Source organism: Rhinolophus hipposideros (assembly GCF_964194185.1).
Source record: "Rhinolophus hipposideros genome assembly, chromosome: 11".
Taxonomy (NCBI): domain Eukaryota; kingdom Metazoa; phylum Chordata; class Mammalia; order Chiroptera; family Rhinolophidae; genus Rhinolophus; species Rhinolophus hipposideros.
In genome coordinates this window covers 17,902,446-17,974,534 of record NC_138057.1, presented here as the reverse complement: position 1 = coordinate 17,974,534, position 72,089 = coordinate 17,902,446, and the positions used below count along the sequence as shown (strand labels likewise).

Below are 72,089 nucleotides of genomic sequence, written 5' to 3'. Positions count from 1 at the left end.
CTATTTTCTAATAAAATCTTACGGTAAAAGCCAATGTTATTTAATTGCCCTGGTGTCTGTCCAGTCACTTCTGATAAAACTTTTGTTAAAAGCTCAAAACAATTTTGCATCTTGTCCTTCGATCCACTATCTACACGAAAATGCGAATTACGTTACAGTAGAATCTCCTGCTTAAGATACTTCAATGCTTGGTATGCCCTATAAAATAAAATAAGAACTCCTTAGCATTTTATATAAACAGATACAAATGCTGATGAACTGGAGGTAAGGTTAATGAGTAAACTGGAGGGGGAGAGCTCTTGGACAAACTGGGCAGGGCACGTGTCATCCATTGTGCTGTACTGAAATTAGAACAGTACTGCCACACCATCTACATTTTTCTAGAAATTTTCTAGAAGGCCTGGACATCCATATTTTTCCATGTGAAAGGTCCTACATTTTAACTGTGGACACTTTATTTTTAAAAAATACTGAATGAGCTGAACAAAACCCATCTAATTTCCAAATTTAGTCCACAGGCCCCTCTTTGCAGTGCTGGATGCTGACGTTTGTCCACCTGTAGGCCTTCCCCACTAACTCTGCCCTTTGAGCACATGATTTGTGCTCTGTTCATAGTCTGATAATGGTAGCTGTACATAGTACAGTGCCTGATTCATCATCATCATCATCATCATCATCATTATCATTTAACATATATAATACTTATTTTGGTCATAGTGCTTTACAAATATTAAGTTGAACTCTCACACCAACCCTACCCTCTCATCCTTATTTTACAGATGAAGAAAACTAAAGCACAGTGTGACAAGATTCAATACCAAATAATCTTAGTCAGAGACCATGCTCTGAGACTACATTTCCTCCCATAGGAAGCAGTGTTATTGTCACCAGGCTGTGCCACCACAAAAACTTCTATTAACTTGCTTGTCTTCTTTCATTCTCCAATGTATATCCTGATGAAACAGGCTGGACTCGTCAGGAAAGGGTGGAAATTCCAGAGCAAGCTAAGCCTCCTGGCAAAAACCAGATTAAGAAACCAAAGGACCACAGCTAAGAAACTGGTTTGCACTGTAATGATCCAAGATGGCACTTAAAACACCTTCCCAAGTGACCTTTTGAGGAAATTTCTTTCATTAGTATGCTAAAAATCCCATCCAAGAGTGGAGACTTAGGACCCCGCCGGAGCTGCCGTTGCCAGCGACATGTTCAAGGTAATTCAGAGATCCGTGGGGCCGGCCAGCCTGAGTCTGCTCACCTTCAGAATCTATGCATCACAGAAAAAGGACTCACCGCCCAAAATTTCTGTGAGGGTTAATGAGCTTTTGCTCTACTCCGTTCCCGAGGGTTCATCTAAATATGTGGAGGAGCCAAGGACTCAACTTGAAGAACGCATCTCACATTTCCGACAGTATTGGCAGCCATACACAAGTTGGTGTCAGGAAATATACTCCCAAACTGAGCCCAAGATGCAAAGTTTGGTTCAGTGGGGGTTAGACAGCTATGAATATCTCCAAAATGCACCTCCTGGATTTTTTCCAAGACTTGGTGTTATTGGTTTTGCCGGCATTGTTGGACTTCTTTTGGCTAGAGGTTCAAAAATAAAGAAGCTGGTGTATCCACCTGGTTTCATGGGAGTAGCTGCCTCTCTTTATTATCCACAACAACCCATCATATTTGTGCAGGTCAGCGAGAAGAAATTATATGACTGGAGTTTACGAGGATACATAGTCATAGAAGATTTGTGGAAGGAGAATTTTCAAAAGTCGGGAAATGTGAAGAATTCACCTGGAAATAAGTAGACTACTCCACACTCTGCCTGTTTTAATCAGTTATAGGTAAACATTGGAAACTCCATGCAGTAAGCCAGTATTTCTACAGCAAAATGGCAGAGAAGTCAGTATTGAATGTAATAAAACTGGCTTTCTTCAGAAAAAACTATACTACGCCTCTTTGTTATCTTGGGTGATGCCATATTACAAGGGGACTAATCAGAAATCCTTTCACCTAGAGATAATGTACAAGCCTTAGAACTCCTTGTTCTTATGTTGCTATTTATGTACACAATTAAAATTCCAAGTTAAAAAAAAAAAAAAAGAGTGGAGACTTAACATTAAAATGAGACATGCAATGTATGGCCAAGCAGGTTTAGAAACTGTACTTGCTCCACCTCAATTCAAATAACTCTCCGTCCTTTTCTTGGAAATCCCCACCCCTGAACTTACCTATTTCCCACCAATCCTTTAAGACTTTTCTGATTTCCTCAAACTGGGGAGGAGGTATCTTTAGAGCATAAGTTTGTCCTTCTCCATTCTTTAATCAAATAATAAAGCCTCTGCTTTACTGAATACAGTCTCGTTCTATTGGTGTGAGCAACACTGGGCAAAAGGACCTTATTTTGGGGTTGCTGATCCGTAAGGGTCAGTGACATTATTCTTTGGAGATAAAATTAAATCTAAGGTTAATTTCCTAATAGTTGACTACTCTTCGGTATTTCTAACCCCTTTCTTATGTATCTTCCAGTTAGTAGTAAAACAGAAAGGCTCAGAGACTGTTTTGCCAAGAAAGCAAAACTTTATTTAAAAATGGGTGTTCAAAAAACCTAAATGCACCTAGCCTTCTGAATTCATCAGCCCTTAACTCAGTCTTGGTGAAAAACAGAGTTCAGCCTGACCCAGTGATAACCTCATTAAGGAGTTTCCTTTTGGTGCAAACAGCAATTTAAGCAAACATGCACTTCTGTTTTCTTCTAGCGCTCTTTGTTATTGTAAATAGTAAAATCCAAGTTGGGCTTCTTGTGGGAAATCAAAGAGCCAAAGACAAGGGGACTTTTCATTATATACAGACATGCAACAAAACGCTTTTTATTTCAATTCAGGCAGTTATTATTTATCTGCATGGCTAAGGAATGGAAGATCTCAAAAGAAACAAAGTGCTACACTGGCCTCTGCTCCTTCACCCAGATGGAAGTTTCACAGGCCTGTGTGAAGGTTCAGGGCAAGTGCTGTCGCTCTGAAAAGCTAGTGGAGTGGGTATGCATTTTCCTTTGCGTTAAAGTACTGAAGCTACAGACGTTGTTCCTGTTTTTAATCTGATTATAAATATTCAACTAAAGTAGTTAAATGTTTAGAGAAGGTGAAGACCTGATAATAGGTAAGAGAAGCCGAGTTACTCTGTTGACAATTAAATAATGTAGCCAAGGACAACGCAGGAAGTCATTTAGTGCTATTAATCAGTAATCTAAAGGCATTGTGTCTGTGTGCAAATGTCTTTCTCTTGGCTAACATCTGTGAATTGATCATTGAAAAATCTGATGAAGGAACATTCTTAAAAAGTACACAGTGAAGTCCAGTGATTTTCATCAATTACAGCTCACCTTTTGTAAGGCTCAAACTTGACATTTTAAAACATTTTAGTTATCACCTTCCTTCCAAATGAACAATGTACCTATGGTTAAAATTCTACCTTCCTTTCATCATGATGTTTAAGACCTAGGAAGCTTAACCTTCTGCTTAATATTGATTTTACTCTGTCGATTTTTTAAATAAAGATTTCATGCCTAAATATGCTTTGTTTTTCCCCCCAAATCTTGTTCTATGTTCCTGACCCTTGAAAAGTGCTGCCATCTGCTGGTCAGTGATATATAACTCTGTAAGAACAGTTTGGGGTCCTTGAGGAAAGAACGAATGAAAAACCACACGCATTGTTCTAGAAGCTACTGAAGTGTTAATAAATTACAGTAGAGTACACTTGCCACTTTAGAATTGACCTTTTAATTATAACATCTTCCCTCTCTCTCTTCCTCTCTTTTTCTTTCTGATGTGAAGCCACCATGACTCAAGCATTAGCTAACGTAGAATTGCATGTTTAAAAAAAAAAAAAGCAAACTTTTGCTGCCCCCTGCTGTTCAGTGTCTTAGCATTTCTGAATTTTCATTCTCTTGCTGAAAAGAGAATAATTCGTGTGTTTATAAAATCATAATTGGTTTATAAAACCAATATGGCTTATAAAACCTTAATAATTAATTCATGTGTTTCTTTATTCAGTGAATTAACATAAGCCATACTATCCACCTATGAACCATGCTATATGCAATATGACAGGGACACAAAAGTGATCAATGTGACAAGAAAAGAAAAATGAAGAATTTCAAGACAAAATTACATGAAAATGTTTTAAAGTATGACCAGAATCCACCAGTTAGGTTGTACCAAATCTGTGATGCCTGGGCTTAATAATAGTCTGAGAAAGAGAGGGAATAGAAGGGGAGAACAAGCAAGGAGAAGGAGGGAGAAAAGGAGTGAACAGACGTAGTGAACGCAGTGGAATCCAGTCGTGACAGCACGGGGGGAAAAAAATAACTGGTGGCTTCATCTCTATTTTAAGTTCATTATAAGCATAAAACTTTAAATAAAGAGCTAAATGAGTTCAACAGGAGTATGTTCCTTTTGGAGCAAGATTTGTATCTAATGTTTTCACATAATTCTGGCAATTGTCACATGGTCTAGAATAAAATTTTGCATCTGCTACAAGATGTCTGGGAAGGCCTGTGAAACTCTCAGCAACACCACGCTTACTTTCTCTTGCCTCTGGCTCCTTTCAGCCTGCAAGAGGTATTTTCAGTTTGACCCGGAAGCTGCCTCAGTGATTGCTAATACTCCATACCTACTCTTCAATCCAGTCACTTGGAACATGTGGTGATACCAGAGATGCCTTATATCCAAGAAACACTATCCCGTGGCTTAAACCTTGGCCATTTACCTCTCCTTCCTCCCCCCTCCTCCCTTTACCTAGCTGGCTAGGAACTGTCTTTCAGAACCCCAATCACATATCACCTCCTCTGGGAAGTTTTTCCTGAATCTTCCCAAGCTACCAAGCTGATGAAAAACTCCCCTCTTCCATTTTCCCTCAGCATTTGATAAGTACAGTTTCCACTGCACTCTGTGAAATGGTTGTTTAATGATTAAGAAGCTCCTCTACAACCTCAACCTCCTTCCAGATCACCTTTTCTACTTCCTTGCCTCTACTGAAACCTAGTCACCATTTCCCTCCACAGCTTTCTGGTGGAGAGGTTGATATACCTCCCTACATACCATGGGACTGTGGTGAACGGTGGCATTCTCCTGGTTCCTCGCTGCCAATTTCAATTGCTTTGTTTCCATGACCTCTATAAAACTATGACTATTGTGAGGTCTCTGCCATCTTTGTGGCATCTCTGACCATCCTTGTGGCTTTGGTTTGCCAGTCCCTCCAGCAATTGGATCTTGGCTCACCATCCCAAGTCCTGTCATAGTCCCAGGAGATGGAGTATGAACACAGACAACACACACACAAAACCCAGCTTCTACCCTATCTGATTATATGAATCAGTTGTTCACTTCCTGTATCTTGCCATAACCTGGGGTTACTATTGTTCTAAAACTTTGAGCTTCAATATCCCCTCCAGAACCTTCCTTCCTTCCATCTTTCACACCCCTTCACACTACCACCACTGCTCTTAGATTTCCTTGAAACTTCCAGTTCCGTAATTCTTCACTTTCACCCAAAACTCAGCTCCTTCCTGGCTTCTTTTTCCCTATAAGGCTGGACTCCCATGGTTGATAATGTGAACTCACCTCCCCAACACTTTCATTCCTTGAGCCCCTATCTAAAGAGCCAACAGACGTATATCAGGGAAAATTGTGAAGGGATTCAGAACAGGCCTCTCCAAGATGTGCTACTTTGACATGCGGCTTATTTTGAGCTGAAGGCAAGAGAGACCCTGTGGGCTCAAGAGAAACTTCTGCCCCCACCTTAACTATCTAGAAAATTTAAATTACTAGGAACCTGGACCATAATAAGTTATTATCGGAGATAACTTTTTATAATCTATCTATGTCTGTGTGCAAATGTCTTTCTCTTTGCTAACATCTATGACTTGACGGCAGGGCAAACATTTAACTACTGAACATCTGCTTTTCTTATCAATCTATTAATTATCCTCCTACCCTCTAACATCCCAAGCCACTTACACATTCCTTAGCTCAGGATGTCATATATATCTTATTTTACCTTTCTGTCTCTGAACCTCTCATGTATGTGGGGTCTCTGATTCTCTCATGTATGCAGGATTCCTATAAGTAAATGCGTAATTAAATTTGGTTATTTTCTCTTGTTAATATCTCTAATGTAGATGCAATTATTAGACCAGCCAAAAGAAGCTAGAAGGGTAGAAGAAAATTTCTGCCACCGTCTAGGATTCTCTGAGCTCTTGTCCCATTAGCCATCCATCTTCCAGTATCTTCCAGTTTTCCTTCTGTGTGAACTTCTCCCTCTTTGCTTACAAATGTACTAAAAGCTCCCCTATAATTTAGTGGTGGGGGTAGGGGGGGAAACATTGACTTCCTATCCTTTTCTTATCATGTTCCAGTGTCTCCTTTTTTATTCAAGCTTTATGAAGGAGGTATCTGCTATCTCTTTTCCTCACCTCCAGACTGTCCCTCTCACTCTTCATTCTGGCCAGAGTTTCTGCTCTTGGAATAATCAATGTGAGCATTTTTTTTCAATGTTTAGTATTCTGGAGTTGAGGGCTCTGTATGTATAAAGAAGTGTTTAAAAGCTATTTGGTTTTAAAATTAACATGCAATTTATTAGGGTCACAAAATCAAAAACAAGTCTTCCTTAAATATTTATGTTCAACTTACAAATTTTGCTATTCTATTTCTAAATTGGGTATGATAAAAATATCACTCTTTGATTGATTATTGGATTACCTATTATTGGATTAATATATCTATATTGAACAGAATAAATTACTTCAGTCCTGTTTTATAATTATATTCAATTAAATATTTTAAGCATTTCTCAAATTTTTAACATATTTTCTTTGATTGTTAAGCATTTCAAATTCCTGACAGAACAAATCTACACCGCCTGGTAGCAAAATGTTTCCAAGAACCCAAATATTTTAAAAATAAAATTATTTATATACTTACAGAATTATCTATATTACTCAGAAATATAGCAAATGATTTTTTTTTTAGCCACAGTTTACTATTGTATGTCAGAAAGGGAATGCAAGAACTTCAATAACAGCAGCTGCTTTTACACTCAGATATTCCCTAAGTGTACATATCCATCCCATCAGAAAAATGACTACTTGTTCCACAAATAGTTGCAAGAACCATTGAGCTATCCCTTAATTTATAATCAGCTAATCACAAAGACTCATATGGCATTCTTTAAGTTTCTCCAAAGCAGAATATAGATCATTGATAATCCTACCTGAGATTATTTCTTAGGAAATCTGATTATCTGATAAGTGTTGTCAAAAATAGGATGGTCACCACTGATGAGTCAGGGCACTCAGCACTTTAATACAACAGCCCCAGGGTGGCGCGAACACAAAAGACAATCAAATACCATGATAGAAAACCAAATGTTTATGTCAATCACTCTGTAAATATTTTATAAAAACTGTAGAGCCTTGCCATTTGAATTGTAAATTACCATATCTGAAATAAAGTGATCAAGTGATTCAGTCATTAATTTATTGCTTATATATGGACACCTTGAACCTACAAAAACCTTTTTCCCCTTGGAGCCTATGACACTAAGACAGACTCAGGAATACATCTGGCACCCCTTTTCGCTGACCAAGTCCTACTTGTCCAACTCCCCTATCTCTGCATTGTAAATCTACTAGTCACTGATGACATCGAGGTTTTTGAACCTGAATCTGCACCAACTGAGACACTTCTGAGGACTTTATGCTTGCCTGGGCATTTGGAGAGGCAATAACTTTTAAAATTTATTATTATTACTATTAATTTTCTTACTGTCCTCTTAAGGTTTTTGTTTTGTTTTTTGGTTTTGGGGTTTTTTTTGTCTGTTTGTTTTTGACAATGTTCTGCTATATCCAGAGTGGCTGCTTGCTAACAGAACTTTTAGTTTTTTCCCTAAATTTCCAATGTCAGACTCTAATAGACTGACAAAGTAGTGGCCCAAATGTTCCTATGCTTTGTATCTGTGATACAGGAGTATCATAATAAAATCTGAGTCACACAGAATTGGGGATCTGCAAGAATACTTTCAGATTGTTTAGAATTTTTATTTTTGCCCAAATTTCTAGAAGGTGGTGGGGAGTTATGTGAGTTGTTTCAGGCATGACATCTTGACAACTTTAACACCTATGTGAGGAGGGATTACCAACCAGCTTGAGTCTATTTTGTAGTACCCACTCAGCACTGACACCCTCAGGAGCAGAGACGGGACCATTCAGTGGGAAAGCTGGTATAGTTGTCTGAGATGATACATGTCATGAATTTGTGTGACTATTTCCTCTTGAATATTTGATGTTCCTGGAAAGATTTGGAGAAGTCTTCAAAATTAGCATGTAACTCAGTCATGTTTAAAGGTATATATTCTCTTCTCAAGGGAACCATGGAACACTGAAGAACCATTGCTACAGACCTGGTATGGACAGCTGTTGGAAACACCACCTCAGTACCTTGTTGGCTAGGAACTGGAAGTTGGTGAGGTATGTATGAGAGATTATATGAAAAAAGAAGCTATTAAACTAGCCATACAGTTTCACAATTACAATTGTTGTAAGGTGGCCTAGGTACTTCTTTAGAATTTCCTTTAGAAAAACAAGAGTCCAGGAGAACAAAGGTAATTTATAGGGCAAGGACAGAAGGGTAGGGCAAAATGCTACTTTCAGATTCTCGAGATTCCTATTGTCTCATTGAGGACTCCTCATACCAATCAAAAAGGGAAAAATACTGACTGCTAGAAATGTTGCCTTTATTCTATTCTAGGGCTTGTTAAGACAAAAAATTATCCAAAACTTGGAAATAAACCAAAAAAATTATTGTCTGTCTTTTAAAATACACATTAAAGCATTATCCAACAAGTCTGCCCCTGCATCTGTTGATTCTTTACTATATATACAGGCCAACTACATAGTTGTTTGAATACTACATTTTTAACTTCCTGAAAACTTATTTTGACATATTCTTCTAAAATGGATTCTTTTATTCAAAGAATGCTATAGTGGCTATTGTGAGTTCAATTCCCCCATAATTGCATGTAATTGCATGTCCCATGCATGTAAGTATTTGTATGCTTTTCTCTCATAATGCATGATTAAAACTGTTAGAGTCCCTATGGGAGGTGAATTAATTTGTCTTGAACTACATGCCCCATACAAACAACAATAGTGCCTGAAAATCAGCTGGTCGGTGGGTGCCTAGTTTCTTAAAAGAAGTTACATTTTAAATTGTATGCATAAATGTTAATTTTATGTATAAATGTAAATTTTATGTATAAATGTTAATTTATTCCCAGAAATGGCTTGTGAATTACATCACTCAAAAAAACAGACCAGAGTTATGGTCAAGATGGCAGAGTAGGTAAATGCTGTGCTTACCTTTTGTCAGGACCACATCAAAATAATAACTAAACTACAAAACAACCATCATTGAGAATTGCCTGAAGTCTTGCTGAACTGAAGCCCTACAACTACGGACATACAGTAGAAGCCACCTCGAGATTGAGGGGCAGAGATACTGAATGGGCTAGCCCCACACCCATATGTGACCATTAAAAACTGGGAGGGACGTCTCAGCTGCGGAGGTCCCCTCCAAAGGAGCAAGGGATCCTAGCACCATACCAGGCTCGCACCCCAGGGTTTTTGTGCCAGGGAGAGAAGGCCCCATAATTTCTGGTTGTGAAAACCAGCAGAGATTGTGGCTGAGTGAGACAGAGGGTGGCTGTACTCCCAGGTACTCCTCTTAAAGGAAATGTGCATGGACTTACCAATGAAATCACTGGCTCTCAGCTCCAGCACTGGGGCAGCAGCTGGACAGGTGACAGGAACACATGGGAGGGGAAATGAGTTGTCTGGTTTCAGGACAAGGCCTGAAGGGACAGCTTTCTCCTGGACGGAGGAGCTAGCAGAAGCCGTTATTTCTTTGTTGAGACTTCCCCCTTCCCAGCATGGAGATGCAGGCGGCCGCCATATCTGAGTCTCCATCAAGCTGGCTAACACCATGCCCTGGTGATTGTGAGACCCTACCCCACCCAACATTTGGGCATACCCAAACCACTTCCAGTGACTTTTTCATACAAACTGCCTACTTTGGCTTATGCTGCAGACTTCCCTAAAGTCTCTCAAAGGTTCATTGGATCCAGACAAGCAGCATCTGGCTTGGGTGTGTTCTGTACCTCTGGATGAGCAGCCCTAACCTTGGCACTAGCAGCAGCCAGCCTTGGTTTGCAGCTTGGCTTTTTGAGGCACTTCCAAGCATGGCATGGGTGGCAACCATCTTCCGATTGCTTTGTGTCTCCTGTTGGTTGGCCCCAGGTGGGGCATGGGCTGGGGCTGAACTTGACCTGCAGCAGGTCCCCTCCCATCGCATCCAGTGGCCAGGTTCAAAATGAGCTGGAGCATCACCCAGCCACCTCCAAGGATGACACACCCAAGGGGTGGATAGAGCAGGAACCAGAGCCCTGGTGAGGCAGATCCTGCTCTGTAGAGTCAGCCCCTGCATCACAACTTCTCCACTGTAGTCAAGGCCAGTCCCCACAACCCATGTGCCCAAGAGTCAATCCCTCCTACTGATGTGCAAACAGTGAGCAAGGCTCAAATACAACAGGAGGGCACACAAAACCCACAAAAGTGACACACCTGGAGTGCGCAGCTCAGGTGACCAGGAAGACTGCACCACTGAGCCCCACAGCACACCTACTATATAAGACCACTCTACTAAGACCGGAAAACATAGCAGCCCTACCAAATACATAGAAACAAACACAGGGAGGCAGCCAAAAAGAAGAAACAAAAACCATTTCCCAAATAAAAGAAAAAAAACAAAGCTCCAGAAAAAAGAACTAAACAAAATAGAGACAAGCAATCTACCAGACCAGCGTTCCAAACACTAGTTAAAAGGATGCTCAATGATCTCAGGGAGAACTTCAACAAAGAGATGGGAAACATAAAAATGGAGAAAGAAAACATAAAAAAGAACCAGTCAGAAATAAAGAATACAATATTGTAAATGAAAAATACATTACAGGGAATCAACAGTCGACTAGATAAAGCAGAGGACCAAATCAGAGATTCAGAAGAGAAGGTAGCAGAAAAATCCCCAATCAAAACAGCAAAATGAAAAAAAGAATCCAAAAAAAAAAAAATGAGGAGAGTTTAAGGGACCACTGGGACAATATCAAGCATACAAAAATTCACATTATAGGGGTACCAGAAGGAGAAGAGAGAAAGCAAGGAATTGAAAAACTATTTGAAGAAATAATAACGGAAAACTTCTCTAACCTAGTGAAGGAAAGAGATATACAAGTCCAGGAACTGCAGAGTCCCAAACAAGATGAATCCAAATAGGCCAACACCAAGACACATCATAATTAAAATACCAAAGGTTAAAGACAAAGAGAGAATCCTAAAAGCAGCAAGAAAAAAACAGTCAGTTACCTACAAGGGGGTGCCCATAAGACTGTCAGCTGATTTCTTAACAGAAACTTTGCAGGCCAGAGGGATTGGCACAAAATACTCAAAGTGATGAAAAACAAGGACCTACAACCAAGATTACTTACTCTACCCAGCACAGATATCATTTAGAATTGAAGGACAGATAAAGAGCTTCCCAGACAAGAAAAAGCTAAAGGAGTTCATCACCACCAAATCAGCATTACAAGGCATCTTAGAGGGACTTCTTTAAGATGAAAAAAAATATATACATATGAATAACAAAATGGCAATGCCTACATCCTTATCAATAATTACTTTCAGTGTAAATGGATTAAATGCTCCAATCAAAAGATAGGGTGGCTGAATGGATAAGAAAAACAGACCCGGGCCAGCCCGGTGCCTCAGGCGGTTGGAGCTCCGTGCTCCTAACTCCGAAGGCTGCCGGTTCGATTCCCACATGGGCCAGCGGGCTCTCAACAAAAAAAAAAAAAAAAAAGAAAGAAAGAAAAACAGACCCTTATATTGCTGCCTACAAGAGACTCACTGCCGTTGAAAGGCACACACAGACTGAAAGTAAAAGGGTGGAAAAAGCTATTTCATGAAAATGGAAACAAACAAACAAAAAACGCTGGGATAGCAATACTCAGACCAGACAAAATAGACTTTAAAACAAAGACTATAACAAGAGACAAAAAAGGACCCAGTAATCCCACTTCGGGGTATTTATCTGAAGAAACCCAAAATGCTAATTTGAGGGGACATGTTCATCCATATATTTATTGCAGCATTATTTACAATAGCCAAGATATGAAGGCAACCTGGGTGTCCCTGAATGGATGAATGGATAAACAAGAGGTGGTACATATATACAATGGAATATTATTCAGCAGTTAAAAAAAAAAGAATAAAATTTTGCCATCTGTGACATGGACGAACCTAAAGGGTATTATATTGAGTGGAGTAAGTCAGACAGCAAAACATAAATGTCATATGACTTCACTAATAAGTGGAATCTTAAGAACAAAATTAACACACAAATAAACCAGAAACTCATAGATACAGAGAAAATTTTGATGGTTGCTAGATGGGAAGGAGTTTGGAGGTAGGTGAAAAAAAGGGAAGGGATTAAGAAGTACAAATTGGTTGTTACACAGTAGTTATGGGGATGTAGGGTATGGCATAAGGAATATAATCAATAATATTGCAATAACTATTCATGGTGTCAGACGGGGACTAGATTTTATCAGGGTGATAGATGGGAGAGAGATTGGGGGTAGGGTGAAAAATGTGAAGGGATTAAGAAATACAAATTGGTAGTTATAAAATTGTCCTGGAGATGTAAAGTAAAGCATAGGGAATATAATCAAGATTTATGGTAATAATTATTGTTCCAGGTGGATGCTAGTCAGGGGGATCGCTTTATAAATTATATAAATGTGTAACCACTGTGCTGTACACCTGAAATTAATATAAAATAATATTAAATGTCAATAGAAATTGAAAAATTTTAAAGGGGGGGGAAGATAAAGGGGAATAAGAGGTACAACATTCCAGATATAAAACAAATAAGTCTTGGGGATGTAATGTACAGCATGGGGAATATAGTCAATAATATTGTGATAGCGTGGTACAGTGTCAGATGGTTGCTAGATTATCATGGTGATCACTTCTTCAGCATAGGGAATATAATCAATAATGTGGCTACTATAATCAATAACTACGGCTAGTGCTATGTGGGTACTATTGAATAACCATGATGTACACCTGAAACTAATATAATATTGTATGTTAGCTACATTTTAATAAAAATCTTAACGAAAATAAAGAATGGAAATTATTCACAATAAAAATGTAAAACTAAAACAAACAAACAAAAAAGAGACCAGACTTGAGCCAACTTTTCCGTTCACCGACATCACATATCCGAGAGCAAATGCTTGAACCCTGACCTGCAAGTTATAGTAGAAAAGTCCAGACGTTCAATTTAGCCCCTTTCAAGTTCCCAATTCCTTCTCTAAGAGTCTTTAACTCTCAGATCTAACAGGATCTAACTTGTTAACAGGGTCTAATTTGGGGAAGAGAGGCAGTGCTGAATAGAAACTGGATTTAATTATTACATCAAAGCATGTAAATTGTCAAGATCCTCTAATAATGTAGCAGCCATCAAACCCAGGGTGCCCGTGTCTCTGCAATGGATCCCCGTTGAGTAACGGGCTTCTGCTCCTCAATAGAGCAATGAGCAGATAGGTTCCTAGAAAACAGCATCCACGAAGGACTGGCAGCCTCCTGCCCTTTCAAAGGAGCAACCTGATCTACTACTTTTATTCTTTTGCCATTTCATTTTATAACTTAAAAGAAATGGGTGATTTTTATAACTTCTAGAAGAAAGAAAACTTTACTTGTAAAGTTTAGACCTAAAGCTAATTATAACGGAGGAGTGAAAACCTTTATTGTTTAAGCAAACAGGTTATATGGACCGCGTCTGAAAAGCGATACTTTGATTGAAATGAGTGTGTCTTGTTTCAGTGTTTTACTGCTGTAGGGAAAGAGGAAAATATATCCTTCCACAGCTACCCTTCCACCCCGAGTAATTTGCAACATTTCTGTGTCTCAGAACACAGAACAGTATTTTGTTTAGGAGACCTTAATCAGGACCTCAAGGGAGATTAAATTGGATTACCCCAGTAGGGAAAGGATGGGGATTTTTAGAGTAAGGGATTATCCAGTGGAGGGCCGGTGGTGGTGGTCCTGGTGGTGCTGCTGGTGGTGGTGTGTTGGGGCTGACCAACCAGTGTTGAAATGATGGAGACATGAGTCTGGATTCTGAATCTAGATGTATTGGATGTTGCCCCGGGTGGGAGGGGTTAAAGATGGCCCTGGCCCTGTTGAGTCAGGCTGGGAGGTAGGCAGTGTCTCATCCCTTTTAAAGCCTCCCCTCAAATTGAAGATGAGTAAGCCATAGTTTTGTTCCCTTTTGGTGACGATTCTCCCTCCCGCGAGAACTTCAGGCATGCAGACCAGCCTGGTTTTACAGATGAGGCCGTGGATGCCGCTAGTACTTGGCAGAGCGTGGAGTGCTGCTCTTCCTCGTAGGGTTCTTGTTCAAGTTAACGGAGCTGATTAAAGTGCAAAGCACAGAGTTAAGAACCATACGGAGCGCTCAATACACGGTTTCCATTGTTATTGTTATCATTATCACGGACCCGTTAGTTATAGCTGGGGGTGGAGAAAACCAAAAAACGGAGAACCGGAAAGGTCTGCAGAAGGGGCGGGACGCGGGAACCTCGAATTGAGGCGGGGGGTGGTGGGGGCAGAGTCCACACTAGCAGCCAATCCAGCTGTCCCGAAGAGGAAGAGGAGGAGCCACAGCCGCCCGAGACCGCACTGCTCAGTCCCGCGCTGGGCGCTGGAACCCGCTCTGCTTCTTACCCGGCGCGTCAGCCACTGCAGCCTTCTCCCAGCGCGGATATGGCGTCAGGTGCCACCCCCACGGCCGTGAAGGTGAGATTAGCGGTCCTGGCGGCTGCGGTCAGCCCTGCACAGTGCTCTCTGGCTCCTGTCCCGGGGGACCGCGCCTCGGGGCTGCGCGCCCTGCTGGTGCGCCCACGCCGCGGCGGGATGAGTCTAAGACTCCGCACCCGGGCAGGTTCGCCCAGGGGCGGGGAGCAGGGGGAGAGGGAACGCTGGCCAACGTGCCCTTCGCCTTTGGTCTCTGCTGCATCCGCACCGCGCGTGGCGTGGGCAAGCCCTTTTGAGAGGGGCAGTGGGCCGGCGTTCCGCGGGTAGCCGGAGCTCCACTTCTTTCCGGGGAGACGCATCCGTCGGGGTGCCTGCCGCTGGTGAGACCGGCTCTGGGTGCCCTGCGGGACTCATGCTTCCGCGCTGACTCGGTTCACTGACCGCGGCCCACGTGGGAGAACTGCGTGCTTGCTCTTTTGCAAGCTTCCGGCTTTTTTTTTTTCCTTCCAAACCTAGGCCTTCCCCTGAAGTTTTCCCTTGCAGCGCAGTGCTTCGGAGAGTCTGAGACTTTTTTTGCAAACTGAAATGAAGTACAGAGCAGCTGCCGGTTTGGGGCCTCTGGCCTTAAAAGTGATTTGTTGGCAACCTTGAAAGTTAGAAATCAGTTTCCATGTGCTCTTGGGCTACTGAAGTCTCTGTGCAAGAGGTCATTATGCGGTAGGATCTTTAGCCAGAAGAGGTCATGAGTTCTGAAGGGTGCAGCGAGCTTCCCCGTGGCTTTTAAACACTTCTTTCTTGGTTGGTGTGCCGGGAGAGTGTAGCATTACAGTGCATAATGAAAAATTGATAAAACTTAAGATCTCTTCTGGGCTGTTCATGATTGGCTAAGAAATCAGTTAACTTGTTTGACTTTCGAATTCTTGGCCCGTAGGATAGGGAGGCCCGCCGCCTTATCTAAGTAACTCTTGGTTCCTTGCTTTGTGTTCATTTCTCCAGGGAAAAGGCAAATCTCTACGGTCAGCGTGTAATCAGCCAGGCCCTTGCAACTCTTAATGAGACAATTGTGAAAGGGAGTGGGGGGGGGAAGTGTTGCAGTCACACTTAGATATGAAACTCCTTTTGCCATTTTGAAAAGAATCTTGCTTTCAAAAATATTTGTAGAATGACTGCGCCTTACCAGTCATGGAAAACACAGCAGAGTGTTTATGAAGCTCATGTGCAAAGTGAGCGAGTTCCTTAAGTGCCCATCTATAAAGTGGGGGTTTTACTGCAGGGTTTGCTGGGACGTTTAGAATTGTATTGTCTGTCTAGCACATGGTTGAAACTTATTAAATGGTAGCGCTTATAAGTGAGGGAGCTGTGATTAATTTTGAATATCTTTTTCTCCAACAATTAAATTATGACGATAGGTATCATTAGGCCATGGCTTTCAGTGGGCAAACAGGAAGCTATCGCCTTTCCCTTACAGGAATACACTTAAAATATTAAAAACAGTACTGTACACCTGAAGCTGAACTGTAATGAATGCCAACTATAATTTTATATATATAATGTGATGGCTCGGTGCGATGTCTGAGGGTTAGTGGATGGGGGGAGGGGGAGAGAGGGGTCCACAGTGTGAGTGATATAAATGATCAACGTCTAAGTATTACCTTGTCTTGTGCACCTGAAACTAATAAAAAAAATGCAAATATATATATATATATATATATATATATATATATATATATATTAAAAACAGAGAGGGATAGTATTTAAAGCATCTTCATTTTAATCTGGTTCAACATTTTCCTGCAACATTTTCCCTGTAAAATTAGTGCAGTGCATTAAAGTACACAATGGGCACTGATTAGAGCCCTGATGTAAATATTGAAGGATGTTTATTTTTGGCGTTGGTGAGCTGCTGAATATAAAATTAAGAAGTACAAACAGTGCTAGGACTGCCTGCTCTTTTCTGTGTTTGAGGTTAGAAAGGTAACATCTTTGCTGTTGAGAATCCATGATGCCAACACCAAATTTCCCAAACTGCTGAAGCAACATCCTGCATGGAAAATGCGAGGTGCTAGTATCCAAAGCAAAATTGGCTAATAAACCATATCCTGTCCCCAGATTATGGAACGTAGAGCTGGAATGTTCTTGAAGACCAGATAGCCACACAAACCCCTTTTTGTGGGCATAAAGCTGAGTCCCAGAAAGGTCAACTGAGGTGTCCAGCATTACAGTTTGCCCTAGATGGTGATAGAATTGGGCTTAGAGCCTGGCAATCCATCAGCTAGATGTTCCGAGGCATTTCTGAATCTGACACGTGGTTTCTGTGCTCTGTTTTATTATGTGAGTAAAGAGATCATGCAGCCTTAAGGAAGAGGGAGTGGGGAGTGAGTGCATAAAGCAGGCTACCTCCCTGTGCCTGCTGGACACTCTCCCATGGTACTAATAACAGCTATTGTTTGGGAGGACGACCTCATCACCCGTGGGCAGGTGGTATGCTTAACCACACAGAGGGCTAAAGAGGTCTTTGGCATTCAGACAGGGTGTAGTGGAGGCCTCCTTCAATGGGCTGTGGCTCCCCCAGGCAGCTTCCCAGCTTTCTTTTTTTAAGTATTTTTTTATTGGGGAAGGGGTACAGTACTTTATTGGGGAACAGTGTGTACTTCCAGGACTTTTTCCAAGTCAAGTTGTCCTTTCAATCTTAGTTGTGGAGGGTGCTGTTCAGCTTCAAGTTGTTGTCCTTTCAGTCTTAGTTGTGGAGGGCGCAGCTCAGCGCCAGGTCCAGTTGCCGTTGCTAGTTGCAGGGGGCGCAGCCCACCATACCTTGTGGGAGTTGAACCGGCAACCTTATGGTTGAGAGGATGCGCTCCAACCAACTGAGCCATCCGGGAGCTCAGCGGCAGCTCGGCTCAAGGTGCCATGTTTAATCTTAGTTGCAGGGGGTGGAGCCCACCATCCCTTGCGGGACTCGAGGAATTGAACTGGCAACCTTGTGGTTGAGAGCCCACTGGCCCATGTGGGAATCGAACCGGCAGCCTTCGGAGTTAGGAGCATGGAGCTCTAACCACCTGAGTGAGCCACCAGGACGCTGGGCCACAGCTTCCCAGCTTTTGCTATGGGGAAAATAAATAAGTCTGTTAACCATGGTTGCTATGACAGGGAGGGCATATGGTCCCACTGTAGGTGGGTAGTGGGCTATCAACAGAATGTTATAAGGGGAGCGGGTCTCATGGAGTCTAGACTATGGAGAATGGGCCCCTTAAGCTCTCCTTCTGGCTGTATGAGTATAGCCGGCAAAGGCCTTCAGACCAAAACTCCTTGAGTGACCCTCAGAAACGGGGTAGAACCCACAGGCCCCAATTGGAAATGACCAACAAGCATTTTTTGCCTGGGGATACAATGGCATTCGGGGCAGGACACCTCCTCCTTCTGTAGGACTGTCTTGTGCATTGTAGGATGTACTTGTGTAGTGTATCCTTGGCTCTTCCTCACGAAATACCGGTAGCACTGCCTCCAGTCATTATGGCAGCCAGAAGTGTCTCCAGGGGTTTCCAGACACCCCCAGGAGAGCTGGTTCACAGTTGATTGAGGGACCCTGGGCCCAAATCCCTGAAACAGACTGCCTGGTGAGGAGATAAAGGAGCAGCAGGTTTGTGTCCTGACCAACAGAGAAAAACCAGGAGGTAAGGGACTTTTGTTGTTCTTGCTTTGAGGAGGTTTATATATTTTGATTTTGTTTGCTTTTGCTGACGGTGAGAAGGTGTAGGGGAACAACAACAGATACTAATACATTATTTCATTTGATTCTCATAATTCTATGGATTAAGGGGAAATCTTAACCTTATACAGGTGTACCTCAGAGATAATATGGGTTTGCTCCCAGACCACCACGTTAATGTGAGTTGTAATCTTTTCACTGGTGAAGGGTCTTGTCTTCAATTTGTGGAAAAAAAAAACCACAAAACAAGAGGTATGCCTTCCAGTACAGATGTGGAAGCAGGTATATTATAAATCTTTGTGTGCAGTGGACCCTAGATCCTGACCCGTGATTATAATTGTGGTATTTTAGTCTATACTTAGGAAGCCTCCAAAACAGTGGTTCTTAAAGCATAGGCTGCCTCTGTGCCCACCTGAGAATTTGTTAGAAATGCAAGTTCTTGGGCCCCACCCCATTCCTTCTGAATCAATCTGGGTTTAAAGAAGCCTCAGTCTATTTAGATGTCCACTGACATGTGACAACCATTGACCCAGGGAGCTTTGAAAAGGCTGGGCATCTGCATTTTAACAGCTCTTCATGTGAGTCAGCGTACTAGTTTCCTGTGGCTGCTGTAAAGATTACCACACACTAGATGGCTCAAAACAACACACATGAATTCTCTTACAGTCTGGCGGTCAGAAGGCCAGAATTGGTCCTATGGGGCTAAAATCGAGGTGTCATTAGGGTGGGGCGGGTCCTCTTGGAGGATCTAAGGAAGATTCTGATTCTGTGCCCTTACCTTTTCCAGCTTCTAGAGGTCACCAACATTCCTTGGCTTACAGCCTGCATCATAGCCTTGTCTCCCTCTGCTTCCATCATCCCATCACCTTCTTCCTGATTTCATCATCTCTAAGGACCGTTGTGATTACATTTATGGCCCGCCTAGAGAATCCAGGATAATCCCCAAATCCTTAATCACGTCAAGGAACAATCACAGGTTCTGGGAATTAGGACAAAGATAGGACCTCATTCAGGGTCCATTATTCAGCCTATGACACTCAGCTAGCCCAGTTTTTAGAATTTCATGGTGTAGGTCCTAGAGTGGGGGTGCTCAATTCTGGCTGCACATTAGAACTAACCACTTGAGGAGCTTTAAGTAAACAAACTCTGCCTTGCCCAGTTCATTAGAATCTCTGGAGTCTGGGGCCTGGGTTTTGACACTGAAAGCTCCCTAAGTGAGTCTAATATCCAGCAGCTGACCCAGGAAGCACACTAGGATGGATCCTGCTGTTCCTCAAGTGAAGGAGAGCTTTAGAGAATACAATAAGCTTTGAGGAAAATCCTCAAAAAATAATTGACCATCTCAGGAGGTAAACTGTTATCTTCAAGGGGTAATATCTTGACTTTGCAAGGGGAGGTTGGTTAAATAAAAACCATGGATGTTCTGAGCCCTCAGTTATTTCTGACCAAAATATGGTGTTCCTTATTAGTTTGCTAGGGCTGCCAGAACAAAGTACCACAGACTGGATGGCTCAAGCAGCAGAAATTTATTTCCTCACATTTCTGGAGGTTGGAAGTCCAAGATGAAGGTGTCAGCAGGTTTGATTTCATCTGAGGTCTCTCTCTTTGGCTGTCAGATGGCTGTCTTCTTCCTGTGTCTTTACAAGGTCTTCCTTATACATGCCGGTCCTAGTCCTTATAAGCTCACCAGTCATAATGGATAACCCCCTTCCCCATCCCAACTGATTCCCCCACCCCCACTGCTGCCAAAGAGCTCATTTAACTTTACCTCTTCAAAGAGCCTGTTTCCAAAAATAGTGACATTCTGAGGTATTAGGGGTTAGGACTTCAGCATACTGATTTGGGGGACACAGTTGAGCCCATAACTATCACCCACAAGGGTAGTTTACAGAGGGATGTCTTGTCAGAGATTAACCACCAGCTAGGTTAATGGACCATATTGCAGATTTTGAACAGACCTCCCAGACTGCGACAATTGGCCACTCTCTCCCCATACAATTGGACTTGTGGGATTTTGTAAGGCTCTGGGAGGCCTCGAAGCCAGGGCAGCCTAATAAGGAGACTTTCTGTCTGCTGTGTTTGCCAAACTTGTCAGTAGCAGCCAGAGCTGAAGGACTGAAATGCCCAGATCAGGGATTGTGCCGGTTCGAGCTCTGGCTCTTGCCTCATCATGAGCTTGAAGCCCTCAGAGGCAGCTCATCTCCTTGACAGGACTGAGTCTCAACTGCTTGGGGTTGTGGTACTTTGAGAACGCCATCGTGGCATGCTAAGTTCCGTAAGGCAGTGTGTCCAGGCCTCAAAGTGATGAGGAGTGGTTCTTGAAACCAAGTGGGGTATGTGAAATCTGGGTCCAGGTACCAGGAGAAATAGACAGAGGGTAGGGGTTACTATGAGCCCATTCAGCATTGCTGGAAGTAACCATCCTGCCCAGGTATGCGAACATTTAGATAAAATAATTTCACAGTCTCAGAAACTCAAACCCTCACCTTTTTTTAAAGTGATTAAAAATTTTTTTTTTATTTTTATTAGTTTGAGGTGTACAAAACAACATAATGATTAGACATTTACACCCCTCACAAAGTGATAACCCCACCAAGTCTACTACCCACCTGACACCCTACATAGCTATTACAGTACCACTGCCTATATTCACTATACTGTACTTTACATCCTGTGACTACATATCTATATATACACACGAGTATATATACAGAGGATTCCCCAAAAATGTATACACATTTTAAGAAAAGAAAAAACTGTACTAATATATACCAATAAAAAATAATGAATACAAGTCATGTTGGACTTCTGAAATTCCAAGAGGTGCTCAAAGTGGTTGCCGTCAGTGTCCAGACACTTCTGATTATGACGAACTGCTTGAGCAACATTGACCAAAGTATTAACATTTCTTAAAATGTGTATACATTTTTGGGGGGCACCTCTGGTATATATTTTTTTAATTATAGTTGACATTCAATCTTATTTTGTATTAGTTTCAGGTGTATAGTGCAGTGCTTAGGCATTTATGTAATCTATGAAGTAATCCCCCTGATAAATCCTATGCCAATCTGACAACCTACATAGTCTTTACAACATTATTAACTGTATTCCCGATACCGTATTTCACATCCCATGACTATTTTGGGACTACCAATTTGTACTTCCTAATCCCTTCACCTTTCTCACTCATCCCCAGCCCCCCTCCCATCTAGCAACCATTCTCTGTATCTATGAGACTTTCTGTTTTGGGTTTCTTGGAATAGTTAGAGAATACATGTAAATTCTTTGAATGTTTGGTGAAATTCAACTGTGAAGCCATCTGGCCCAGGATTTTTGTTTGTTGGTAGCCTGTTGATTACTGATTCAATTTCATTAGTAGTAATTGGTCTGTACAGATTTCTTGTTTCTTCTTGATTCAGCCTTGGAAGATTGTATGCTTCTAGGAATTTTTCCATTTCTTCCAGATTGTCTAATTTGTTGGCGTATAGTTGTTCATAGTATTTTCTTAAATTTTTTTATATTTTTGTAGTGTGTATTGTCACTCTTTTTCCATTTCTGATTTTATTTATTTGGGTCTTCTCTTTTTCTTCAATGAGTCTGGTTAAAGGTTTGTCAATTTTGTTTACCTTTTTGAGAAACTAGCTCTTGGTTTCATTGATCTTTTCTTTCTTTTTTTTTTTTTAGTCTGTATTTTGTTTATTTATACTCTGATCTTTATTATTTCCTTCTTTGTACTCACTTTTGGCTTTGTTTGCTTTTTTTGTTTTTTCCAGTTCCCTTACGTGTAAAGTTAGACTATTTATTTGAGATTTTTCTTGTTTCTTTAGGAAGGCCTGCATTGCTATGAATTTCCCTCTTAGGATTGCTTTCGCTGTGTCCCATAGATTTGGGGTTGTTGTGTTTTCATTTTTGTTTGTATCAAGGTATCTTTTGATTTCTTCCTTGATATCATTGTCAATCCATTCATTATTTAGTAGCATGTTAGTCTCCATGTGTTTGTGTGTTTTTGTTTCTTTTCTTGTAATTGATTTCTAGTTTCATACCATTGTTACCAGAGAAGACACTTGATATGATTCAGTCTTCTTAAATTTATTGAGACTTGTTATGTGGGCTATCTTGGAAAATGTTCTGTGTGCACTTGAAAAGAATGGGGTGAAATGCTCTAAAAGTTTCAATTAAATCCATCTGGTCCAGTGTGTCCTTTAAGGCCTCTGTTTTCATGTTGACTTTCTGTCTGGAAGATCTGTTATTGGTGTCAGTGCAATGTTAAAGTCCCCCACTATGATTGTATTACTGTTGATCTCTGCCTTTATGTCAACCAATATTTGTTTTATATATTTAGGTATTTCTATGTTGGGTGCATAAATATTTGCTACGGTGATATCTTGTTGGATTGATCGCTTTATTATTATGTAATGTACTTCTTTTCCTCTTATTATATTCTCCATTTAAAATTTTATTTTGTCTGATACAAGTATTGCTACTCCAGCTTTTTTCTCATTTACATTTGCGTGAAATATATTTTTCCATCCCCTTACTTTCAGTGTGTGTGTTTTTCGATCTGGAGTGGGTCTCTTTTAGACAACATATGAATAGATCTTATTTTCTTATCCATTCAGCTACCCTATGTCTTTTCATTGGAGCATTTAATCTATTTACATTTAAAGTGATTATTGATAGGTACATAGCTATTGACATGTTTTTTATTCATATTTTTGATCTTCATTTGTTTGTTTGTTTTCTCCTTCTTCTTAAAGGAGTCCTCTTAACATTTCTTGTAATACTGGCTTGGTGTGGTAATGAATTCCTTTAGCTTTTCCGTGTCTGGAAAGCTCTTTATCTGTCCTTCAATTTTACATAATAACCTTGCTGGGTAGAGCAGTCTTGGTTGTAGGCCCTTATTTTCATTACTTTGAATATTTTCTGCCACCACATTCTCACCTGCCAAATTTCTGTTGAAAAATCAGCTGACAAACTTATAGGAGCTCCCTTGTAAGTAACTAGTTGTCTTTCTCTTGCTGCTTTTAGGATTCTCTGTTTGTCTTTAACGTTTGCCATTTTAATTATGATGTGTCTTGTTGTGGGCCTGTTGGGGTTCATCTTGTTTGGGACTCTCTGTGCTTCCTGGACTTCTATGTCTATTTCCTTTCCCAGGTTAGGAAAGTTTTCAGTCATTGTTTCTTCAGATAGGTTCTCAATGACTTGCTCTTTCTTTTCTTCTGATACTCCTGTGATGTGAATGTTGTTAAACTCTTTTCCCCTAAACTATATTATTATTATTTTTTTATTCTTTTTGTTGTTCCAATTGGGTGTTTTCTGCTATCTTGTTTTCTAAATTGCTGATTTGATTCTCTGCTTCATCTAGTCTGCTGTTGATTCCTTCTAGTGTATTCTTTATTTCTGACTTGTTCTTTTTTATGGTTTCTATGTCTTTCTTTATGCTTGCTATCTCTTTGTTGAAATTCTCACGAAGTTCCTAAAGCATTCTTATAACCAGTGTTTTAAACTCTGTCTCTGGTAGGTTGGTTGCCACCATTTCATTTAGTTCAATTTCTGAGGTTTCTCCTGTTCTTTTATTTGGAACATGTTTCTTTGTTTCCGTATTCTGACTACCTTTCTGTGTTGGCTTCTATGTATTAGGTAGATTTCCTGTGTCTCTCAGTCTTTGCTGGGTGGCCTTATGCAATATGTGTCCTGTATGGTCCAATGGCTGTCTCCCTCGTCTCCTGTGCGTGTGTTCTATGAGTGTCCCTTGTGTGTATTGTGTATATTCTTCTGTTGTAGTTGAGCCTTGATTACTTTGGGCACATCTATGGGTAGGATTGCCTCCCAGGCTTACTGGCTGTGAGGATTGGCTACACCCATAATGTATGAGCTGCTATGTGAGGGCTGACACCTCAGAGGAGGATTCGCCCCTGTGGGCTCTTGTGCCTGTTGAGACTCCCCCCACCCCCGCTTTGAGTGTGCTGCTTGGCGGGGCTAACCATGTAGTGCTCTGGTGTGATGTGAAGCTGGCCCCTGGGTGTGTTGTTTCTGGACACTTTTAGGAGAGTCTCCTATACTGTCCAATTTCAGTCTTGCCTGTGACTGGCCCATAGGTAGCTGCTAAGAACCACAAAGCTATATGTGGTTGGCTGCTGCCTGTGCTGGACCTGGAGATGTGGGGGGTGGCCTTGCTGTGAGCAAGGCCAGATGCCGCCAGTATTGGGCCTGGAGCAGCTTAGTAAAAGGCCCTGCCCCCTAGGGCTATTGCCACCCACTGATTGCCCATAAGTCTCAGCCTTTGAAAGAGCCTCACTAGGTATGCAGGCCGGGCTGGTTGACCCGAGGTTGAGTGCCCTCGGTGACAGCACTAGCTGGGTGGGGTGGAGTCCCGGGGGTCAGGACTTGTGTCTGCTGGTTTTTCACAAAGTTAATGCAGCTTCAGTTCTTGTGCCAGTCAGTGCCTGGCCTGTTACCACTTTGCATGGACCCCTGATAACACTACAGGCAGCCACCGCTCACCTCAGGGCAGTGCCTGGCCTGTGACCACTTTGCAAAATGCCCTTAGAACATCGCAATTCAGCCACTGCTTTCCTCAGGCTCTCAAATCCCCAAGAGCTGCCCAAGAGTGGCTGTGGTGCAAGTTTTGGGTCACTGTCCACCATTGAGAGCTCCCCAGGCTGCCATGGGCCTTCCACTGCTGTAAAAGGCTTCCATGGCTCGTGGGGTGGGGCTGGCCACCCAGGTGCTAAGAGTGCCCTGACAATGCAGCTCTAGGTGGGCAGGGGTGGGGTTCCAGGGAGCTAAGGTTGTGGGCGGTAGTTTCTATAAAGTCAGTGCAGTCTCGGCTCCCACACCAGTACCAGGCCATGATTACCTCGATGATTACTACATGATTAGTACATGTACTAATGTACCATGTACTAATGTACAATGTACCATGATTACTACAAAAATACCCCGAGAACGCTGTGGCCATCCACCACTTGCCTCAGGCCTGCAGGTCACCAAGAGATGCTGTGGCATAGGTCTTGGGTCACTGCCCACCACCAAATGTTTCTTGGGCTATCCCAGGCCACCTGCCGCTGCAAAAAGATTTCTGCAGCCTGTGGGGCGGGGCCAGCAGCCCAGCAGTCAAGAGTGTCCCAGGTGATGCAGCACCAGCTTTGCGGGGGTGGTGACCCCCCGGCATCACCTAGGCAGTGTGCATATGCAGATTCTGTCAGACCAATGCCATCCCAGATTTGGCCCTTTGAGGAAGGGCTCAACACAGAAAAGATGGCGCCTTCCTGTAGGCTACACATGTGTCAAGCTCCATCCACAGCAGGCTTAATAATGGCTCCTATCCCTCCAGCCCTCACTTCGGAGCCACACAGCTTAGTCTTTCCCCACACATCTCTGGGTCTCTCGAGTTGCTGCCCCTTTACCAGAGACCAGGTGAGTGTTTGCAAGCAAGTGAGTCTGTGTGCAGGCTCTGTAAGAGGGTGTCTGGGTTTCCAGCCACCCTGTGCCCCACTGGGATGGGCAGACATAGTTCTTGCTGATGTCCACAGCCACGTGGAAATCACCACCAGGTGTCCCTCCTGGTGTTCGAACACTATGTGGGTTCGGGGTCAGCCTGCTTCTCATCTCCACCCCTCCTACCAGTCTCGATATGGCCTCTTCTTTTATGTCCTTAGTTATAGGTATTCTGTTCAGCTAGTGTTCAGATGATTATTGAGGTTGATTGTTCTATAATTTACATATAATTTTGGTTTGATCCTGAGAGGCAGTAGGCATAGAGTTTATCTAATCCGCGTCATCTTGGACCTTCTGATCAAACCCTCTCGTCTTTTTAAAGAGATGGACTTGGTGGTCTGTCAGAAGAAAAGTGTGGGATGGACCACTAGTTAAAATCTGGCAATGACCTTGATTGACCAGGGGTCCCTATTCAGAACTTTATCTTGTAAAATAAAGAAGTCCTGGGTGGGCAGAATTGACTCAGAAATTCTATCTCAGTGTTTGAATATATTTTCTAGGCAGCATAGGATTGCCTGGACTAAGGGCTGATGCTTCTGGCCCAGGCGGCCTGGGAAGGTTTTGTCATTGCTTCCTGAGTGTAGATGAGGTCAACTGATGGAGAGAAAGCCTCCCCACTCTCCAGCGTCCTCCGATGTGGTTCACTTAGACTCCAAGAGTCACTGTTTCTATGCTTGCTCTGTGACCCTGGTCCAGAACTTGACCTTTCTGCACATCAGTTTTCTCATAACATGGAAACAATATGACTTTTATAATAGGATGTTATAAAGAACTCTAGGGGATATTAGTTGTTGAGTGTGATACCATAGTTGTTGAGTGAAAGACCTGGATTCCTATTCCAGCTTTGCTCATTATGATTTGCTCTTGGACAAATTTCAGAATTTTTATGCTTTCTCTTTTCTATTTTGTAAAATGGGTGTAATACTACATAGGGCCTATGTAATACTATATAGGATAGTTGTGAAAGTCAAATGAAGCGTGGCTGCTGAGGCAGCTAACATAGTGCCTGTGACACGTAAGTGCTCAGACACAGTTACTTAATTACCATCGCATTACCAAGGCAGGTACTGAGTTGAGTTGAATTTAAAGGCTCTAGAAGAACTGCTTGGGAGTTTCATCCTAGTGGTACTTTGCTGTGGAGCCAGCAGGTGGCGACATTGCCACATCTTGGCACTGCTGGCTTCCATCTGCAGCCACAGGAAAATGGCAAGAAATTCAGCTCCCTGGTGTGACAGTGCTCAGTTGCTACACTTGTCTTGTGTCCCTTGCAAAATATAGGTTTCCATAAACAACTAGAGCCAGTTGGGTGACTGGATGGGCTCTACTGCAGATAATTCCAGGGCCAGAGCCCTCATCCTGGCTTTTCTGGCTAGCAGTAGCAGCTCTTGCTTTCATGCCCTGTACTACATGTTCATCGCTGAGAGCTAAGGTACCAGCTATCGAATGCAGGGTCATCATGCAGCCAGGTAGTGTGGACTGAAGCTTGGGGCTGCTGAAGGTGGGTTCAAGGGCACTGAGCTTCAGCAGGATCCCTGGTCAGCATTTCTTATCCACTTCTGTGATGCTGGGCTAAACTAGAGCATGGTTTCAAAACGAAGTCATGTTTGTTCTGTATAGGAGTGTGAGAATCCAGTGTTGAATTCAGCATGTGAGATGCGATGGCCCAGGGAACACCCAGAAACAGCCACGTCAAAGTGGTAATAAGAGGGGGTAAAAAGAATCTTTCATCAATGGCAGAATTTCTAAAGAGCAGGCTGAGAATAATTTCAGAATCAACATTTCAGTTCTGTAGTCTTGGGTGATGACACGGGCCACACAGTTTATTAGCCCCGTGTGGTCTGTGGTGCTTCAGAGTATGTAAAATGAAAGATAAAATGAAGAAGTCAGGCAGAGGAAGAGTTAGGATTTCATATGACAGTATGATTTTTAAAAAATTTCTATTGAACTGGCATGATTTAAATGTTCTAACTTAAGTGAATGTTTCTGTTGATTTGAAAACTAATACTGCTTAATCTTTACCTATGATGTTAAGTCGTAACAAGATAGGAGAGAAATGGGTTGCGGTAGAGTATGTAATCTGCTGTGGTTTCAAGAATATACCACAAGGTGGCGCTAACGTCAAAACCTGGTTTAGCCACTTGAGGAAGTTGTGGGGACACGTTTTAAAGTTCTAAATCATGTAACCAGTCAGTTCTTCAGTTAAAGCTCACTAACTTACCCTTATTTTCTGTTTTGTTGACTTTTTTTTCCCAGGAAGCTTAGGGCCAGAGAAGTAACCCTTTTCCCACATACTAATAATATAAGTCAACTTGCTAACCTGGTCTGAAAATTATTTTATTCAGATGTTCAGCTAATTCCTAACTCTGGAATTTTTTCTCAAGGAGCTGCTTTCTTTCGTTTAGTGGAAATTTTACTCAAGTGACAATAGATTTAAAGCTTTTCATTGAAAAAAAGTGCTCAGGTCACTTTCCATTAGGTTTCTTGGTAAAGTGTCATCTCTGCTGCCTGTCCCTGATCATTTAAATACTGTTTCTCCCTTAGGAAGTATCAGCCCAGGGAAACCTTTCTAACAATTTCAGTTATTTAATTTGTAGTTAACAGGTTAGTTAATATTTTAGTTATCTTTGTCATTATTCCTGTTTGTGTTTCTTAGTCATCAAATTAGATTAAGTCTAGATGATAGAACCGAGTTTCTTGAACTCCGATTAGTCCCTGAAGACAAGGACTGTTTTTTCCATGGAAAATGCAATACAGCACTGGAACTTAAAGTAATTTAGAACTTCCTTTGAATTACTTATTTACATTTATATATATATACATATATATATATATATGAATGATATTTGTATTTCCTAAATACATGAGGCTAACTATTCATGCTATTTCCAACTCCTTTATTTGTGATCCCTTATAGCTCTGTGATTTTTAGTGGCATAGGAAAGAAAAATCACTTGTTTCTTCATCAAATGGGGTAATGAGGAGAAATCATTGCAGAATGGCTATACAGAATATATTCTATCTCAGCAGTCTTTTGAACATTCTTTATTCCATAGCCCATTTAGTCGAGAATGTAAAATTGGTTAGAAAGTGCTTTCTACCACATTTCCCCCAAAATAGGACCTAGGCAGACCATCAGCTCTAATGTGTCTTTTGGATAAGGCCAGGTCTTATATTAATTTTTGCTCCAAAAGACGCATTAGAGCTGATGGTCTGGCTAGGTCGTATTTTCGGGGAAACACGGTACAAACACATTTGCCTATTTTTAGGTTTGTTTTCTGCATGAGCTAATTGAAGTTCCTTTCCGTTCTAATTTGCTATTCAAAAATTGTCAGCAATAAATGTGATACAGTTCAAAGAAAGTGACCCACGCTTTGGTTGTTCCTGTAATATAGAAGGCTTTCAAATGTCTGTTGAATAATTGTTTCTCAGTAATTTCAGATTTTTAAAAATAACTACAACTTAGCAGGAATGGAGAAGAGCATATAGAATAAGCAAATTTGCTTAAAATAACGGGTTGGTTTCTAATGAAAACTGATCACATATGGTATCTTTTTATTGTCTCTCTTAGATTGGAATAATTGGTGGAACAGGCCTGGATGATCCAGAAATCTTAGAAGGAAGAACCGAAAAATATGTAGATACTCCATTTGGCAAGGTTAGTACTCAGTTAATGAAGACATACTAGCCTTTTCCTTTCTCCTTGCTGGCTTGATTTTTATGTTAAAAAAATTTTTTTTTAATTGCTTTTGTCTTGACAGCCCAGGGCTGATAGGGGCGGGGGATCCTGTCATTTGGTCCCACCAGCTGAGACAGTGTCCCTATGGATGCCTAGGATTTCCCTGTATTGAAAATACGGCTTTTGAATATGTGCAAATAGTTTTTGCAATTTATATTCTTAGAAACCAGATACTCATTTCAGACATAGAAACTGGACTCTTCAGGTCTCTGCATTTAAATCAGCTTCTAATTTGGGGCGGGTAGGTCATACCATACTAATTTAAGAGACACACTGGGAGGAAACGTCATACAAAGTAAACCCTGTCCCCAAAGGGGATTTCTCGGGGATCCATAAGACAATGGTATAACTGAACTGGAAATAAGATACTCCTGCTTTTCTATTTAAAAGCAGCTATTTGTTCACCCAGCCCCTGTGTCACCACCCAGCTAGGGTAAGGGGGTCTGCCTTCTAATTCCACTGTGCTACTTGCAAACGTTGCAGTTCTTTTGATTCTCCTGTGAAGACCTCTGCATCTGGCAATCCCAACCAAAAACTTTTTCAGCCAAGTCCTTCGATTGATGACCTCATGTCCTCCAAGGCCTGCTATAAGCTTGGTACTTCTTAGCTTCGTGTTTTCTCATTCCCCGAGGTTCTCAGAACCTTTCACTCCATGACCTCAGGTCATCCATGGCCTTCTTAGAGTTGGTTAACACAACAAACAGTTCCAGTGCTGAGTTCTTATCCCCCACGACAATGGCCTCCTTTCCTTTCTGCATTTCACTCTCACACCTGTTCTTAAACCTCAGAAATACCTCAGCACAGCTGTATTTGACCAGTCTACCATGAGAGCCCCTCATGCGCTTGCTACAAACAGATCACACTGCATGTGCCTGCCCACACATCTGAGGCAGCCTTCCGAGTCCTGTGAAGCTCTGTGCTGCTGAACGGCTCAGTACGCATTCGTTGATTCTCAATCAAATCTGGACTCTTTTAGCTCTTTAAAGTGTATCTTCAGACTCCAAGTTTCCATGAATCCTCTTGTGGTTGAACAGTTGAAACGGCAGCTTTTTAATTGTTTATCTATGTTTTCAAATCACTGAGTTGTAACCATTATTCATTATATGCAGCCTTCTGATGCCTTAATCTTGGGGAAGATAAAGAATGTTGATTGTGTCCTCCTTGCAAGGTAAGGTGTTTTAAGCCTTTTGAATGTTACTGCTAAAGGAGAGTTTAAATTTAACTTAAAATCTGGAAGGAGTGATGCTTAATGACTTCATTTTAACTTAATTATTTCATTAAATACCCTATCTCCAAATGTGGTCATATTCTGATGTATTAGGGATTAGGAATTCAACGTACAGATTTTGGGGGTGACACACACAGTTCAGCCCGTAAGAGTCATCATGCATGAGGGGATCAGTTTTCAGACAGAATTTGCTAGTGTCACCATAAACAACTGGGAATGCTAATATTTTAAACATTTCATTAACTTACTTGAGTGACCAGGCAGAAAGGAATGGAGAAATTCAACTGTAAACTTGAGTATTTATTTCTGTGTTGTGTCTTTCTTTGTCATGTGCTGCGTGACGAGTTGTGGGGAGCGAGGAGGGTGGCGCAAGGTTAAGAAAGACAGCAGCCAAGAACAGAGTGCGAGCGGGGCCAGGGGACTCCAGCCTCAAGGACTGAGCCCTGAATCGGGCCTACTATAACTTTTATTAGTTAGGTGAGGAAGTAAAGGCAGTAAAGCTTGTCAATCTCAAGATCTGTGAATCTTATACATTATAATAGGAAACTGATTCAAGCCAATCACCCCTGCCTTTAGGCAGCGGAACCGTAAGTGAACCGTAAGTCTCAGGATGTATGTACTTCCCCAAGGGACAAAACCTTTAGAGATATGAATAGGTGGAGACCACATCATTGAGTCACTTCCCCTGCAGGTTGTGGGAAGGAATGCAGCCACTGAGGCAGAGGCTCTCCTTAGCCGGGGGAAGGTGGGGGGCTGTGCCCACCTCTGTTGACACTGCGAGTTCCCCAGATGGTCCCCACATGGCTGTGTCTGGCTTGGGTTGCCCCCCCCCCATGGGGAATCTTACCCGTCATTGAGTAGCCAGCCATCTTTCTGGGGCCAGACAGGGAGACATGAGGTGCAAACACAAAGGTGAAGCGAAGTCCCTGAAAGGATCCGTCTCACAGACTCTCCTTTCTTTAGGGGCAGGTACGAGGAGACAGACGGGTAGGCTGCTGCGTGGTAACATTTCTTCATTTGGCACCTCTTGTTTTCTGTGTCATCGCTCATATAAAACCAGATTCCTCAGATTCTGGGGTTTTGGGGCCCCACAGAATAAACACAGTACATCTTCCTCGAGAGGGAATTCTAAGGAATTTATTACTTGCTCTTGATAGGAAAATAAATATACAGAATTTAAAGTTGGCCTGTACTTTAAAATCAAATAGTTTGTCCTTACAGTTGGCAGGTGATTGCTCCGCCTCCTCTCATTCTTCCTCTGCCAATGAAAGCACTTTGGGATGGGCTGGAAGTCATTGCTATAACTTAGTTCTCTTTTTTAACGGTATTAAAATGTGCTGCTCACTCGTCTACCATATTTACTCTTCTTCCATAGGCATGGGAGGCAGCATACCATCATGCCTTCAAAAGTCAATTATCAGGCGAACATTTGGGCTCTGAAGGAGGAGGGTTGCACACACGTCATAGTGACCACAGCTTGTGGTTCCTTGAGGGAGGAGATTCAGCCCGGTGATATCGTCATTATCGATCAGTTCATCGACAGGTAAGCCGTCATCTAAGGTGCTTTAGGCGCCTGTAAGATCCTTCCCAGCTCAATGGACAGTGTGTGGGGACTTGAGAGATGGGGGAACAGGCCCCCAGACTTGTTTTAAGCCTTTTATTGTGGGAGATCTTAAACATATACAAAACAGAGTAATAATCATGAACTCTCAGGTTCCTAATTCCCAGCTTCAGCATTTAGCAATTCACTGCAATTTGTAACTTGAAAAGAGAAGTGTTCTTTAAAAAAACAAAAAACAAATTACTTAATAATTCCTCAGTGTTAGGTTTCTAGGCAATGCTGTCCTTTTCCCTATTGTCTTACAAACCTTTTTTTAATAATTGGTTTGTTCAAATAAGGGTCCAGAGGAGGTCCACTCATTACAAATGTGAGCTCATTAATAAGTTTTTGTCCAGAAGATTCCATCCCCTTTTTTCCCCTATTTTTTGTCCTGTAGTCTCCCCACATGCTGTATTTTACTGATTGCATCCTTAAGTGTCACTTAGTGTGTTCCCTGTCTCCTGTGTTTTGCCGTAAATCACTGGTTAGCTCTGGAGGCCTGATCAGAACCAGGTTCAAATTCTTGGCAAGAATCCTGTGCATTAGATCAAGAGGCATAGAATGTCTGGTTGTCTTCTCATGATGCTAAGATCTATAGTTGGTGTAGGAGCTAGGCATTTTTTGTTATCTAATTAGACAAGTAATATATAATGTTTCTTTATCCAAAAAATTAAACAATAATAGGCTTCCAAGATCCTGGGCTTTTTATGCCTTTAGAAGTAGTTGAAGATATCACAAGGGAAAGTTGGGGGCGCGGCGGGGGGAAATCCTGCCTTCCCCACCCCCGCCCCATTCCTAGTGGAAGTAACCACCTGTCAGGATGTTCTGGATGGAGACAGGTGAGTGCACGCTGCACCTTGAACCAGAGTGCCACAGAATGTAAGCCGTTTGGTGATTCCTGCCAGAGTCCCCCCATCTAGTCACCCCGACTACCTCTCAGTCATCTTGCCCTTCCCATCTGTTATCTCTGAGCTTACTACTCTCAATGCCTCTCTTACCTCTTCTGTTATGAGAGGAAGGTTTATTCAACCCAGTTCTGTGTGTCTTAGGCCTTTTAGGGATTTGTTATAATGTCTCGTCCACCAGAAGCATTTTTGATTGTTTCCATATGAAAAGAAACTATCAGATTGAACCAATATGAAGTTGCCTGTTTTGTAAATTGGAAATGGTCAAAGATCAGCAATTTCATGTAGTTCAGCCTAATAAATAACAGAGGTGGACTAAAATCATGACATGCCCTCCCCTGTCATTTTTCCCATCGTTTTTTAACACCTGACACTATATGTATTATGTGTCTTCCCCTCTAGAACGTAAACCATGTGAAGGCAAAGTTTGCCACTTTATCCCTAACACCCACAACTCTGTCTGACCCGGCGTTGCTCAGGCAGCATTTTTTGAGTGACTGCATGAATGTGATCATTCCAAGGGAGAGGGAGGCTGGAAGTCATGTGTAGGGGACATCTTAGTCAAAATCTCTGTGGCTGTCAAAGTCCACGTGTTTAGAGGTAATAACTTAAGAAAGTGGTTGTAATATAGTCGTTTATAAAGCAGAGTACAAAAGTATGTTCACAATGATCTGGATTTGTAAAGTATCATAGACAACACTAGAAAGAAAAGGGTGACTTGGGTTCTAAGCCTGGGGTTAATTTGTTACTGAAGTGTGTAACTATATACTGTCGCGTTTCCCAAGTTTTTCTCACACGTAGATAATGTAGATGTTTCACATACTTGGTCTTCCAAGAAAGCAATTAAAGCAGAAAGATGGAGAATAAAAAGAGAACAGGTATTGTCATCAGATCTGGTTTCATTCTGTTTTGGCACTTCTTAACTGTGTAACCTTAAAATCTTCTGACGTCTGTTTCCTTTCATGTGCCATGTGGATAACCTATCTCCTTAGTCTTACCTTGGAAGTTTAAAGTCTCTAACAAGTGCCTTCTGTGGGATCTAGCATATTTTACCTGCCAGTGCCTGGGTGCCATTATTGTGAGTTTGAGCGTGTTGGCTGATGGGGTCCATGGTTAACACAATCTGGCAATGACAGAAGAAAAGATCTGTTAAAAGAATCACTAAGGGAATATCATTTAGAATAAAATATCAAATGTTATGTTGATTATACGAGGTATGATCAACAAATATGGTGAATGTTTAAATAAAAAAAATGGGGCCGGCCCAGTGTTTCAGGTGGTTGGAGCACCATGCTCCTAACACCGAGGTCGCTGGTTCGATTCCCACATGGACCAGTGAGCTGCGCCCTCTACAGCTAAGATTGTGAACAACAGCTCTCCCTGGAGCTGGGCAGCCAGAGGTTGGCATAAGGTGCCGTGTGCTGCCACAGGCTACGTATGCTGTCGCAGAAGTGGCAGGTGGCCAGCGCGAGTGACCAGCAGCCATCGTGAGCGGCCAGCGCCCGGCGACAGCTGCCGTGAGCTACTGTGAGCAGCCGACCGATGACTGGCGACCAACTACCTCAGCCGGGGAAAGCTCAAGACTCATAACACCAGCATGGGCCAGGCTGCTGTGTCCTACACAACTAGACTGAGAAACAATGGCTTGAACCAGAGTGGGGCGGGTGGAGGAAGGCAGAAGAAAGGGGAAAAAAGAAAAAAAAAATTATTACAGTAAAAGACACATTGCCATTAAATCCCCCTCAAAATACCCCTGCTCGCTTTGAACACTCTTATCCCATCGTTCTTGCCACTTTCTGAAGCAGTTCTAGAAGTCCTCTTTAGTGAGTGTCTTTAGTTGTGCTCTTGTGGCTGCCTTGATGTCCTGAATCGATTCAAAACATTTTCCTTTTATGGTCATTTTGATTTTGGGGAAGAGCCAGAAGTCGCATGGTGCCAGATCCAGTGAATAAGTGGATGAGGATTCACCATAATGTTTTTAACAGAAATTGCTGTACCAGAAGCAATGTGTGACACAAAATTTCACATTAATGCATTGTTCGTGATACGTGATTTATGGCACACTTTAAAACACACCTTCTCACAACTGTAGCTCAAACCCGACTGACTGCACCAAACAAGTTGAAACTTGTCACACAGTTACTAAAGTTTGATGTGCCACTTCCCAAATTGAAGATCCCTGCCTTTTTGTTGGATGGTCTGTGGCAGCAGCATTCACCGTATTTTTTTTTATCACACTTCATATGTTGTAGTAAGAATATTGGATATTTTAGGTTAGATAAACTATGAAAGCTAATTTTACCCATTTTCTATTTTACTTTTTTAATGTGGCCACTAGAAAATTGGACATTACCTATGTGACTTTTGTTACTATTGGACAGCATCTTGTAAATGATAGTGCCTCTGGTTGAGCCACATGGTTTCCAGTGAAGCAGGCTTGGTCATGTACGTGATTCACCATATATTTGAATGTCTCATAGGAGAGGGCAGTCAGAGCTTTTTGTCTTGTGAGTAATGCCCTACAGGTGTTGTAGTGATAGGATACTTTTTTAACAAAGTAAATGTTGGTGTCTTGAGGCAGGCGGCTGATACCTCTACTTGGTGCTGTTGTCTGTCACGGAATGGACACTGTGCCATTTATAGCCTGAAGTTCCCATAGCCATACCCACAGCTTCTACTTTTTTGACAGAATTGCGGTGTTTTGCACAGCTGCCCAGTGGGTTACAGCCAGGGCGGCAGGAGCCCTGGGTCAGGAGGTTTTACCTTGGCTCCGATGGGCCTCTGCTGTACCTGTGTGTGGCCTTGGACCTCTCTTCAGAATCAAGTGTTGAACTCCAACATCACTTAGCTCCTTTTCCCTGCACTGCCCATGAATTCTCCTCCAGGGACTGATCTCCAGAGACATGTTGGCCTATGGCTGTAACTTTGCCAGCACATCATCTTAGCAAAAATGCCCTCATCCTAAAGTGGTCTTCAGAGGCTGCAGGGATTGTTTTAATCTCCCTAACATAAATGTGTGATAAATAAAGAATCAGAACAGAAAGCATGACTATTTTTATTTCATAGATGATAGCACTATAAAGCATGCCGCTTTCTCTGCCTCAGTGCCCAGCATGGGAGGGGTGGGAAACCAACTCAGCGTATCAGCCGTGTTGTGCGTACCTTAGAGGTCATTAAGATTTAAAAGTGACAGGTGGCTATGAGTTTTATGGTGGTTTTTAAAAACATCAGATTTCTACTCTAAAAATGAAGTATACTCTTGAAGGAGTCTGACAGGCTAGAAGCTCTTTTAAGAAAATAAGGTCATTCTCTTCTGAAAATCGTTTTTTTCTCTCTCTCTCATGCTACCTAACAGCCTTTGAAAAGTTGAAAGTCTGAGCATGAGAAAAGGGGAATCCTGGGTGTGCCTGACCTGGAGAAAGCAGGACAACAGGTGGGAGGGGAGTGATTCCAAGTATTTCTGGGCGTGTGCAGTCAGTTCTTATATCTGTTTCTCAGACATGAAAGGAAATGCCTGGGCTAATCTTTAAAGTGAAAATAATCTTCTTTCGTTTGTATTTAGGGCAGCCGTAGAAAGCAAAACGTATCTTGATCTAGAATTTACATGCTAAAAGAATGTGTTGTTTTTCATCATTTTTCCATTTCATTTTCCACTCTTCATTGCCCTGGGTCCTGGGCTCCATGGGCCATGCACTTTACAAACCCAAAATGAAATATAGCAGTTCATACCAAGAACTTGTAGGAGGCTTGTCCATAGTAGGTTTCCTCAGTGCCTTCTGCCTCTTGCCCTACTGGGTGTGATTAATTCATTTCTCCTACAAGGTAGAGGTGCCCATTGTCAGAGCCTCAAGCAATTTAGGATAAAACACGGTGAATAGTGGGACTTGTTCTATTTCTTGACAGTCATTAAGCAGTCCATTTTAACTGGGGAAAGAATATGCCTGACCTTTCATCTGTCCTAAGAGAATGATGTCCTTTTTATACTTTAAAAGTATCTCATAAGGGAGAAGCTCTGAGATGCATAATTTGGGGGTTCTTCTGTGGTACAAACCCTTGTCTGCAAGGTTCACCTGGCTCTCACAGTGTCACGTGTGGGGAACTGAGTGGGAGAAAGGAAAAGACCTCTTAAGGGAGTCAAAGTCAATTCCCTTCCCCAGAACCTGGCTTTGCCACAGGAAATACAGCATTCTGAAAGCTCAGCTGCTCTTAGGGTTCCTGTAAGGCTTTTTAGATCATTTCTCTGTTGGGTTTTACACCTGCTTTCATCCTGGTGTCTTCTGACCTTCCATGTCTTAACTATTTGCCACTGTCCAGGGAGCAGCTGAGAGGGCCACCTGTCCCCTTGCTGGTTGGTTCTGCTTTTAGCACCTCTCCTGGTGGTAACTGTTCTTTCTACGAAGGGTTCTGAAGCAGCATGCCTGCCTGTGACCTGGCAAGGGCCTCATCAAATTCTGAGACATGACTTAAAATTTAGAAGCATGACTATGCATTTACTTGGCTTTTGTTTTGCTTTTGCTTGTCAGGCCTTGCAGCTGGAAAGCATGACCGTCTCGCATCAACACTACCCCCCTCACTTTTAAGAGCTTAACTTTAACGATGCGTTATAAAGTAGAGCATAGAAGCAAGTTCTAATGAGATTTTTGCCATTGGAGCAAGGGAAGACTTTGCCCACTAGCTGCTTTTTTCGAAGCATGAGACATCTTGTTGTCTCGTCCTGTTTTCTTTCTGTGATACACCTCCTCCCCCAATTGTTGAACCAGTGATTGTTGGATACTTCTCCAAATTCATTATATGGCCTTTTTTTTTTCACCCCAAACTACTAACTGTCCCTGCCAGGTAGGACACACACGGGCAGAGGATTCCAGCAGTTTCCACACATGGTTTTTCTCCCCTTCACCGTCGATCACGATTACCATCATTGAAAGGAGTCCATTTAACCGTATTTATTATGCATGTACTAAAAGGAAAGAGATCTGTAAACTGTTTGGAAAGGTGCCCACATTGTATTAAGTTTTTTTTAAAAAAAGATGCAAGGCAGTAGGACCTCTTAAACTGCTTCTGTCACCATCAAAAATCTCTCAAGGTGAAGCTAGCAAACATCAATCAGGATAGGATGAGATTTTTGGTTTTTAATAGTGGCCGTTATCAGGAATGCTTTACACATAAGGTTTGTGTTTGTTTTACAAAGAAAAATACAACCAAAAAATTAAGATTAAAAAAAACGGTGTGAGTCTTAGTGCCAAATGTTTTCTGCAAAATGCTGTCAACATGTTGACCTGTTGTGCCTGAGGCCCCTGGTTAGGTTCTGCTTGAAGAATGCAGTAGAAGAAGCCCCACCTAGGAAGTGAGGACATCCCAAATATCCTGGCTCTGCCCTCCAATTCCTCTGTCACTTGGTGGTGTCTTCCACTAAGTGAGGGTGTTGGATTTATCCGAAAGAGTTCAGATGTCTCCCCTCTACAGAGAATTATTGTCTCTCTGGAATAGGGTGGGGTTGGGGGCTGGGGTGAGCTTTTTACTGGTGAGGCATGCTTACTCATCAGGAAAGTCCCGCTGTAAACACACTGGTAAGGGATTATGTCAGTGTATTTCTCCCTTCCAGAGACATAGCCCTGCCTTGGGCTTCCCCCACGATGTCATGGTGTGAAACTCATCTTACCCACCCTGTAAAGCACCATCCTGGGAGATTCAGGTGTGTCCTGGTGTCAGTTATATCGTCAGTCTTTCAGCCTCTTGGGCAGGGCATGGATTCTCATCAATAGAATTGGGGGACAGAGGGGACTTATGGTTAACAATTACACAGAATTTGTCCCATTCCTGTCAGCAGCTATTTTAAACCTTTACTGTTCTCACATCATCCGGCCCATCTCCGGCACTCTTGGTTGAGAATGTCACGTCTTTACAAGAAAACAGAAGCTAGTAAGCATAAACTCACCATCTTCCTTCACGCTCCCTTCTTCACCAGTGATTTTCATCCGTGTGTCCTCCTCTGGCATCTTCCTGCCTATAGCTGTCCCGGAACTGGGGGCAGGGGCAGCTACTCCCTGTAGGAGGTTAACTCTTGTGCTCTGCTCTGCAGCCTAGTTTTGTTACCACCTCGCCTTAGGTCCTCACTTAATAAAAATGGTGATAAGCACCCAAGTTCCTAGTTAATTGCCCCAACTCAGTTAATCCTGTTTACCATATTCAAGGGTAACTTCCCTAGTTTACACTTGAAGAAACTTCAGCTCAGAAATACTGGTCATTTGCTATTAAGTGGGGCCTGTGGGATTTGAATTCGGGTTCATCTCCAAAGTCTGACCTCGGCCACCCATCACACACAGACTTCCAGCTTTGCCCTTGCCCTCAAGGTCCACACTGGCTACAGGACAAAGTCCCAAAGATACCCCACACTTTGTATTCAAGATTAAATTATCACCCTTGGTTGCCTTCTAACCCCACACGCCCTCCTCTCCTGAGCTCCCCCTTCTTCATTTGGTAAATAGCTGATTTGGTAACCCTGGCGCTCCCACCCACACAGTAGTCATTGCTGTGGACTTTTGTCAGCCCTCCACTTATTCATTATGAGTCCCACCTGTGCATGTCTTGATTCCCACCCTCCTTTCTGTCACCACTGCCCTTGTTTGAGACACGTCTTACTCCTTTCTCATCGCAGCTTGACTCCGCTCAAAGCCGGTTTCCATATTACTCCCTGAAAATACAGTAGAAACAAAAATAAAGTCAGAAGAGGGCTGGAAACCAAGCACGCTGAGGGGGCTTTCCCCTGAATTTCACTCTCCGGGTGTAACTGCAATGCTGTGCCCCAGCACACACCCAGACTTCTGAATTGACAGCGCATTTGGGTAGGGGGTGTCCTGACTCCATATAGAATACCTCAGCTCTTCCTGTTACTAACGTAACTTTTTCCTAGTTCCTTTTCTCATTGATGCTGATGATCTTTGCCATGTACTTAAAAATATCTTACGACCTTTGTGGTGGTTTCTTGCGTTGCTTTTATATGTCGTATCCGTGCTCTTTTCCCTCTACCCAGTGAAATATGAATGTTTTTTATTATCTGGTCTTCTGAACATGAAGTCTTTATTTCTGGATAATTCTGAAGTGTAAGAAAATATTGAACTTTTCCCACGTGTCAGATGCTCTTAGGCCCTCGATAATTCAGATTCATACACCTCTTGCTGTTGGTAATGGTTAGAACCCTTTCACGAGGCAGCCTGACTCACAAAAGTTTAAAATATGCACTTTGCAATCTTAAGAGATAAGTATCAAACATGCATGTTTCTAGATATGTGTATCAGGCTGCTTGTAAATGTTTTCTGAGTGAGCCGCCTAAGGCAGTGGTTGAACAACCATCCTGTGGGATGGTTTGAAGCTGTAAATAAGGTTTGTTAAAGCTACAATGTGGTGGCCTGAAGCAGTGTCCATACTTTACAGTGAAAACAGAGCTGCTTGGTCACCATGCCAGTAAATGCTTTTCTAGCCCTTCCTATGTTTCTGGTGCTGCTAATTATCACAGCAGCAAGAGGCATCCTGTACAAACCTTATTATCACCTTTTACAGGTGAGAAGACTGAGGCCCAAAGAGATTGTTATTCACCACCTGGGTTAGAGCCGGAATTTTTTTTCTTGTACTGTTGCTCTGTGAGCTTTGTTTAGCAAGACCTGATGAAAAATAGAAATTATGAAGGGAAAACTAGGTTATCTGTCTACTGAGCAGTGTTGCCTATTGGAATATGAACATTTTTGGTTCTCCTCCTTCCCTGTGACATGCTAAGCAGTTAGGGGATTCATTAAATCGGAGTGGGAGGGTCCAAATTTGGTCTAAATTCATAACCTTTCCGTTTCTTCTGATTAATCGAACAGACTCATTCCACTTCTAAATTTGTTGCCATTCATGCCAAAACTCCCTGTACTTTCCCACTGTAGTTTTAAACTCTTTCATTCTCTGGCTAAGTGCCCTTTGTACCCTGACTCCCTGACCTAAATCTTCTAGGATTTGACCCTTATGTTCTTGATGGCACTGTCCATAAATACGTGTGTGCACACGCACATAAATACACACTTAGAAATTCAGAAGGCTCATTCTTAATCCTGTTAATATTGAAATTATGCAAATTGCCAAGAGGATAAATATCCTTTTGTTCTAACCAGTTGGTGACTTGGCCTTAAATTTTGTTGCTATCTGGACCCACTTATATACTGCTTAAAAAATAAAAATTGTGTTTGGTGTTCTAACTAAAATGTTATCCAACATGCATACCTGAGTTTGAAAGGTACTTACAAGTAATGTGTGTTTGTAATAAAATGTAAATAATATAGGAGGGCATATGGTGAAAAGCAAAACCCTCGTATGTTTCTGGTGGGTATGTGTCTTGCTACAGCCCTTTGAAGGGCAATTTGGTGAGATCTGTTTGTCAAGCTTGACAATGTGTGTGGCCATTGACCCAAACAGTTCCTTCTCTTGGTTTCTTGAGAAACGCATGCACAAGGGAGCTCATGCAGAGGTACTGGTTGTAACATTTTTAATTACCCATTCATTGTATAATCACTAAAGTACTGACATATCCATGACACATTCCACGCAGCACTTTAAACACATCAAGTAGATTTATATGCGCTGATAAAGGAAAGTCTCCAAGATACATCATTAACTAAGTCAAGCACATTGTGAAACAGTCCATGTTGTATGCTATTTTTATATTAACACAAAGAAAAACTGTGTGTTTGTGTGACTCTATAGGAGTTCTAGAAAAGAGACATCCACCGTGTTCTTCCTAACAGCTACACACTGTTCTATTGCTGGACGTATAATTTATTTAAGTGCCCGAGAAGTGGGAAAGTTAGTGATTTTCAGCTTCCTGTTAATATTTTTTTTCAACAATGTTACTTGTGCAAGTCAGAATCTGATACCAATTAAATGGTGACAGCTTTGCCAATAAACAAGAATATGCTCTTCCATGGCTAGCAAGGGAGACTGCCACAGTTGACAGGTCCCAAAGATACATGGAGATTCCTGTTAACATTAACTGTACTTCAGTTCACATTTTAGTACTTGTTTAGTGTCCTGTTATCTTTAGTTAAATTGCCAGCGGTAGAACTACTGGGCATGCAGGTGGTTGTGGCAGACTTGCTGTTGAGAGCCCCTCCTCTTTCCCTGAGAGCTCAGGCTTTAGTGAAAAGAGCAGTTGGGAGGGTTATTTAAATTTTGTTTTGGTTTCAAAAACTGAACTTTTCTCTTTCCATACACATTATTGTTTGCATATCTTTAAAGTGACAATGGTCGAATCGGTTCCCCGAAACCACGCTCTTTATGAGCAGCCGTTGGCCCTGCTTTGCTGGTGAGGTGATGGACTCACGCTCCTGCTTGCTGGGACTTGCTGTGGACATTTGCCATGTTCCGCACCTCCTCCCAGGTGTGTGGCTCTTTGCTTCTGCTGTGGGACAAGCGTTTTTCCCTCAACTTATTTGCCACTCAGAATTTCCCCAAATGAAAAATATTAACAAATGGCTGCCTCTGAGCCGATTCAAGAGTCTTGATCCAGAAACAACCCACCAGTCTGCCTTTTTCTGGGCATTCTTTCCCCTCTGTCTGAAAGTGCCAGTGTTCTCTCCTTTGTCTTGAACTCGTTCCTCTTGCCAGTGCACATCCTCATTTTGTCTCCTTCACTCTTCCGTGGGCAATTTTCTCTTTGTACATTAATTTTTCCTAGCACACATTCCTGTTGAACAACCTCGAGCAGTGTTTTGGGTGCCCTTGACTCAGCCCGTACGTGTATTGTGCTCTGAGGTTGCCAGGGAGTAAATATAGCAGCAGATTTTCCGTGACCGGTAGTTACTGGTACTGAGCACTTCCTTCATGTGTTCTCATTCAGCCTTCACGTTGACTGTAGAAGGTGGTTCGTATTAATCCCCCATTTTAAATATGCAGAAGCTGAAATAAACAGGTATTTATCGAGAGGTGAGAGTGACTTTCCAGTGGCACAGAGCTGGGAGTGGATGGTAAAGCAAGTCAGATCCATCAGTCTCTTCGTCAGTGGATGTCCCAAGCTAATGGGGAGGTGAAATCAGCAGTCGCCTTGCCAAGCTGGGAGGGTTTACTGATTAAAGCAAGAGTCGGGGGCTTTTTTTATTATTGCAGAAACTATAACTGGGTTAACTATATCTTAAACCACGTAAACATATGTATTAGCGTTCTATTGCTGCTGTAACAAATTACCACAAACTCAGTGGCTTCAACAATACAAACTTACTGTAATTCTGTAGGAGTCTAACATGGGTCTCACTGGCTAAAATCAAGATGTCAGCTCGGCTGCATTCCTTTGTGGAGGCTGGGGAGCATGTTTTCTTGCTCTTTTTTTGCCGCCTGCATTCCTTGGCTCCTGGCCCTTTCATCTTCAAAGCCAGCCGCGGTGGCTTGAGTCCTCCTTACATCTCATCACTCTGACACTGACTCTTCTGCTTCCCTTGTCCACATGTGAGCCCATCCATTTATTCCAAGATAATCTTTCCATTTTATTGTCAGCTGCTTAGCAACCTTAATTCCATCAGTAGCCTTAGTTGCCCTTTGCCAGGTAAAGAAACATATTCACAGGTTCCGAGCATTAGGGTGTAGATATGTTTGGGAGGAGAGGGCCATTCTGCCTCCACATGCCACTTTCACAAGTCAGTAGGACAGCCGCCACTCCAAAACCTTCTTGTCTTTGGTCTAGGTTGCTTCCAGGAGGTGTATGAGCCATCCCATTCTTCTCAGCCAAGGCTGGAACAGTTTCCCATCAGGTCTAGCCAGTTTGACATCATCTGAGGCGAATTTTATTCATGGGCCCGGGAATAGATTTCAATTTCTGTCTCTTGATGGAAGGAAGACCAGATTCCATTAAGGTTCCCTTTATCAGGGAAAAGTGCCCACTCAGGCACTGTTGCAAACCTAGTTTCTTCCTTCAGGAAACTATCTGCATCAACTATATGGTGACAGAAGGAGATTTAACTTTGGGTGGTGAACACACAATGCAATACATAGGTGATATATAGACTTGTATACTTGAAACCTCTATAATTTTACTAACCATTGTCACCCCCAATAAATTTAATTTAGAAAAAGGAATGACAGAAAGATTATCTACAGGCTTCTTCCATTGACCTGTTCTCCATGTTTCTACAGCACCTGCGTCTAGCTGTAATGTGATTTGAGTGTGTTCCATGTGTTGGGTCTTCACTAGGAAATAGTAATAGTCGTTCTTTGCAGCAATTACTATTTATCCCCAAGTGCATGCATTTGCACATCTCTATAAAATAGGGATGTTATTGCCTCAAAGTCTATTGGGATGTAATCATTGCAGGGTTTTGTGGCCCTGCTTCCATATTTAAACAAGACTATAAATGGAGATGTGGCTAACACTCGCATTATGAAGAAAGTACTCAGGGAAGTTAACTAATTTGTTCAAGACCACCCAAACCTTCAGTCACAAAATCCAGATACAGAACTACATTTCCTGTATTTTCTCCGTATCACTGAGAAAATTCAGCATGAGGGTGAACTACGATTGTGATCAAAGAGCTGTTTCGGCTGGAAATTGGCAAGGAACAGGCAGTGCAGGCTCAGTCAGATAACTGTCTGGTATGTGCCTGGCAGATGCATTATACCTGGCGTCTTGCTGCGTTATAAAAGCTCTCGCTTTTCTAATTAAAAACCCTCAGAGGAAGGCTGGGAGCTCTTAAAGTACAGACATTTGCATTTCCTTTGGGTGGTTTCCTGCACTCCCAGGTGGTTATAAACACCATTGCTCTTGATCTGAGTTTTCATTTATCGTCCATTGTGCTTCATCATTTTATGCTATACAGGAGTATTGCTATTTATAGTGATTTAACTTTAGGTCGTTAAACATTTCATTGCATTTGCTGACACTTAAGTTAGTTATGCAAACAAAACACCACACATAAGTGGGCAGATTATGTGAAGAGGTATTTCTCGTCCTCCCCTTCCTTTCCAGGATCTTGACCGTATAGTTCAGAATGCTTTAGAAGCATTGATTTTTAAACCCTCTCATTTCTTCCCTGAGGCTGCCCACTTCACTTGGCCCTTACAAGGTTGGGTATTCTGAGACCCCCATCCTCAGCCACAGCTTCCCTTTACTGCTGGCTCCCAGTTCTGTCTCCAGACCAGACCTCATTTGTGAGCTGCTGTGGGATATCTGAACTCCGTGGTTGGCTTAATCCTCGTAATGTCCTTATGAATGGGTGGATGGATGCTTCGTATTATGTTTGGAAAATGGAGACTCAAAAAGCAGTGGCAATTTGCTGTAAGCCATATAGCTAGTAGTTAGCTTTGTTTAAAGAGAAAAATGTGAAATGTGCCACTTGAGAGAACTAAAACTGGAGTTAATAAGTATCACATATCTGTAGCATAACATAAAGCATAAATAATACTTACAGTAAAAGTTCAGAACAAAGGAGTGATTAGGTTCAGAAACGATGGAGATAGAAGAGAGCGACACAGCTAGATAAGATGGGGGTGTTACCACATGGATGGCTATTGGGGTATAGCAGCTGAAGTTTTTTGTGGCCTTTTTTTCATACTTAATCACGGTGGTAAATAGTGATGTTGCTAATACTTGACTCACTGAAGGCTGAAACCACGCCAGAGCTGAGAGTACGTGGCTTGTCAGTTTTGCAAAACAAGAAAAGCCTCTAGGGCTGGAACAGTCATTTGACCTGTTCTTCAACCCCGTCTGGAATTGCTTCAGGGTTAAGTTAGCCTTTCCTTTGAAGATGCACGTGACAGTGGATTGAGAGGATCATGGGCAGGGTTTTCATTCCTCCACAGCACTGAGACCTCATCTCTGAGCTGGGTGGCTTTGGTGCCACCGAGTGTCACTGTTCAGTCTGTGACAGGGTGGAAGTAACAGGTTAATTTTGGTAGGTAGACATGTCAGTTGTGGAAACTACTGGGAAAACTATTTCTTAATGCTGTTCCCCACCCTCCCGCTCCCAGAAATAGACATTAAGTGATCTGCCTCCCCCTGTTGGCTTTCCCTTGCTCTGTCTGTCCCCTCTTCTCCACTTTCCTGTGTTACTCGTGAGTTCAAGTATAGAACAATAGAACAGACTCAGAAAGTGGTTTATTCTGAAAATTTAAAACTTCTGATGAGAAATTGCTGGGTGACTTGGCACTGGGTTAATTTTAGCTTCTTTTTGTAGATTCAAAAATGTTTTACCAAAAAGTGGAACTAAGAGACTTCAGGACTAATTATGGCAGGTAAAGGAGCAAGCTAAACAGAGAGATAGATTTCTAAATGTGGAGCAGGACAAAACACTGCCTTCTTGGGTCAAAGGCATGGAAAAATAAGATTGGGGATGGAGGAGAGGAATTACTCTAAATTTAAAAATATGTCAATCAAATGCAGGGTGAGGACAAAGCAGCTGTTTTTTCCAAACAGGACATTTTTGAGGACATCGGGGAAATTTGCATATGGCCTATGTATTAGCTGATACTGAGGAATTATTGTTACTTTTGTCAGATGTGATAACGACATTTCAGTGGAAAATAATCCACATAGTTTGGTTCACCTGAAGTAGGGGTGAAATGGCAGTCTGGGATTTGCAATCATGGAAATGCTAACGGATAAAGCAAATTTGACAAAATTTTGGAAATCGTTGAATCTGGGTGATGGATATAAATGGGGATCACTATATAGTTTTCTGTATCTAAAATGATTGGGAAATTTCATATTGACTTTTTAAGTGTTTCTCCTGCCCTCCTGAACACAGTTGAGTTGTACCTGCAATCCATTGTGGTTATCTTATCATAGCCACCTGACCACAGACACATACTTTCCTGCTGTAAAATATATTGCCACCAACCCAGAGCCAGAGAAGCCAAATACCATCCCAAAACTGCTTTTTATAACAATTGCCTTCAGCTTACAGAGCTGTTGATTCTGGAGTGATGACCAGGATGGAAACCTAGATACCGTTGATTTCATGATTTCACCAGTCCCCAGAGAATGGAGAGATGGCTGAAAAGCACAAAACCTTTTCACTTGATTTCGTAGGACCACCACAAGGCCTCAGACATTCTATGATGGGAGTCGTTCCTGTTCCAGAGGAGTATGCCATATTCCAATGGCTGAGCCATTCTGTCCCAAAACGAGAGAGGTTTGTAATCTTTCTGGAAGGTGCATGAAGATAAGTCATAAAGGCTTGGGGTGACATCTAGACTTAGATTAGTGGGCTCATACAAAGCATATGATCCCTCTTCTCTTTTCAAGTTTACTTCTTATGGAAGGTTTTATTACGAATTTCCCTTTGCTAATTAATGTTGCCTCCACTACTCTCGATCATTTATAAGCTGAATCACTCATAGTTGCAGCCTACCTTTTTTATAAGTTTTGATTGTTGCTGTCAGGATACCTTTTAAATAATTTAGTATAGACTAGCATAGTAGTCAGGAGTATATAGTCTGGAATCAGATTACATGGGATCAAATCAAATCTCCGCTTTTCAGCTTAATAGTTGTATGTCATTGGACAAGTTACTTAACATGTCTGGGCTTCCATTTCCTCATTTGTAAAACGAAGGTAATGATTGCATATACTTCGTAGGACTGTGTGAGGGTTACAAGAGTTAATACTTAAAAGTCCTCTGAATAATGCCTGTTAGTATTGAAACGTCCAATAACTGGTAACTGCTTTTGTGAATTAAATTATTATTATTGATGATCTACGAATTGTCAGATTGGTATCATTAACCGTTGAGCTGAGTTTGGTCATTACTGTCCAGCTTCGTCTCCAAGATTATCATAAAATCTCAGAACTAGGAGGGCGGCCCCACAAAGGTCAATGGTGGTATAGGGTGAAGAATCACAACCATAGCTCTCAGAGAATTAAAAATGGCTACCACAACTCAAAAAAGTCCATCTCTTGGTCCACACATGGTACTTCTCATATAATTCCAGATGCAACCCAAAGATTGGAGGCATCATTCGAGGTGAACTGCCTAGTGAAATCTACTTTATGAATTAACTTACAGGCTTCAGATACCTAAACGTGTTAATTGTTAGGTCACCTTTAGGTGATTCAGCTAATGTTAACACCTGCATATGGAATTCAGAAGATTCTTAGCTTTTATGTTCACCCCTGCATAATCATGTAAAACTAAGTTCCTTACAGTTCATAGCAAGGACACCTTAGTCTCACTATGGTCTCAAAAAACAATCTAGAATGTAAAGCTGGGGTTGCGGGAAGCCATTTCAGATGTACCACTACAGGTACATCCCCTCTGACTTCCGTCAAAGTGCCTTTTTTACTTGTTTAAACAAAAATAGTTTAAGTTTCTATGTATGTATTTAGATGTATGTTTCTGGATATAGTTATCAGCAGACTATATCAGAATATTGCTAATCTTTCCTCTGAAACACAGATCTAGCCACATAATAAATTTGCTCTCCAGGGGAAACTAGATGTGTGTAAAATTCTTGTCTATTTCAAAATGGGTGCAGCTTGGGAAGAAACAGACTAGGGCTAGCGTATGCGTGTTGGTAGGAAATTTAAGATCCTATCCCAGGCAAAACGTAGTGACTTACAGTATTAAGGGTAGACATAGGTGGAGGAAGTGCTAGTGATGTGTGCAGAGCACATGTAAATGTGGTGATGGGGTGATAGTTTCCAATAATACAATTTGGCCTCCTTTAAGACCAAATTAATTCAGCCATTATTAGTCTGGCCAAGCCAAGAATCCCCAAGTAAAACCTAAGAGTTCTGGGGAAGGCATTTTAAGAAAGTGGGGAATGACATCAAAACATGGCAGTGTGAGGGGTCCCGCCTTGTTCTCTCCCCTTGAAGTGAAAACAAGTTGAACAGTTATAATTCAACAAAAGATTCCCTGCGCAACACACAGGCACGCCTGAGAGATCCGTGCATTGAAACAGCTGAGAGTGGGTGAATCGGTGAATGGGAGGAGGGAAGGGAGAAGTACAGAGACAGGGCCACTGACCAGAGCTCACTGCTGTCTCAGGAGAGGGGAGGATTGAGAGTGCAGGTGCAGTCTGCGGCCCCAGCAGTTCTGCGTGAGTGATCGGCGTATAATGCGGCTGATTGGGGCAGATACCTGGGGCAAAGACCGGATGTATAAGTGCTACAACTGCAGTCTAACAGCCCTCACAGCCAGGCCGAAAACAAAGCCACGGAGCCTGGCTGCCTCCCCCCACAGCCCACCGGTGTTAGTGGCAGGCCCCAGAGAAAAAACTAGCCGTTCGGATTAAAGAGCAGAATATCTACAGCCCTGAGAACTGAAGAGACAGTTCCTCAGGGGCAGATGCACGCTGTGGCTGATCCCAGTAACATGGGAGGAGGTATAGGCGCAAGGCAGCTGTGGTCTGGCAGTCGCCATTATTCGGAGGAGAGCAAAGCCACAAACACACCAGAGGCCTCTCCCAGCCCACGCCACCCCCAACCTTTCATGGCTGATCCCATCGGGGAAAACCAGCGCTGCTAACGTACACAGCTCTGCATCTGGCTGCAGGGACAGCACTGGGATTTCAGGGGCTCAGAACCCCATCACCCACCATATCCGCCATGGGCACGGTGCCCTGAGACAGAGGCGACCTAGGCACAGATGAGAAGCCCACCTCCCCAGGAAATCTCCCACCATGCAAAATGCCAGAACACGGAAAGAGAAAATAAAATGCTCTAGTGCTACTTACTGGAAGGCAAAAGAAAGGCCTTATTGTATCAACCCGCTTCAGAGTTCATTCCTGTAGATGCCCAGTAAAAGAAGGAATTCACCGATCACCCTGATTAACTAAAGTGACAAGACAGCTCAGAAAGAAAATGAAAAATCTCCAGAAAATAATCTTAAAGACATGGAAATATGCGACTCAAATGACAGAATTCAAGATTGCAGTTCTGAAAAAATGAGTTACAAGAAAACTCAGGTAGGTAGTTTAATGAACGCAAACAAAATCAGTGAACAAAATGAATACCAAAGAGACTGAAATTTTTAAAAATAACCAAATAGAAATTCTGGCACCGAAGAACTCAATAAAAGAAATGAAGAATGAAATAGTGAGCTTAGGAAATAGAGCTGACCCGATGGAGGAAAGAATTAATGATATCGAAGGTGGAATATGGAAATGACATAGATGGGAGAAAAGAGAGACTTGAGAGTTAAAAGAAATGAAAGAACTGACTCCATCAGAAGAGCAATATAAGAATAACGGGGGGAAAGCAGTGCCTACTACATCCCAGGATTACACCAATATTACATGTAAATTATAGAACAATCAACCTCAAAAATCATCTGAACACTAGCTGAACAGAACTCCTATAAGTACTTTAAAAATATAAGAAAGAGGCCACATCAAGATGGGTAGAAGGGATAGAGATGCAAAACATGCTGACCCCAAACCCATAAATAGTGGTTCAACACCGGGAGGGACACCTCAGTGATGGAGGTCCCCCCAGCAGAGGGAGGGGGTCCCACCCCCACATGAGGCCTCCCAGCCCAGGGGTCTTGTGCTGGGAAGAGGAATGCCTACAACATCTCACAGTGAAAATCAGTAAGGTCTTTGTCTGCCTCTCCCGGTGAGATGGAAGGCAGCACAAAACCCAAACACCCTCTTAAAGAGCCCCACTCAGACACGCTTGCAAACGCTCACCTGGTCTCTGGTGGAGGAGCGGCAACTCAGGGCGTGCGAGAGACATACAGGGAAAGACTGAGTTCTGTGGCTGTGGGGCAAGAGCTAGAGGGATAGGAGCCATTAACCCTATGTGGAGCCTGACTCACGTATAGTGTATAGTAGGGTGCTATCTTTTCTATGTTGAACTCTCCTCCAAAGGACCACATCTGAGACCACATTGGTCTGGTGAAATCCATGCACCACCTTGGTGACGCCCTGGGTCCTCATTCTGCACAGCTGGTGTTACATCGCTTGGGGCACTTCAGCTGCTGAGCAGCCAGAACCACCCCCACAAGCTGTGGAGTCCTTTTATAGCAGCAGCCAGCTCACAGCAACCCAGGAACAGGTGGTGGGCAGTGACCCAGAACCTGTGCTACAGCCTCTCGTGGGCAGCTCTTGAGGTTTGCGAGCCTGAGGCGAGTGGTGGCTGGCTGCTGTGTTCTCAGGGCGATTGGCAGCGCGGTCACAGGCCAGGCAGTGCCTCAAGGAGAGGGAAGACTGGCCGTGGTGTTCTCGGAGCACTTTGCAAAGTGGTCACAGGCTGGGCACTGTTGCAAGACTTGAATCTGCATTAACTTTGTAAAAACCATCAACCACTCCTGTAACTCCCTGGGACTCACCCCTACCATGTAGGGCTGCATCACTGAGGGCACTGAATTCCAAGTCAAGTAGCCCAGCCCCTGCGCCTAAGGAGGCTATTTCAACGGCTAAGCCTTACAGGCAGCCGGGAAGTAGCAGTAGCCCTATGAGGCCCTGGGCCTTTTGCTAAGCTGTCCCAGGCCCAGTACTGGTAGCATCGTGCCTCAGTGCACAGCAAGGCCACCCCAACATGCCTCCGGGTCCAGCACAGGCAGCAGCCAACCATTATACAGCTTTGTGGCTTTTAGCCACTAGCCGTGGGCTGGTCACAGGCAAGGCCGATTGGCCTGTATGGAGACTCTACTAAGAGACACCAGAAACAACACACCCTGAGGCCAGCCTCAGACCATACCAGAGCACCACCCGGTTAGTCCCACAAGCAGCACACCCAAAGGGTGGTCTCAACAGGCACAAGAGCCCACAGGGGCAAATCCCCCTCTGAGGGGTCATACCCACACAATAGCTTATACACTGTGGGCGTAGCCAATCCTCACAGCCAATCAGCCTGGGAGTCAATCCCACCCACTGATGTGCTAAAAGCAATCAAGGCTCACTTACAACAGAAGAACACACACTGCACACTCAAGGTACACTTCTGGAGCACACACACAGGAGACTAGGGAGACTGAGCCATTCGACCATACAGGACACATACCGCATAAGGCCACCCAGCGAAGACAGAGAGACACGGGAAATCTACCTAATACATAGAAGACAACACAGAGAGGCAGCCAGAATGAGGAAACAAAGAAACATGTCTCAAAAGAACAGGAGAAACCTCCAGAAATTGAACTAAATGAAATGGTGGCAACCAACCTACCAGGGACAGAGTTTAAAACACTGTTTATGCTTAAGGAACCTAAGAATGCTTAAGGAACTTAGAATTTCAACAAAGGGATAGCAAGCATAAACAAGGACATAGAAACCATAAAAAAGAAGCAATCAAAAATACATACAATATCTGAAATGAAGAATACACCAGAAGGAATCAAAAATTAGATGAAGTAGAGGATCAAATTAGCGATTTAGAACACAAGGTAGTAGAAAATATCCAATTGGAACAACAGAAAGAAAAAAGGACATTAAAAAAATACAAAGATAGTTTAAGGGACCTGCAGGACAACATCAAGCATAACAACAATCAAATCTAGGAGTCCAGAAGGAGAAAAGAGAGAGCAAGGGATTGAGAACCTGTTTGAAGAAATAATGACTGCAAATTTCCTAACATGACAAAGGAAATAGACATACAAGCCCAGGAAGTGCAGAGTTCCAAAGGAAATGAACCCAAAGAGGCCCACACCAAGACATATCATAATTAAAATGACAAAGGTTAAAGACAGAATCCTAGAAGCAGCAAGAGAAAGACGACTAGTTAATTACAAGGGAGCGGCCAGTACAATAAATCCTCACTTGACCTCATCGATCGATTCTTGGAAATTTTGACTTTATGTGAAACAACCATAAACAAAACAAATTTTATCATAGACTGATACAAACAAGAATAAAGTTCCTGTGGCATATTTCTGGTCACAAAAACATCACCAAACTTTTAAACAAAGACCCAAAACCCTTCTATTAAACTTTAAATAAATGCGAGCTATACACACATTTAAGAAAGGTGAATAAAAACAAGGAAGATGATTACTTGTTCCAGTTCAGAGTCACAGGTGGTCAGAGCTTACCTGGTCAGCTCACTGCTCCATGCCGGAACCCGCGCTGGACAGGAGGACGCCCTTCCGTCTCAGGGCACACTCACACACACCCACAGTCACTCAGACTGGGACAATTTAGATACAACCTATTGTCCCATCTTTGAGATGTGGGAGGAAACCTGAGTACCCTGATAAAACCCATGCAGACATGTGGAGAACAGGCAAACTCCTTACGGACAGTGGCCCTAACCAGAAGTTTATTGTTTTCTCATCAGTGTTGTAACGAAATGTTATTCAAGACCAGCTGTATTGAATAATAGATAGAAGACCAGTTTAGCACTTATATAGTGTTTACGATGTGCCTGACAGTTCTGTGCTGTATATCCTTAGCTCATGTAATCCTCTCAATATTCTATAATACAATTATTCCCATTTTACAGATGAGAAAACTAAGACAAAGGTTAAGTGAATTTTCAGCACCACTTAACAGTGAAGTTTAAAAGACTAATTTTTTAATTAAAAAAAATGTTGAAGCACAGTCTAAGGAAAAAATGAAATTAATGAATAACCTTGAAGATTAGATATGTGTTATTAATTAGATACTGGAGAAAGTGATCAAACTTTTAAATTAGGTTTCTAAAACCCACGCATGGCCTTGCCACTAAAGGGATGCCAAGTTTATCCCTGGACAGAAAACGTCAGCGTGGCCCCATTCTGTTTTTACTGTATGTCCTTGGAGAGGCAACAGGTAGAAAACGTTATGAAGAAATCACTTTCTAACCAAAAAAAGCTTTGAATAAAAGTCTTCAGATTTTATATAAAAAAGCAACGAGAATGAATTTCTCAGGAGCTTGGAAACAGTTCTTAGCACATCTCTCTGAGATGTGAGTGAGGAGCAGCACCTCAGCTGAGCCTTGGAGGTTAAGATCTCAGGTCCTTGTTCCCAGCCCAACTTAGTCTCTTCAAGCTGTTAAGAAGTAAATGAGCTTAAAGCATGTAAATCAATTCCTGGTGCTTAGGCAAAAGCTCACTGTTTGCTCTTGTAGCTATGAGTTGTATGTGCAGGGGGTGGGGAAACGGTATGGAAGAGGGTCTGGGAAACTGGGATCTCCCAGGTTCTCTGCGAGCCTGCAACTACTAGGCTTCTACAGTAAAATTCTTTAATCAACTTGTTAAACATCAGGAAAAAAATAAAATAGTCAGCTGTACTTAGGTTTCTGTTTTGAGTTTGTGGTTCTTTCTTTTCTAGGTCCTCATAGAGACTGCTAAGAAGCTAGGACTCCGGTGCCATTCAAAGGGAACCATGCTCACAATCGAAGGGCCTCGCTTTAGCTCACGGTCAGAAAGTATCATGTTCCGCACCTGGGGGGCAGATGTTATCAACATGACCACAATTCCAGAGGTAGTTCTTGCTAAAGAGGCTGGGCTTTGCTACGCAAGTATCGCCATGGCAACAGATTATGATTGCTGGAAGGAGCACGAGGAAGCGGTAGGTGGGATTCGGATTCTCTTCTGATCATGTATGGTCGGAATTTCCTGGTGTCATAAGCACCATTAAGAGAGGATCTTAACCATTTGTTTCTATTGCATTCGTTCCAGAAACTGCCTTTCTACCAGGTTTTAAAGTCAGTTTTTACTACATTGTCATTAGGTATTACCAGATATTTTCTATAGACGCAAGATCTTCCCAAGAAAGTAAAGACTTTTCCAAGGATCATCAGTGAACAGTACATTGTAGCCATATAGGTGTGTTGCTAATCATGTTGAGACTTGGGCCTTATTTTAAGGATAAAGGTGTCTTTTGGTTATAATTTCCTTGTGCTGTGCTAGTGTTTATGTGTTTTTCAAAGGGAAGAATTTACTATTTCTTACCTCTCCCTGGTAAGTGAACTCTATATTCACATCTATCTGTTTAACCCATTGTGACTGGAGACCATGCTTGGTGTAGGAGTATGACAGCAAACAGACAATTTTGTAAGGAGCTAACATTCTGGGTTCTTTGGCGGGGGGATGGGATAAAGATTAAGCAAACCAACATGAGAAAGCTCGGGACTGTAAAGAAAGAGTGTAGTGAGGAGTACATTTCCAGTTGACCCAACTGAATATTTATAGTCTGGGAAGCCTTCCTTAAGTATGATGGGAAAGATGGGCATGCTTGAGAGGAGGGAGTGAGGGAGGCAGAGCCTTGGAGACCCTGTAAGTATTTCAGATGGGAGATCAATGAGGAGTTTTAGGCAGCAAAGTCCAACTAGTATTTGAGGGTGCTGGACTACTGAGGTCAGGCTTCCAAAACATGTACTTTCATTGTAGAAAACTTCGAACATCTGCAAAAGTAGGGTCTAGTATAATGAACCCCAGTTACCCATCATCCAGCTTTCCACAGTTACCAGCCTTGGCCAACTTTGTGTCATATATATGCCCCTACCCATTTCCCTCTCCCTGACCCTCATTATTTTAAAGTAAATATTTTTACTAAAAGGCCTCTTTTTCTTTTAAATAAAATAATAAAAAACACAAGAGCATTATTGTATCAAAAAATATTGATATTCCTTTACATAATCAAAATATTCAGACTGTTCACATTTTCCCTTTTGTCTCATCATTTTCAACTGTTCAAATCAGGGTCCCTTATAATCCACCCATTGCATTTGAATAATGTGTTTCTTAAGTCTCTTTTAAGTTCATATTCCCTCGTCTCTCTTCATTCTTTATATTTTCCTTGAAGAAACCAGATCATTTGTCTGTTTTAAAACAGAGAAAGGGACAAAACTACAGTAGAGGAATTTTGAAATAAGGAAAATGTGTAGGGGTAGGATGTTATTTCTGTCAGTGCATCCATGTATATGAGTTTGGTCGTAGATGAACAACAGGTTCTTTGTTTGGCATGAACGCCTTACCTTGACTCCTCAGTGTAATAAACTATGAGGATGCTTTGCATGAAGAGATTTATAAATCCTGTTATAACACAGTCCCAGACTTGGCAGCTTTGGTCACCTAAGGGACAGCTAGCTCAGCCTCTGCCACTTCGTAGGAACAGATTGTTTCTTGCCTGTGGCTTTCTGCTCAGTTTCATAACATTTCTCTCCTCCGCAGAGCTAACGGTCCTTCCCTTTAGTGGGCCATGTGAGGTTTTGAAATCAGTCAGTTGGAGCTACTTCAGTTAAAAGTAAAGAAACTAAGTTCTGTGTAAGTGGTAAGGCATGAAGACAAATAATGGTAGATGCGACAAGAAAGGTATAATAAAGAGGCCAGAGAATGGCTGGTGTTTGAGGACACTGGAGTACGGAAGTCAGGCTTCCAAAACAAGTATTTTCATTGTGGAAAACTTCGGACATCTGCATAAGTAGAGTCTAGTATAATGAACCCCATTTATTCACTACCTATGTTTCCAAAGTTATCCGCCGTTGCCAGCTGTGTTGTATCTGTGTCCCTTCCCACTTCTTCAAACCAGATGTGCAGCCTGGCATGATAAAAAGGTTTTTGAGTTGCCAAATCCACGTTCAGGTTCCTGTTCCTCTGTTTACGTGTGCCACTGGGCATGTTTTTAACAAGTTACTCTTCTGTAGGATGGAGCCAGGGCTTGGTGAGTGAGCAGTGTGAGTTGTTCAGTTCACTTCTGATATTGCTGGATGACTGGGAGAATTAAGCCCAATGACATATGTAGTGCTAGCTCCGAGTAGGAGGGTGGTCATCAGATGGTACAAATGACAGAGTTGGGTGGAAAGACGAAAAAAAAATTTTGTGAAGAAGGAAACTTGAGGTTTGAGCTGGACCTTGAACAGAGGGTTAGATTTGATTGTGAGGTTAGTAGAAAGGCATTTGGGTGGAGTCCAATAGCAGGAACAAAGAGAAGAGAGAGAGATCAGAGTCTCTATAGAAATATTAGGCACAGGAAAAGTGGAAGGAAAAGAGCAAATATAAGGTAAATCTCTTAATATGTTTTGACCCTACATTCAAAGACTTCGCTTAAAATGTGCCTGTACCTGGCATGCACCCGTCTGGTCACTGTTTTGTGTTCCCACGGTAATGGGATTCCCTCTGCTGTGGTATTTAGAATTTTTTTTAAATACGTCTTGGTATTTGTGGGAGGGGTCTGGATTTTATAGTCCAGGAAATTGAATGAAAGGTGTAATCATTGTGTCCCGGAGTCTTGGATTTCTTTTAAGTATAGTGAAGCATGACAAGTACTGTACCTCTGGTCATCTTATATTCAAAACTTTTTCCAGCTTTTTCTTATACAGCAATTTTAGTTATATACAAAAGTAGACAATAATGCGAACTTCCGTGAATCCAACATCCAGCTTCAACCATTATCCTATCAACGTATAGCCATTATATTTCATCTATTCTCTGATCCATAACTTTATCCAGAAACATTAGGCGATTTTTAACATAACCACATTGTCATTGTCACATTCCAACAATAATTCCGTAATGTACCCAAGCAAAATTCCATTTTCTAATTATCTCATATCAAATGATTTTTTTCTTCCAAATTTTCTAAAAAGAAACCAAGTCATTTGACTGTACAGTTTCCCACAGTCTGCATTGCAGAAATCATCTCCTCAGGGTAGTTCTCTGTCCTTTGTATTGTATTCTCTGTAAATTGGCGACTGGTTGGTTTTCCAGTGTAGTTTTAAGACTGGAATCCATTCTATGGACCTGGGGAGAATAGCCACAGCTTTCTAGACCATACTGTAACACATTACACATCTAAGATAGTTTCTCAGACACCATGTTGAAAATCAGTGGTGCTATTCAGAGATGTCATTGGGTTTCTCCAAGACCTACCCCCTGGGGCCAAGACCATCTTGATAAAGGTAGAACTTGAGCCCAGGGGATTGAAGCTGGAGTAAACTGACTCCACAGATCAGCTAGGAGCTCAGGAAAATGTTCCATGAAAAGCAGTGGAGTTTTTCATTGCTGGTAACATCCTGTGCTGTTGTTTCTCTAGGTTTCGGTGGACCGGGTTTTAAAGACCCTGAAAGAAAATGCCAATAAAGCCAAAAGTTTACTCCTCACTACCATACCTCAGATAGGGTCCATGGAATGGTCAGAAACCCTCCATAACCTGAAGGTAAGTATGCTTAGCCATCTGCAAGCAGACACTTCCATAGATCCTGAGCTGCCTTTCCTCTTTGATTTCACCTTTGGTCCATCTCCTTAATGCATTTTGTACTAGCCTAGATGTTTTCTACAAGTTTTCGTGCCATGTACTAACATAGTAATCACGTGTGAAATTGGGTAGTCCTACTTAGCTGGCAATGCAAGACCAGTGGAAGGTGAGGTAGGGAGAGTTTTATTATCTAAGTTACCAGCTTCTTGACATTGTTCTGTTCTGCAGAGTTTCTCTAAGTCTTGAAACAAGAAGATGGCTTTTGCTTGTTCTGCACGTGGTCTACATTGCTGACAAAGCTGTTTTCTCTTTGGTAGATCCATGCAAAGTGTTGGCAGTCTTCAAAGCTAAAACTGACACAGCAACACCAAAATGGTGCCAGGGAACATCTACTTATGGTTAATGCGGCATCAAACTAAGACAGTAATTATTGACAAACATCAGATGGGTTGCACATTGGTAGCTTTTCAACTCTAGTATTAATTCCCAGAATATAACTTAAGAATATAGCGTAAGCTGACTGCCACGCTCAGAGATGCATGATTTTTATTTGGACATTTTGCAACTCTCTTGGTATTAGGATGAAGTTGCCTCAAATTGATTAGATATTACATTCACCCACTATCCAAAGAGGGTAGCCAGTATATTCTGAGGTCTCACCTAAGACATGCCTATACTCTTGGGTCTTATGGCAGTAGCTGAGAGTGTGTGAAAGGTTAATATAAGCCCTCCCTACCCGAATTATCTAGGAGCCCCGGAATGAGAGCCACAATTTTAGTCTGATGAGGACACAATATGATAGTAAGTGATTGACAACCCCTGCCCATAGACGAGCCAGGATTTATGCTTTCCAATTTACATGGTATAAATGCTCTAGCATGGCTGATTTCAAGCTACCTACATGAAGCCACTGATAAGTTAGGATATGATACACATAGTTGGTTCTTGCAGGCTGCTAAAAGCAGGCTCCCGCATGCCAGTGTAACTAAGGTGCCTCTCAGCCTTTAAAACTGGCAGAGTCGGAAATATGGGAATTTATAATCTACCTTCCCTGCTAGACTTTTAAGTCCATAAGGAGCAAGAAACACATCTGTTGGTTTCAACCTGTAGACCCTAGGAGATAGGTCTTCTTTAATGAATAAATAATAGCCTGCTTTTCTCAAGAAGTGTTTCATCATAATTGAAATACAGGAAGTCCTTATCATTAGGAAGAAAAGGAGAACAGAAAATAAATGCTAAGAATGGGGGAACGTCACTTTATAAATGACTACATTCAGCTGAGTGTAATGAGTTTAATGCAGTAGAATGGCATACCTTTAGCTTCTTTAAATAAACACTCGATGGGGAATGTGACTCATACTTTTTTTTTTTTAACAGCTACCCTTTATTCTGTGTCTACTTTGAGCCAGGTGTAATAGGGCAGGCTTATTTTCCTTGCCTTACAGAGGTCACACAGCGACCCAGAACCTGGGTGTCTGAGCAGGTGATCAGGGAAATAGCCGATTCCCGTGGCCCAGAGGAGCCAGGATTTAAACCCACATCAGTGACATTGCCAGGCCTGGGGGCCACCATAGACCCATAAGGGGCCTTTATAAAAAAGAATTAGAAAAAGATGTCTCCTCTGAGAGGGCAAAGCCCACAGCCCTAAGCCAGAGTAGAGTGCAGGGAGTGAGTTTCAACCCCCATTATATACTTTTTCAGGTGTTCTGTGCAGGGCACAAACCACGTAACAGTCCATGGTGGCCCCTCAAGCCTCTGTGCTGTGTCGCCCCCCTTGGTGACTCATACTTTTGCTGCTGCTAAGGTTACTTTTACCTGCAAGATGTGATGGGTTAGATCTTTTTGTTGTTGTTTTTTTAGGTTTCCCAGCTGACCCCGTTTTGATCATAGTTTCTTGAAGATAATTTGTCAAATAGTAAATTTATTACTTTAGCTTCATTTTTAAGTAAAAATGTTGGATGTGAGAAATCAGTGTTCTCCTCTCCTTCTTTGAGGCTTCTGAAAGTATGTGTAAATTTGTGTAGTTTTCTATGTATACATTTTTGAAAAGGGTTAATATGTGTGGCTTTTATCAGATTCTCACAGGGATAGATGACCTAAAGACAGAAAATGAAGAATTGCTGCTCTAGACAAAATTGAGATTCATGGCCTTCGTTCATAGCATTACGGAACACTTTACAATAATTCTTATTCTGGGGTAGTATTTTTCAGTTGTCTCAGCACTGAAATGTGTATCATTCATTCACTCAGAAATGTGTACCATTCTTTCACTCAAAAATTCATTTCAGGAACAGTGAGTGTCCACTATATGTCAAGAGGAGATACATAAGACTTGCAAAGATACATAAGATGTGCTGTCATGAAGAAAACCCTATTCTGTTTGCAGATACTAACGTATCAAAAGTTCAATGATTGTTTTTTAAAGGGACAAAGTATAAAATGGAGGTTGCATAAGCAAAAATTTGGGCTGTGAGTTGGTGTATAAAAACTGTCCTAGTGGATGTAAAGGGGTGTGGAGATAAGGGAGAATCAGAGCAGTCCTCTGAGATAAACATTATGAACTTCACTTTATAGGAAGGGTTAGAGTTAAGAGTTATGCAGAAAATCCCATATCTAGTTAGTGATTTTCACATTGGTACACATGAGAATTTACTTCTAAGTTTATTAAAAGTGGATGCCCCATGAGTCCTCACTCTATAAAACCAAAAAGTCGTTTTTTAAACAGCATTGCAAATGATTATCAGGCAGGAAAGTCACTGCCTACAGTAAGATCTTAGTTAATTGTGATTTGTGCCTACTTTTTTTTTTTTTTTTTTTCAGAATATGGCCCAGTTTTCTGTTTTATTACCAAGACATTAAAATAATGTGGCTGCTCAGAAGACAAGAGAATTTTCCAATTGTACTCATTTGGGGAATTCTCACTTAATTTGAAGAAACATGGAAAAGTTCCATGCCCTTGCCTACTAAAGAAGAAGAACATGTGGTTAGACAAGACATTGCCAAGGTGAAAGATACTTTCTGAAAGACATGGACTGCTTCAAAAAACAGGGAAGACAAATGAACCCTAAGCATGTGGAAAAATTACTGCACTTTAGAAAAAAGACAACATACCATTCGCCCTTCCCTCATTAAATTCCTAACGATAAAGATTGGGAGGTAACATCCAGCTTCCTATATTGCCAAGGAGTATGAAGACGAAATGGGACTCTTAGGCTATTTATTGGTGTCACTGTAAATTGCTACAATCTTTCTGGAGGGCAAATGTATCAAAAGGCTAAAATTACTTACACCCTTTGTTCAGGTTACTCTACTCCTAGGAATTTACCTTTAAAAAATTAGGGACATCATAAAAATGGCAGCGTAAGATGAGCCTCTTGAAATCTCCCCTGGAATTTACAATAAATTAAACAACTATAACTCCACAAAGGACTCCCTGCACAGCACACAGGCAAGACGAAGAGGCACACTACTGAAATCATCTAAAGGTGGGCAAATTGCGCCAGCGGGCGAGGAGGGGAGAATTGCAAAAATGGGGGCACAGGACCCAGACTTAGCTCGGTGGTCCGAGCTCGCTGCATCCCGGAACTACCGAAGCTGTGGGAGAGGGAAGAACTCGGACTGCTAGGGCTCTGCTTATGGCCCACAAGGCTGAGGGGACAGCATATAACATGGCTGAACCCAACGCTCATGGCAGAGACCTCGGAGAAAAGACTGAGGGAAAAAGGCTGAAAACGGTGGTTTAAGCCCTCACTGCCAAGCAGAGAAAGGAAGCCTTACGCACTGAGCCTAGCTGCCCCATCCCTACTCTCCCAGAGCTCGCCCCTCCCCCACCTGCCCAGTGCTAGAAGCGGAACAGTAGCAGTGTCACATCAAAAGAACAGTATTTGCAATTCTGAAAACTGATCTGCAGACACAGACTCACAGCCAAATTAGTTCTGGCAAACAGGAGGGAACCATGGAAGCAGGACTGGCTGTGGTGGTGGTTGCCGCCATTGCTCTGGGTCACCTCTCACAACCCACCCCACCCCGTCCCCACCTATCTGGACAGATCCCTGCAGTGGTAAACAGAACTGCTGAAACACACGGGCTCTGAATCTGGTGCAGGAAGAGCTTTGGAACTTCACCAGTTCTCCACATTCCACCACAGAGGCGGCACCCTATGACGCAGGCAAACTGTTCATAGAGAAGAAGCCCGCCTTCCAGGGAATCCCCCCATTGTGTGAAACGCCGGAATAGTGCAGAGAAAATACGACACTACAGTGTGAGAAAGAATAAAAGGCTGCAGTTGGAGAGAAAATAAAACATTCTACCAACTCATACTAGAAAACAAAAGAAAGATCTCTTCCTATCAACCTGTTGCAGAACCCACTCCTGTAGATGTCTAGGAAGAGAAATAATAAATCATTAATTGCCATGAATAACAAAGGTAACAAGACAGCCCAGAAAGAAAATGAAGTCTCCAGAAAATGAACTTAAAGACATAGAAATATGTGACTTAAATGACAGAATTCAAGATTGCAGTTCTTAAAAAACTCCACACGATGCAAGAAAACAGGCAGTTTAATGAACTCAGAAACACACTCAAAGAACAAAATGAACATTTTACCAAAGAGATTGAAATTTTATAAAAGAACCAAATGGAATTTCTGGAGATTAAGAATTAAGTAAACGAAATGAAGAATGAAATAGCCAGCTTAGGTAGTAGAGTTCACCAGATGGAGGAAAGAATCATTGAAGATAGAAATCTGGAAATTACACAGATGGAAAAAGAAAGAGACTTGAGACTTAAATGAAAGAACTCTACAAGAACTTTCTGACTCCATCAGAAAGAGCAATATAAGAATAATTGGCATACCAGAAGGAGAAGAAAGAAAGAAGGGAACGGAGAGTATATTCGAACAAATAGTAGAGGAGAACATCCCAAACTTGTGGAAAAAACTGGATCCTTGAATCCAAGAAGCAAATAGAACACCTAATTACTCAACCCCAACAGGCCTTCTCCAAGGCACATTGTATTGAAGCTGTCAAAAATTAATGACAAAGACTTCTCAAGACAACCAGGGAAAAGACGGTAACCTACAAAGGAACGTTTATTAGACTATCATCAGATTTTTCAGCAGAAACTCTACAAGCCAGGAGCGAGTGGAATCAAATATTCAAACTATTGAAAGAGAGAAATTATGAGCCAAGAATAAGATATCCAGCAAAGATATCCTTTAGGTATGGAGGAGGAATAAAGACCTTTCCAGACATACAGTAGCTGAGGGAATTTTCTAACACATGACCTGCACTACAAGAATTATTGAAGGAGGTTATTCGACCAGCATAAATAGGGATAATTTGTGACAACCAAAACATAAAAGGGGGGAGAGTAAAGGCCTGAACCAGAATATGGGAATGGAGAAACTAAGCACGATGAAGAAACTGGAATACTCTAAATATGAAACTTTCTTTTACATAAACAAACGTAATGGTCACCACTCAAAAAAAAAAAAAAATCCAGAACTGAAACATACAATGTAATAAAAGAAGAAACAGAGGGAAAAATCATAGAATACCACCACACAGAAATAATAGACAAAAACAAAAAGGCAGAGAAACAATGGAGACAAAGTCTTAACCAGAAAACCAAAGCTAGAATGGTAGGAAATCCTCACATATCAATAATCACCCTAAATGTAAATGGACTGAACTCACTAATAAAAAGACAGAGTAGCAGATTGGATCAAAAAACTAAACCCAACCATAGGCTGCCTCCAAGAGACACAACTCAGCTACAAGGACAAGCCTAGACACAAAGTGAAAGGGTGGAAATTGATACTCCAAGCTAATGGTGTCTGGAGAAAATCAGGTGTATCCATACTGATATCAGATGAAACAGACTTCAGGATAAAAAAGGTAACGAGACAAAGATAGACATGTCGTAATAATAAAGGGGACTGTACAACAAGAAGACAGCAGTCACCAATATTTATGCCCCCCAATCAGGGAGCTCCGAAATATACCAAGCAACTACTAACAGAACTTTGGTTTGGTAAAGGGAGAAATTTACCAAACCTCAATTATAGTAGGGGACCTAAATACATCATTGACAGCTGTGGATAGATCATCCAAACAGGAAATAAATAAATAAATAATATCAGCCCTAAATGACATATTACATGAAATGGACATAATTGACATTTATAGAGTACTTCATCCTGGAACATCAGACTATACATTTTTTTTAGTGTACATGGAACATTCTCAAGGATAAACCATATATTGGGACACAAAATCAGCCTCAGCAAATTTAAGAAGATTGAAATCATACCAAGCATATTCTCTGATCACAAGGCTTTGGAATTGGATATCAACTGCAAAAAGAAAGCAGGAAAAAACACAAATATGTGGAGGTTAAACAACATACTTTTAAAGACCGACCGGGTCAAAGAAGAAATAAGAGGAGAGTTTAAAAGATACATAGAAACGAATGAGAATGAAAATACATCCTACCAAATTTTTGGGGTGCAGCGATTGCAATTTTAAGAGGGAAATTTGTATCATTACAGGCCTATCTCAAGAAACGAGAAAAATCCAGATAAATAATCTCACGTTACACCTTAAAGAACTAGAAAAAGAATAACAAATGAAATCCACAGTCGGCAGAAAAAAGGAAATAACAAAAATCAGAGCAGAACTAAATGAAATAGAGAACAAAAAGGCAATAGAAAAACGTAATGTGACAACGAGCTAGTTCTTTGAAAACATTAATAAAATTGACAAACCCTTGGCTAGACTCACTAAGATAAAAAGAGAAAAGACACCAATAAACAAAATCAGAAATGAAAGAGGTGAAGTTATCACAGAAGCCACAGAAATACAAAGGATCATCCAAGAATACTATGAAGGACTATATGCCACCAAATTCAATAACCTAGAAGAAATTCTTAGAATTTCTTAGAAACATATAGCCTTCCTAGGCTGAATCATGAAGAATTGGAAAATCTAAATAGACCAATCACCAGTAAGGATATTGCATCAATCATCCAAAAGCAAAAGTCCAGGACTAGATGGCTTCACTAGTGAATTCTACCAAACTTTCAAAGAGGATCTAATGCTCAACTCTTCCAAAAAATTGAAGAAGAGACAATATTCCCAAACTCATTTTATGAGGCCAACATTATCCTGATACCAAAACCTGGTAAGGACAACGCAAAAAAAGAAAATCACAGACCAATATCTCTAATGGCTACACATGCAAAAATCCTAAACAAAATTCTAGCAAATCGAATGTAACGATACATTTAAAAGATTATTCATCACGACCACGTGGGGTTCATCCCCGGGGTATGAAGATGGTGCAACATCCGCAAATCCGTCAATGTGATACATCACAAACAAAATAAAGGACAAAAATCACATGATTTTATCAATTGATGCAGAAAAAGCGTTTGACAAGATATAACCATTTATGATTAAAACACTTAATAAAATAGGTATAAAAGGAAAATACCTTAACATAATAAAGGTCATACATGACAAACCCTCAGCTAATATCATAATTAATGGTGAAAAACTGAAGCCCTTTGCTTTGCATTCAGGAACACAACAGGGCTGTCTCCTGTTACATCTGCTTTTCAACATAGTGTTGGAAGTCATCGCCAGAGCAGTCAGGCAAGAGAAAGAAATAAAAGGCTTCCAAATTGGGAATGAAGAAGTTAAATTGCCACTCTGCAGATGACATGACGCTATGTATAGAAAATCCTAAAGACCACCAAAAAGCTATTAGAAACAATAAACGAATACAGTAAAGTTGCCGGCTACAAAATCAAGGTACAAAAGTCCATTGCATTCCATATACTAACAATGAAATCTCAGGGAAAAAAATGAAAAAAACAATTCCTTTTGCAATTGCAACAAAAAGAATAAAATACCTAGGAATAAACGTAACCAAGGATGTGAAAGATCTATATTCTGAAAACTGTAAGACATTTTTAAAAGAAATTGAAGACACAAAGAAATGGAAAGACATTCCATGCTCATGGTTTGGAAGAATCAACATACTAGTTAAAATGGCCGTATTACCCAAAGCAATATACAGATTTAATGCAATCCCCATCAAAATCGCAATGGCATTTTTTAAAGAAATAGAACAAAAAATCATCAGATTTGTATGGAACCACAGAAGATCCCCAAATAGCTAAGCAATCCTAAGGAAAAAGAACAATGCGGAGGTATCCAACTCCCTGAGTTTAGCTTGTAGAACAGGGCAACATTAATCAAAACAGCATGGTATTGGAAGAAAAACAGACACAGACACCAATGGAACAGAATTGAGAACTCAGAAATAAACCTACGTAAATATGGACAGATAATTTTTGACAAAGAAGCAAAAAACATACAATGGAGAAAAGACAGCCTCTTCAATAAATGGTGCTGGGAGATTTGGAAAGCCATGTGCAAAAGGATGAAACTGGACTCCTATCTGTCACCATGTGCCAAAATTAATTCAAAATGGATCAAAGACCTAAGCATAAGATCTGAAACAATAAACTGCATGGAAAAAAACATAGTTACTAATCTTATGAACTTTGGGTTCAAAGAGCATTTTATGAATTTGACTCCAAAGGCAAGGGAAGTAAAAGCCAAAAATACTAAATGGGACTATATGAAACTTAAAAGCTTCTGCACAGCAAAAGAAACCATCAACAAAATAAAGAGGCAACCAACTGATTGGGAGAATATTTTTGCAAACCACACCTCCGGTAAGGGGCTAATATCCAAAATATACAAGGAACTCATACAACTCAACAACAAAAAAACAACCCAATTGAAATATGGGCATAGGACCTGAAGAGACATTTCTCCAAAGAGAACATTCAAATGGCAAATAGACATATGAAAAAAATGTTCAACATCACTAATCATCAGAGAAATGCAAATAAAAACCACAATGAGATATCATCTCAGAATGGTTATCATCGACAAGACAAATAGTAAGTGTTAGAGAGGCTGTGGAGAAAAAGGAACCCTTATACACTGTTGGTTGGAATGCAGATTGGTGCAGCTGCTGTGGAAGACAGTGTGGGGTGGAAGTTCCTCAAAATTACAAATACAATTGGCGTATGACCCAACAGTCCCTCTCCTTGTTATCTATCCAAAAAATGTGAAAACATTTATCTATAGAGACATGTGCTCAGATGTTCACTGCAGCTTTATTTACGGTGCCCAAGACAAGGAAACAACCAAAATGTCCTTCAACCGATGAATGGATAAAAGAAGTTATGGTGTATATACACAATGGAATAGTATTTGTGGGTAAGAAAAGATGAAATAGGACCATTTATGACAACATGAATGGATCTTGAGATTATAATGCTAAGCAAAATAAGTTAGAAAAAGTAGAGAACCATATGATTTCACTGATATGTGGTATATAAAACTGAAAACAAAGGAACAAGACAAACAAATGAAGAAGCAAAAACTCAGACAATAATTTAGGGATTACCAGAGTGTGGGGGGACGGGTCTCTAGAAGAGAGTAAACTAGGTCTAATATATAGTGATGGAACGATAACTGTCTCTGGGTGGTGAACACACAATGTGAGATACAATGTATTACAGAATTGTACACCTGAAATCTATGTAAGTTTACTAACAATTGTCACCCCAATAAACTATAAAAAAAATTAGAAATACATACTAAAAATTATGTACAAAGAAGGATGTTCAATTATAGTGTTAGTTATAACAAATATTCAAGACAATCTGAATATCCAAAATTTTGAAATAAATTATGGTTTCACTATCGTTGGATTGTGAAGCAGCCAACTGAAGATGTTTTTACAGAATATTTAATGTCCTAAAGAATTGGTAATACGAAATGAAAAAAAGATATGTAAGCATTTTACAGTACTAATTTTGTTTTAAAATTCTATGTAAATGTACAAAAAGACTAGAAAGCAATATGTAACCTTTTGTTATATTACTTGGAGGTATACTGGATAATTTTAATTTTCTTTATATTTTTCTGTCTGCATTGTTTTCTACAATGAATAGAATCAAACAGTAAATTTGTCTTGGAAAAAAATGACTTAGAAAGATCTAGTTTTTGAAAACACTGTTCCTGATAATGAAACAAAATTTAAGATTGTAGTACTAAGAGTTTTGTTTGAGTTCCATCTTTATTTTGTTCAAGAGGATCATTAATGACTTGTACAGTCAGACAATACTTGGGTTTGCAACTTCTTCAGAAAAGCTGGGTATTTGAAACCGCGAGTCTGAAACTAAGAGAAAATATACATACATACTGTGCCAGATATTTTTAAAATTAATGTTTTACTTGTTTCTACTTTTTATGAGTTGATGAATTATTTTACAAGTTGATGTTTTTTGTTTTGTTTTTTCAATAAAATGGAAGCTTGCTTTCTTTATTGTTAATTTTATAGGAATGTATAACAGAAAGATCTTTTTTCCCTCAGAATTTTTGTTTTTCCTGTCACTGTGATCTTTTCATTGCGGTTCTTTAATGATGTATCTTTCATTGAAAGAGTCGGTAAAGTCAGTGTGTTTGTGTCTATGAGATTGCCTTCAAGATAATAATCTACTAATTGTAAATAATAAAATAAACCAGTTACTCTCCAGCGTTAATACTGAGCGATTTGGGTTACGTGTGACCATGACTCTTGGATTCTCTGGTGCAGTGGTTTCAACTCTGGTTGCACATTAAAGATCCACAAAGGACCTATTGGATCTGAACCCAGGGATCTCTGGCTCTGTAACCTATGATTGTTTTCACTACTCTGTAATATATACTATACCTCTCTTTCTTTCATTCTTACCATAGATGTCTGAAGATGTCTTGGCAAAAACATGTGGGCATTTTTCTTGCTGTCTTCAGAAATACAGTTCTCCCCAACTTACGTATACTTTTCTTTATCCAGTAGCCTTTTCTAGCAATCTCGTTTCCAGATTGCTCAAATGGAATATACTCCAGTTTTCTGTGTTACCCATCATTCATTCCATATACCAGTATCATTTTTCTCGTACCTCATTCTTGAGGACTTTGCTGACCATTTCTTCCTGGAGCACTTTTCACTTCTGTAATACACAACTACTTTTTCTTTTTTTTTTTTTTTTAACTATGAAATTAAGTGAACACCATTTTGAGCTTTTGGAAGTTTCCTTAGTGGATTATGGGAATAATGGAAATTCTATCTTAGTGATTTAGGCCCTTGGAAGAGTGCTGAGTTACTGACTAGTAGATTTGCACCTACTTAGAAATCTTTATTGGCAGTATGAGCTGTGTATTTTTGTTTTTCATTGTTTTTTCATGATTTTTGAGGATGAGACAACCAAAATAGTTCATATGCAAAGTATTAACGAAAAAATAGTGAAGAGGCTAGAATAGTAGGATTACATTTTAGATCTAAAAATATTCTGCAGATTAGTCACAGTACATCGTGGAGTTTATACTAGGCAACTGGAAAAGATAATGGGTTTGATTTCATAGATATTTTGTTACAGAGCACATTTTTTTCAGACAAAAAGTATTTGATGATTTCATTTACGGAAGGTTTAAAGGAAATTGTCAGTGTTTTCAAACTATCTCAGGATTGACTCAGGGATAAAAAGTTTACACATGGGAATGTGATGACACATTCGTGAACTGCTCTTTTTGACCTCACTTTAGTTTACAAATCCACCCATAAGGATCAAGATTACAAGGCTAAAGCTGTTAAGTAATAGGAAAGCCAATTCCAAATATATACAAAAGTACAAAGAGCAGTAATGAAATTCCTTTATCCATCACCCAGCTTCAAGAATTATCTCAGCCAATCTGTTTCTTCTAAACCCCTACCCGTTACCCTCCTCCCATGTTATTTTGAAGCATTTCTCAATATAGTGCATAATTTCATAAATATTTCAATGTTATTTCTGTAGGACAAGTATTTTTAAGATTAATGTCATCAAATATGCAGTGAATATTCAAAAGTTCAAATATAAATGCCATTTTTTTACACTATTTGAATCAGGATCCAGTACAAGTTCACACATTGCAAGTGGTTGATATGTATTTTGTATGTTCAATCTCCTGCTGACTCTCCTGCCCTCTCCTTATCTTTCATGTCCTCCCTCTCTCCCTCCCTCCCTCCGTGTCTCTCTCAATCTCTCCCTCTCTTCCTCTCTCTCTCTCTCTCTCTCTCTGAAGAAGCCCAGTTTGTCCTGGAGAGTTTCATGTAATCCAGATCCCCATAGTGCAGTACAACATAATCCTCTGTATTTCCTCTAAATTGATAAATCTAGACAGATTTTTTTCAAGAGTACTTCAGAGAAGGCGTGGTATGTCTTCCATTAGGAGCGTCATAATGTCTCATGTCTTGGATATTAGCAGCTATCAGCTTTTAATGCCTCTATCCATTAATTTGGTATGAGTTGCAAAGAAAAATACATTCCAATTCAGTTACCTCCATTTAAACACATGAAGATGACAACATTCCTGTTTGAATTAAGGTTAAAAATAATATGTACAGAGTATTTTATACAATTTAACACAGTAAACAAGGAATCAAAATTCCCTAGAGTTTAAAAATGGATCAGATATATACTATGAAATACATACTGGATAAATGATTAGGAGCAAAGCAACAGGAAGAAAAAAATATAAGAACAATGAGACTATCTTAAAATACTAGGAAGAATTTTTAGAAATAATGGAAAATGAAAATATAAAATAGTGGCAATAGAATTAGAAACTTATTTAGAAAATTAAAATTAGAGAAAATTGGGGAGCTGGATTATGAACTCGAAAAAGACCAGGATGTAGAAAGAAATAAAGAGATTGAAATTATGATAGCTTAAAACAAAATGTAGCAGAAGTTCTAACAAATCAGAGAATACATATTCCAGAAGGAAAATAAAGAGCGGTGAGACTGACTTCCAGCATGACAGATGAGGAACTCTGGACTCACCAGCAAAACTAGTGAACATTGTTTTAAAACAACCAGTTAAAACCTTGTTATGGTCGAAGGACATACAGCAACTAAAGAAACACATTCAAGAAAACTAAAACTTGGTGAAAACAGTGGAAGACTGGAATTTGAACTGAGATTGCTTCTTCCTTCCCTTCCTACTCAGCAAAATGGAAACCTCAAAGTGGTGCAGCCAAGAACATAAGGCCCCATCTCTTTCAGCTCCCAGTTGGAGGGCTATCATCCCAGGAGAGGCACAGTGTCTGTATTTCTCATCCTGCTCCCACCTATCTGTTATTGAATCAAAGTTATGGGTAAGTGTGGACAACAGGTAGGGTTACTCTTTCTGCCCAGCCTCCAAGGAAGCTTTACCTTAGGTGTGGTGCTGCTGAGGATATTGGGACCCCAATGACCTTACGGCTGATTAGGCAGTGATTCCATCCTGGGAGAGTCAAGCAAAAAGGAGCT

General features: G+C 41.3%; 2 protein-coding genes across 2 annotated transcripts; both read left to right on the top strand.

The window, feature by feature from the left end:
- Window positions 1-1,202: 1,202 nt before the first annotated feature.
- Window positions 1,203-1,799, top strand: LOC308505177 (MICOS complex subunit MIC26-like; the record flags this gene model as incomplete). Its single annotated transcript, XM_081066909.1, has 1 exon — window positions 1,203-1,799. One exon carries the CDS (start codon window positions 1,203-1,205, stop codon window positions 1,797-1,799), a length of 597 nt encoding a protein of 198 aa, XP_080923035.1.
- A 13,008-nt stretch (window positions 1,800-14,807) lies between these two features.
- On the top strand, window positions 14,808-64,248 carry MTAP (methylthioadenosine phosphorylase). Its single transcript, XM_081065358.1, has 8 exons — window positions 14,808-14,962; window positions 29,695-29,781; window positions 30,972-31,030; window positions 32,466-32,633; window positions 47,640-47,742; window positions 54,803-55,042; window positions 58,508-58,630; window positions 61,490-64,248. The coding sequence occupies exons 1-8, from the start codon at window positions 14,930-14,932 to the stop codon at window positions 61,526-61,528; spliced, it is 852 nt and encodes a 283-aa protein (XP_080921484.1). The 5' UTR covers window positions 14,808-14,929; the 3' UTR covers window positions 61,529-64,248.
- The last annotated feature ends 7,841 nt before the right edge of the window (window positions 64,249-72,089 follow it).

Coding starts and splice junctions, on each gene's coding strand:
- MTAP (XM_081065358.1), top strand. CDS start 14,930: ATGGCGTCAGGTGCCACCCCCACGGCCGTGAAG. Junction 29,782..30,971: donor TAGATACTCCATTTGGCAAG/GTTAGTACTCAG, acceptor CATTATATGCAG/CCTTCTGATGCCTTAATCTT. Junction 55,043..58,507: donor GGAAGGAGCACGAGGAAGCG/GTAGGTGGGATT, acceptor TTGTTTCTCTAG/GTTTCGGTGGACCGGGTTTT.